This window comes from Lissotriton vulgaris, unplaced genomic scaffold (assembly GCF_964263255.1).
Source record: "Lissotriton vulgaris unplaced genomic scaffold, aLisVul1.2 SCAFFOLD_283, whole genome shotgun sequence".
Classification (NCBI taxonomy): Eukaryota; Metazoa; Chordata; class Amphibia; order Caudata; family Salamandridae; genus Lissotriton; species Lissotriton vulgaris.
The window spans coordinates 642,187-714,275 of NW_028254237.1; the positions used below are offsets into that span (position 1 = coordinate 642,187).

A 72,089-nucleotide genomic window follows, 5' to 3' on the forward strand; every position below is an offset into this window, starting at 1 on the left:
AGGGGATAGTGGTTTAGAGCAGTGCAAAGTGTAGTGGTCAAGAGTGCAGTGGTGCATAGTAGAGTGGGGTAGAGAGCACGGGCATAGAGTGGTGCAGAGTAGAGTAGAGATGCGTAGAGTAGAGTGGTGTTGCATGCAGTGTTAGAGTGTCATAAGTGGTGCAAAGTGCAGAAGCCAAGAGTGCAGGGGTGCATAGTAAAGTGGCGTAGTGTGCACTGGCACAGATTAGAGTGGTGCAGAGTAGAGAGATGTAAAGTGACAGCGTGCAGTGTGAGAGTGCAGTAGTGCACAGTAGATGAGAGAGACAAAGAGTGGATTAGCGTAGAGTGCAGAAGAGCTGTTCAGATTAGCATAGAGGGGTGCAGAGAAGAGTGCAGTGGCATAGAGTAAAGTGGCACAGAGCAGAGTGGTGCAGAGTAGAATGGCACAGAGTGGAGTGGCGTAGAGTGGCATATAGTTCAGATGCAGAGAGTGCAGTGCTGCAGACGAGAGTGCTGTAGAGTGCAATGGTGTAGAGTAGAGTGGTGTACAGTACAATGGCACAGAGTAGAGCATAGTGGCATACAGTGCTGTGATGCAGTATAGATTGCCATAGAGTGCAGTGGTGTACGGTATTGCTTTTGAGTAAAGTGGTGTAGAGTGCATTGGGGGTAGAATGCAGTGGTGTAGAGTGCAGTGGCATAGATTGCAGTGGCATGGTATGGATTGGAGTTGTGGGTGTGGAGTGGCACAGAATTCAACAGAGTGGTGTTGACTGCAGTTGCAGAGTAGATTGTTTCAGAGTGGAGTAAAGTTGCATAGAGGGCAGTGGGGTGGAGCATACTGTTGTACAGTGTGGTGGTGTATAGTAGAGTGGTGTGGAGTGCATTAGTGTAGAGTGCAGTGGTGCAGTGTAGAGTGGCATAGAGTGCAGTGAGGCATAGTGCAGTGGCGCAAAGTAGAGTGGCATAAAGAGCAGTGGGTAGAGTACAGTGGTGCAAAGTAGAATAGAGTAGCGCAGAGTGCAGTGGCACTGAGTAGAATAGAGTGGAGAAGAGTGCAGTGACATAGTGGCATAGAGTGATCTGTTGCAGGATAGATAGGTGTAGAGTGCATTGCTTTTGAGTAAAGAGGTGGCGAGTGCTTTGGCTTAGTGTGCAGGGGCATAGAGTGCAGTGTTGCAGAGAAGGGTGGCATTGAATGGTGTGGCACAGAGTGGTGTAGACTGCAGTTGTGAAGAGTGCAGTGGTGAATATTAGAGTAGCGCGGGGTAGAGTGCATTGGCATAGAGTAGGGTCAAGTGGTTTAGAGTAGAGAAGCGTAAGGAGTGGTGCACAGAAGAGTACACTGACACAGTGTGGAGTGCAGAGGTGTAGTGTGGATTGGTGCAGAGTAGAGTGCAGTGGTGTGGAGTGGTGCAGGGTAAAATGGAGTGGGGTAACATGTAGTATGCATGGTATGGTAGCACACTGCTATTACACACATTAACGTTTTGGGCAAAAGGAGGGACAAACTCGAGCTGAACAGCCTAAAGCCATAAAGTCAGCAAATAGAAGGCCAGGAAATATGAGTTACAAACCACAAAGGCAATGGTAAGTAACAGGTGGAATGCATTCCTAGGTCAACTTTCTGGATGTCCCCAGGATGTCTTTAGCAAACCAGACAGCTGTGTTGCATTGTAGTCTGCGACCTAAATATGCCCTCCAATCGTTAATTATATTATTTGATTATTCTGTATTAAAATGCTATTGTTATCAAAAATGTACCATATCTTAGGTTAATTTGTTTTTGACTGTTTATATGTGTGTTGGTTGTGGAAGTTTGCTGAAGGGCAGTGCTTAATTTGAGTCAGTAGTTGCCAGTGTAGTTACCGGCATTCATTTTTGGGGACCAGCACTACATTTATTGAGAGCATGAGAGGGAAAAACACCCACAGGGGAAAGACGGAGGGAGAAAAAGGCCATCACAAATGGAGAAAGCAGGAGCCTGCAAGAGTGAGATAAAGGGACAGGAGTTGCAGAGGCATGAGGTGTATCTATGCCACCTAGCACTGGTATCTGGAGTGCCTGGATTTAATTGCACTGGCTTCTGAGCAGGGCATATGGCACCGCCGCTCATTCTTTTAGAAATGAAGTCCTCCTGCAGAGACAAGTAATGCACTACTCTATGAGATGTCATGATTGTTGATGCAACTTCCCTGCAGTAGAACTTTGACATGAGGCTTTGGGTGGAGAGAGGTCAGCTGGGTACCAGGCTCTTCCTTGTGAAGGCTGTGGTGCGGCTCTGTGTTATCCTGTGAGAATAGTCTGTAAGACGTCCAGCTCCTGACCGCATCAGTACCAAAAGGCTCCGGAGTGAGAGTGGGGTGCGTGAAGCGCTGCCTCATGTAAAGGGTGACACAAAAAGTGGAGAGAGAGCGCGTACGTTCGTTCAAAGAAATCCTTTATTAGTTACACGTCAGTTTCTCACTTCAAGGGTCAAGTAAAAGCCTGGGGACCGGTGACCAGGAGCAGATCTCAATGCTGGATCCTGCGGATGGACTGGATCTGGTTGGTGTGGGCCTGGGTGCTGTACTCGCTGTAGTTCCGGTACTCCCCGTTGTGCTTGTCGCGCTCCAGCACGTACTGGTACCCTCTGTAGCCAGGGTACTGATAGGCCACCCAGCTGCAAACATTGGAATAGGGCGAAAAGAGCATACAGCAAATCAGTCCACATATATTTACTGTCACAAATGCTACCACCATTACTTCCTGCCAGTAGCTCTCCCTTTAAATACTGCTTCCTGTATCCAACTGAGCCGAAACATGTCATTTACTGCCTCATTTATGGCTTCACTTCCTGTCTTTTTTTTCTCGGTAATCAGCGCCCTGGAGACCTTTTATCATTTTCTGCATTCATATATATCCCTCAACCTCTTGACTCAAAGATGAAGTTGAGGGTTTAATGGTGGTCCCATTAAGGTGAATTGAGATTGAGCACTTTTTTGGAGGGGGATATAAGTTCGAAAAGTGGATGACCCCATTAAAGTCTAAGAAGGAATTTTGCAGGGCAGTTGATGACAAGTAAAAAGAGGGAGACACCCTCAAAATGCTGGTGAGTTGAAAGGTATGTCTACATTGATCCAGACAAGTTATGTCCTGCCACAACTGTTAATTTACTTCCTGAGTTTAGTATCACAGTGTTGTCATTCTGGCCATTCTCGATCACCCTCCCACACTATATCCAGTTTAAATTGAAGTTTCTGAGGCCTTGAATATGAATACTAGACTCTCAGATCTATCAAATACATCAAATCTTAGCAAGCAAAAAGCAAGAAATCCAGGGGCAGATGTATCAAAATACCTATTTGCGATTCTCAAATAGCGATTTTCTGAGAATCGCTATTTGAGAATAGCAAAATGGTATGTATGTAAAAATTCGCTATTTTTTAACGATTTCTTAAAATTCCTGAATTGCTATTAGCAAATTGCTAATCACAATTAAGGAATAATTTCCCATTCATTTCTATGGGCCAGGAGGCCCGTAGGAAGGAATGGGAAGTTATTCTCAATTTGCGATTCGCAATTTGCTAATCGCAAATTGAGAATAATTTCAAGTGTGCAAGGGTGTTTAAAGGACACCCTGCTGCACCCCTGAAATTTACATGTGTGTGCATATGGCGCACATACATGCCCTAAGGGCATGTATGAGCACCACATGGCACCTTTACAAATGTCAAAAAGTGCATTTGTAAAAGAATTTGCAAATTAACACCAACAACAAGTTGGTGGTAATTTGCGATTTCTTAGTGTAAATTCGCAAAACCAGAATGCTTCATACATAGCATTTAAGGAATCGCAATTTGCGATTCCTTAAATGCTGACGCAAACTTAGTGAATCGCAAATGATACATTGCATTTTCTGACTTTTTTGTCGCAAACGCTGCTATTTTGCGATTCGCAGTGTTTGCGACAAAAAAAACGTTTGATACATCTGCCCCCCAGTCTTTAATGGGCTTTTAAAATATTTGTTGTGATCCCAAAGATTGTCACTATAACGCAAGTGCTCTATGGATCCATGCCCTCTCCATCCCGCTCCACCAGCCGGCATCGCTTACCTCCCAGAGTTCACTTTGATCGACGCCACCTCCTTGTTGCACCAGCCCATGGCCTGCAGAGATGGGAAGTCATCGCAGAGCTCAAACTTGCGCCCCTGGAAGTTCTCGCCTTCATGCAGGGTCACCTTGCTGTCACTGTGGTTCTGTTCCAAAAAAAGAGAAGGGGTCAGCAACTGAGACATGAGCTCTGGGTGGTGGGGCCTCTGCCTCTCCAGCAACAGAAGGGCATCTCACATGGGCTCAAAGTACACACAACACTTGGATGGTAGGCGAGTTTAAGGGCACGTGCTGTGTTTATTGTTTGATCCTGGAGGGTGTGTTCCTTCCTAGAGCTCGTTGATTGTGTTGGTTTGTTGACAGTGGGTGTTGCCAGGTAGTCAAAATTGTAAAGGTTCATACTTTTCATAGTCATTGAAGTTTACAGCGTCGACAGAAGATAATTTTATCTTAAAAACATTTAGCAAGATATGTCTCCCACTAAAAGTGTCAAATTGGGGTGTTTTTATCCTGAAAAAACTTTCTTTTAGGTGAAGTTTTCTACTCCTATTTAATCTGAAATCTGTCAGCTCAATGACGTCTGTGAAGATTGTCAAGTTTAAAAACACGCCCGGAAGTGGTGTAGAAAAACCTTTTCAACACCACAATAACTCTATGACATTTTTTGTTGACCTTTAGAATAGGTGAATGTATAAGTAAATGAATGCATAAAACTTAATACATGAATGAATGTGTGAATGCATCACTCAATTATTTAAACAAAATAGCTTTGTAATCTGAATCACCTCATTGTCGGGGGGAGGGGCAGGTAAGATTCAGAAGCATCACCGTAGTTTTTAACAATAGTGTGCTGGATCTTGGTGCTGGTGATTATAGGCACCGCGCTCCTTAGTGGGAGGCCTTGGACTGTGAGGCTCATTTATACTTTCGAGTGCCAGCATGCTTGGGGGTTATTATGCAATGGGCTTCCTAGAAAGAAGTGATTTACCTTATTGCTGATGCATTTGGTGTTCTTTGCCTGAGTGGTTTTGTGTAGCAGGTAAGAGACTTAGATGGTGAATCGGGTATCCACAAGGGAGCTAGTCTGATGATTTCAGTGTCTGGGACATCAGGGTCTAGGGGGTCTTTCTGGCTGATAACCTGCGTGTGATATACTTCGTTCTCCTCGTGAACGAAGGGGACAAGAATATTTTCTCGACAAAGTGGAGCAAGTTGGTATCATTGAAACTGGAATTGGTGGTAATACTGTCCTCTGCTGGGTGCTGCTCTGTGTGGTGAAAGGGATCTGGAAACATGTCATTATTCTACGATGTGACTACTAGGCTTACAGCCTTGCTTCTGGGTGTGACTGCCATCGATGAGTGGCGGCTCTTGAAAAGATAGCACCAGCCTTATTTCGATCTAGGCAGACGGGTTACTCTGCCACAACGGTGACGGGTATCTTGTCCGCTGAAATTTAAATCGCATAGGATATAATGGGATTTATATTCAGGTGGACGGAATATCGGTACCATTGTGACAGAGTAACCCGTCTGCCAAGATCTAAACCAGGTCCTCTGTGTCTTCTAAGATGGATTGGAGAGCATTCTCTCAGATGTCTTCTCTCTATCTTGGTGTGAAACTCCAATATTGTGACTAAAGATGCAGTTGGGGTCAAGGTCAGCATGGGCATGGGACCCAACCGTTTTTAAGAATCTGGGATGTGGTGGGTGCAATCCCTTAATTCCCCAGGCTGTGTAGGTATCCTTGTAATCCTGCCCTTTAAGGACGTTCTGCCCCTCTCCATCATATTGTCCCCAGTGGCCTCAATGTTCTATAGACCAGATGGGGGACTTGTTCTACATTCTTTTTCTTGCTGCATCCACAGACCACTGACTTTGGTGGACTGGACTTCACCAAGTAGGTACCCTCCCCCCCCCCCCCCCCCAATTGATGTGTTTAGAAAGGACAGCGGGGATTCCACAGCTGTCAGGGCCGTGAAACCTGGGTTTACAGACCTCGAAATGATTTTTTTTAAGTTTGCTGTGGTGATTGGTGACATTTGTAAGTTTGGAGAGGGGGATTTTTAAGAATGGAAAGCTCGGTGGTATTCTGTAGAGGGAGCTTCTGATCGAGGAAGGAAGTTGGTGATGGTTGGACATGATTGCTTGTTATGGTATGGCAGACGGTGGTATGACGCAACAGGTGGTACGAGTACAAAGGCATCGCAGCTGAGAGCGGCACTTCATATTGGGTTGGTTTTTCGTTGTCAGGTGCAGAGGACTTTCGCTGTACTATGTGTGCGTGAGGAGGTCAGCTGCTGATGATTGTCCTGTGTTCTATGTTATGGTGGTTCATGAATATTGATTGAATGACCACTATGTGAGACCGGTGGTAGAAACTGTTATGAGTGTGTATTGTAGCTAGGGATGTGCATGTTTTATTTTCACTGCCAAATTTTGCGAAGTTTGTGATTTTCGCTATTCACAAAGTTTGATGGTTTGAGTTCACCAGTCTCCTTCCAACTGTTGTTTGTATGTTGGGAGATAATGTTCACTGCATAATGAGTTTCAATCTAATCGAAGAAAGCTTAGATAGAAAATATATGATGACTTTTTCTGTGAATTTACCTTTTTCTACTTAAATTGCCACAATTGTCATGCAAATGTGGTGTAGACGTAAAATGTGAAACTTTGCTAATTTTGCAGAAAACTTCAAGAAGGATGTAAGAAAAATACGGTATGTGCATTTATAAATTGTAAATTCAATGTCATTTGGATAAATGGTGGTGATGACGAGTGGGTATGATGGTCTGCCGAAACGTGGCGATGGTTCTGAGTGTGTAATTGGGAGATGGCATGCGGCGCTGACTGTTCGCAGTGAGATTTATCAAATGGGATGGTATGTGGTCTGTGCATTAGAGGTGGCTGGGATGGCTGTTGGTGATGCTTGTTCAACATCTGTATTTTGGGATGGCTGTAAGTCCTGAGTGTCTGCAGTAGGTGTTCTTGGGTGGCAGGCGGAATGTAATATGACGTGGCAGCTGCCAGTGGGCATTCTAGGCTGGTTATGGCTTACATGTGCCTTGGTTGGGCTAGCCTGGCTAGGGTACCATGAACGAGACAACATGGGGCTTTATACACAGACAGACAGACAGACACTTACCGCACATTTGACAGGCCGGAAGGAGAGGAGGTGCTCGGTCCGGTATCCGCTGTTGCCGCTCCAGGCCTCCCACCGAGGGTAGTCCCCCTTCTCAAGGATAAACTGCTGCCCCTGGAACTCTGGGTACTCAAACCCAAGCCATCTATTGGAGGAAGACAGGAGGTGTGTTAGTCACGTGACCCGAGGCACAGGCTTTTCCCTTCATCCGATCCGAGCGCTGACATACCCCTGACTCTGTCTCAACCCAGGTACCTGTGAGAGCTCTCCTGTCCCTGCCTCCACCAGTGCCCTCAACAGGCCTCTTGGGGCCCCTTCTCTCAGCGGGCTCTGTCTCAACCCAGGTACCTGTGAGAGCTCTCCTGTCCCTGCCCCCACCACTGCCCTCAACAGGCCTCTCGGGGCCCCTTCTCTCAGCGGGCTCTGTCTCAACCCAGGTACCTGTGAGAGCTCTCATGCCCTCACCCACCAGTGCCCTCAACAGGCCCCTCGGGCCCCCTTCTCTCAGCGGGCTCTGCCTGCCTCACTGTGCTGTCCTGGCCACTTTCAGGACATTTGTAAATAGAAAATGTGTCTGGGACTCCAGGGCGGGAGATGGGTCGCTGCGGGTATTTTCAGGGTTTATTCCATCATGCCGCTTATATTAAATGCATCCACTTGCCGAGGTGTAGATCTGATGAACACTGTGATTGTCCCAGTACTAACGCCCCCGTAGGGGTTTGTTTTTTTGCAGTGTTTTATATAGCGCGAACTTGAGCCGAATCGGGTATTTGAGCGCTTTACATAGCCCCATCCTATTCTCGAGGCTGTTACTCAAACATGTAATATGTTAATGTACATACACGCACGCATGCGCACACACACACACATATATATATACTTATGCTCTCTGACCAGCACAGCTCATCATAATAACGCCACTTACGGGCCGTTCTCCACCTTGATCGAGCGGATCTTGCGGAAGCCCCTCTCCAGGATGTTGGGGCACTCGATCATGAACTCGCACCTCTTGCCCTGGAAGTTCTCCTCCTCCCAGACGGTCACCCTCCACTGGCCCAGGGTCTCCATGTGTTGGCTGGTCATTGGTATCTCAGGCCGAGGTTCTAAACTGGCAAGGATATAAAAACGCTTATTTCTAGGATTAACTTTCCTATGAGCTCTCACATTGTTAGCAGGTGAGAAAACATGCATGTGTGCAAGGCTCCTTGACCAGGAGAAGGGCTGAGTGCCGAAACGTGTCGGCCGTTAGCCGATGAAACCAACACAAGACGAGTGAGAGCGGTCTGTTTTGTTGATATTTGGAGAAACATTGTGGATTGAGAATACAGGCCCGGCTCCAGGAATTTTTGTTTGGGTGGGCCAAGGGCGCATTTGGGTGGGCCACTGCAGGCTCAATGTGTCGCTTCTGGAGGTAGCCTACAAATAAAAAAAACTGTACTCCTGCGTGTGATAGAAGGGGATAACAGGAGATTAAGGGCCCTCCATTATTTTCCAAATCTCTTTCTAATCGTTAACACTCTCAAAAAGTGTTTTGATCCCATGTAAGGTCCTTTTGATGGGCAGAGGAGGTTTCTGAGGTGGGAGTATCAGGCAAGTAACACTACTCAGCCTGCCTCGTTGCCAGCCTTCAGAGAGAATCTCTCTTCATTATTACCTCCGTCTGACCCCAGACTCTGCAGTACACTCCCTTCCAGGCCTGATCATCAATTTTCAACAATCTCTCTACCGTGCACCTTAACTCACAGCTAACCTTGGTCCCCAGCCCCATATCAGGCACCACCTGGTTTCATTTTCCATAATCCCACTAAAAAGATTTGTAAAATCACCTTCAAACTGAAAACCCTGAATATAAGAGTAAATATAATTAGCACACACTTTAAACTATGTTACACAGTGGCCCTAATGACCCAACTGCTAATTAAATAAGCACAAACATTACAGGGTCTATTATAGCGCCGGTGCAAAAGTATTTATTGGTGTCCCACCACTGACCTCTTACTCGATAGACAACTTTACTACCACCCTCCAACAGTGCACTTCATCTCTCCTTAGCCCCTTTCAGTCATGACCTCCTCATCAGACTCCCTCCCTACCTGCCCCCCACCAGTGTCCCTCATCACTCCAAAGCCCCTCCCCATGACCACCTCCTCAGACTCCCACACAAATACCCTCCACCAGTGCCCCTCATCGCTCCATAACCCCTCCCCCCATTGACCTCCTCCTGTGTCCCTCACTGCCACCCTCCACCAGTGTTCCTCATCGCTCCAAAGCACCTCCCCCATGACCTCATCGGATTCCCTCATTGCCACCCTCCTCCCAGACTCCCCCACTACCATCCTCCACCAGTGCCCCTCATCTCTCCGTAGCTCCTCCCCATGACCTCCCCCTCCTCGGATTCCCTCATTGCCATCCTCCAACACTGGCCTTCATCTCTCCGTAGCCTCTTCCCCTCATGACCTCCTCCTCAGACTCCCTCCCTACTACCCTCCACCAGTGCCCCTCAGCGCTCCATAGCCCCTCTCCATTACCTCCTCCTCAGACTCCCTCCCTACCACCCTTCACCAGTGCCCCTCATCACTCCAAAGCCCCTCTGCCTCATGACCTCCTCCTCAGACTCCCTACCTACCACCCTCCACCAGTGCCCATCACTCCAAAGCAATCCCCTCATGACCGCCTTCTCAGACTCCCTCCCTACCACCCTCCACCAGTGCCCCTCATGCCCTCCTCCTCAGACTCCCTCCCTACCACCCTCCACCAGTGCCCATCCCTCAAAAGCAACCCCCCCTCATGACCGCCTCCTCAGAGTCCCTCCCTACCACCCTCCACCAGTGCCCATCATCACTCCAAGCAACACCCCCTCATGATCTCCTCCTCAGACTCCCTTCCTACCCCTCCACCAGTGCCCCTCATCACAAAGCAACTCCCCCTTATGACCTCCTCCTCAGAATCCCTTCCTACCACCCTCCACCAGCGCCTCTCATCACTCCAAAGCCCCTCCCCCATGACCTCCTCTTCAGACTCCCTCACAAACAACCTCCACCAGTGCCTTCCATCTCTCCGTATCTCCACCCCTCATGATGCCCCCTCGGATTCCCTCATTGCCACCCTCCAACAGAGCCCATCATCACTCCATAGCCCCTCTCTCATATGCATTTTATTTCTTGTATAGCGCTACTCGTAGTGTAGGGTATCACAGTACTGTACATCACACACACATTATGCAGACACAATGATTCATAAAAGTATCCAAATCAGCCTATAGGGAATGTCACATAAGCTAATGAAGATTACCAGGTGTAGGAATCACATCTCATCCATGCTGCTGGTGGCAATATGTATTAAGAGGGTTAGGTCTGGAGAACCACAAACACAGGATTTAAAGCATACCCCAGTGGTTGGCTGTATTGATTAGAAATTATATCTGCCCAAACTCTGTATTGCAACATTAGAATAATGAAATACTGGGAAAATTCGAACTAACTAGCAATACAAAAAAAAATCTAATTATACCATTCTGGTTTCTATACACGTCTTTGATCACACTGTCCTATGTATCAAAGGATCTCTGTGACAAAGGCAGTAACCCACTGAGCTATCCACGTTAACTACAGTTCTATTGCATTTAAATACTACAAACCAAAAAAAGAACGCTCTCCAGCAAGATCAACAATCCCCAAGGTTATTTGGACATTTAGTTGTCGTGCATCCTTGCAGAAACACTCATGAATGATACCATCGATTTAAACACACGATGTAAATGAAAATGAAATAAACACGGCGTTCTAAGTATGTCTTTCTCACAGATTTAAAAAACACAATAGCCACACATTCTCGGATCGGTTAAACAAACAGCTCAAGGGGTCAGGAAGGTCAGGAAAACGAAACGGCAAAATAAACTCCTCTTTACCAGCAGAAAAGAATTAATTATCCACAAATCCAGTTCCAACGAAAGGCTTTGTCCCCTTCGCAGTGCCCCTAATGTACCTGCACGAGTCGGCGGGGACACAGCCCACCTGCCTAATAGGAGATGCGTGATTGGGGGTGTGAGCCCAGGCCCAATCACGCAACTCCTAAAGAAAGATAACGTTCGAAGAACGTTTTAACTTGCAGTGGCCATATTCTGCTGGCCTTGCTGACGTCACTGCCAGGGCCAAGGGTTATGTTTGGGTGGGCCAGGCCAAAGTTTGGGTGGGCCCGGCCCACCCGGCCCACCCTCTAGAACCGGGCCTGTGAGAATGTAAGGGCATTCCAGCCCTGCCGCCTCTCCCTGCTACACATGGATAGGAGGCAGTTCGGGGATCGCGTGGAGAATGCCCCATCAGCGCACATAGACAACAGCTCCATCATTGGAAAATAAATCTTTGCGATCATCAAAGACTTCACTTCAACAGTCGCCACAATTAACCGCATCCCCCTTACAAGAGCGATGTGACAACCTCTCCGAATTCTTCAGTGACAAAATCAAAGCCATACACAACATCTTCAACCCTCAGCCGAACCCCTAAACCCTCCCCACCAGCCTACCCTCAAACACCCAAGGAGTAACCCTGATGGTCTGCGAAATACTCACCATGGAGGAACCAGCCATCACCATGAGAACCATCCACACCGGGGCACCCACTGACCCTTGCCCTCACCACATCTACAGCATTGGGCCGTCCCTGTCAGAGAAGCGTCACTCACATCATGGATGCCTCCACCCAGCCCAAGATGTTCCTGGAGGTCTGGAAGCATGCAATGGTCAATGCAATGCTAAAGAAACCCTCGGCAGATACCATGCAACTAGCAAACTACCACCCGATCTCCCTTCGACCCCACCTGGCCAAAGTGATGGAAAAAGTCATAAACAAACAATGCTACCACCCCTTCAATGCACCAACTCCTGGACAACACGCAAACAGGTTTCCAGCCAAACCACAGCACCAAGAATAACTTCATAGCAGCAACTGACAACATTAAAATGATCCTAGAGTGTGGAGACACAGCAGCTCTTATACCACTCGGCCTCGCTGCAGCCGTCCATGCGTTCTCCCATTCCACCCTGATCAAAAGACTACGCAAGACAGGCATCCAAGGACCCGCCCTCAGCTGTGTTTGTTCATTCCTCACAGGAAGAACACAGAGAGTCACCCCGCCACCCTACACATCAAAGACCCAGAACTTCAGATGCGGAGCCCCCAAGGATCATCCCTAAACCCTACGTTATTCGACATCTACAAGAGTCCGCTAGTGGACCCCATCAGATCTTACAATATCAACAATCTCTCCCACGCTGGAGCATCAGGACTGATACTCTCCCTGTCAAACAAGCCCCTACTACAGAAAGAGACCTTTCAACCCACATGGCTCTGCTAGCCCCATGGATGCAAACCAACTGCCTTAAACTGAACACAGACAAAACGGAGGCCGTGACCTGTCGAGGGAAAGGCTCTCCCTGGGACTCCGCCCCGTGGCCCACTCACCGTGCACCCTCCCTCTTTGCCTCTACCCATGCAAGAATACGTGGAGTCATCCTGGCCGACAATCTTGACACGACTGCCCAAGTAAACGCAGTGACCGCCACCTGCGTCCCATCCTTGGGACGCTTCAAAAGATCTTCAGGTGGCTTCCTGGGACCACCAGGAGACCCGCCACACTGGTCTCGGCCACCAGCAGAGTCGACTACAGCGACACACTCTACACAGGAAACTCAAGGGGGTTGAAGCTCTCGCACATATACCTGCTCCTCGAACCCTCACACAGGCTGGGGCCTTTACACCGTCTGTACCTTCTGTGCCGGAGCATGACCTGCTTACAGGGGCAAAGACCCTCACACCTTCTGTGCCTGAGCATGACCTGCTTACAAGGGCAAAGACCCTCACACCTTCTGTGCCTGTTCATGACCTGCTCACAGGGGCAAAGACCCTCGCGCCTTCTGTGCCTGAGCATGACCTGCTTACAAGGGCAAAGACCCTCACACCTTCTGTGCCTGAGCATGACCTGCTTACAAGGGCAAAGACCCTCACACCTTCTGTGCCTGTTCATGACCTGCTCACAGGGGCAAAGACCCTCACGCCTTCTGTGCCTGAGCATGACCTGCTTACAAGGGCAAAGACCCTCACGCCTTCTGTGCCTGTGCATCACCTGTTCACAGGGTCAAAGACCCTCACCACTTCTGTACCTCGGCATCACCTGTTCACAGGTGCAAAGACCCTCGCACCTTCTGTGCCTGTTCATGACCTGCTCACAGGGGCAAAGACCCTCGCGCCTTCAGTGCCTGAGCATGACCTGCTTACAAGGGCAAAGACCCTCACACCTTCTGTGCCTGTGCATCACCCGTTCACAGGGTCAAAGACCCTCACGCCTTCTGTACCTCGGCATCATCTGTTCACAGGTGCAAAGACCCTCGCACCTTCTGTGCCTGTTCATGGAGAGCCTCATAAAGGTAGAGAACTCCCACATTCTGTACGAGTGTATCACGTGACTCATTTGGCCAAACCCCCTCATACTTTCTGTGCATGTGCATTGCCTGCCTCAAGGGGGTTGAGGCTCTCACACATATAACTGTCCTCTGCTCCCTCACAGAGGCGGGAGCCTTTACACCGTGTGTACCTGTGAATCACCTGCTCATAGAGGGAAAGACCCTCACACCTTCTGTGCCTGAGCATGATCTGCTCACAGGGGCAAAGACCCTCACACCTTCTGTGTCTGGCATCACCTACTCACAGGGGAAAAGACCCTCACGCCTTCTGTGCCTGTGCATGACCTGCTTACAGGGGCAAAGACCCTCACACCTTCTGTGCCTGGCATCACCTACTCCCAGGGGCAAAGACCCTCACGCCTTCTGTGCCTGTCCATGACCTGCTTACAGGGGCAAAGACCCTCACACCTTCTGTGCCTGGCATCACCTGCTCACAGGGGCAAAGACCCTCACACCTTCTGTGCCTGGCATCACCTGCTCACAGGGGCAAAGACCCTCACACCTTCTGTGCCTGGCATCACCTGCTCACAGGGGCAAAGACCCTCACGCCGTTTGTGCCTGTGCATGACCTGCTCACAGGGGCAAAGACCCTCACACCTTCTGTGCCTGTTGATGACCTGCTCACAGGGGCAAAGACCCTCACGCCTTCTGTGCCTGTTGATGACCTGCTCACAGGGGCAAAGACCCTCACGCCTCTGTGCCTGTTGATGACCTGCTCACAGGGGCAAAGACCCTCACGCCTTCTGTACCTGTTCATGACCTGCTCACAGGGGCAAAGACCCTCACGTCTTCTGTGCCTGTTGATGACCTGCTCACAGGGGCAAAGACCCTCACACCTTCTGTGCCTGAGCATGACCTGCTTACAAGGGCAAAGACCCTCACACCTTCTGTGCCTGTTCATGACCTGCTCACAGGGGCAAAGACCCTCACACCTTCTGTGCCTGAGCATGACCTGCTCACAGGGGCAAAGACCCTCACACCTTCTGTGCCTGGCATCACCTACTCACAGGGGCAAAGACCCTCACGCCTTCTGTGCCTGTTCATGACCTGCTCACAGGGGCAAAGACCCTCACCCCTTCTGTGCCTGTGCTTAACCTGCTCACAGGTGCAAAGACCCTCACACCTTCTGTGCCTGTTCATGACCTGCTCACAGGTGCAAAGACCCTCACACCTTCTGTGCCTGAGCATGACCTGCTTACAGGTGCAAAGACCCTCACGCCTTCTGTACCTGAGCATGACCTGCTCACAGGTGCAAAGACCCTCACCCCTTCTGTGCCTGTGCTTAACCTGCTCACAGGTGCAAAGACCCTCACACCTTCTGTGCCTGTTCATGACCTGCTCACAGGTGCAAAGACCCTCACACCTTCTGTGCCTGAGCATGACCTGCTTACAGGTGCAAAGACCCTCACGCCTTCTGTACCTGAGCATGACCTGCTCACAGGTGCAAAGACCCTCACACCTTCTGTGCCTGTTCATGACCTGCTTACAGGGGCAAAGACCCTCGCGCCTTCTGTGCCTGTGCATAACCTGCTCACAGGTGCAAAGACCCTCACACCTTCTGTGCCTGTGCATCACCTGTTCACAGGGTCAAAGACCCTCACGCCTTCTGTACCTCGGCATGACCTGCTCACAGGGGCAAAGAGCCTCACACCTTCTGTACCTGTTCATGGAGAGCCTCATAAAGGTAGAGACCTCCCACAGATTCTGTACGAATGTATCACGTGACTCACATCGCTAACCCCCCTCATACTTTCTGTGCCTGAGCATTGCCTGCCTCAAGGGGGTTGAGGCTCTCACACATATAACTGTCCTCTGCTCCCTCACAGAGGCGGGAGCCTTTACACCGTGTGTACCTGTGAATCACCTGCTCACAGGAGCAAAGGCCCTCACACCTTCTGTACCTGTGAATCACCTGCTCACAGGGGCAAAGACCCTCACACCTTCTGTGCCTGAGCATGATTTGCTCACAGGGGCAAAGACCCTCACGCCTTCTGTGTCTGGCATCACCTACTCACAGGGGAAAAGACCCTCACACCTTCTGTGCCTGTGCATGACCTGCTCACAGAGGCAAAGACCCTCACACCTGCTGCTCCTGTGCAGCATCCGTCGTACAGGGGCAGAGACTCACCCTCTGTTCCTTTGTATCCCCGATAGCACGTGGGGGAGAGGAGCGCACCTGCTGATGCTTCTCCCCTCTCTTCAAGAAGAGAAGCGGCGCAGCGGCGAGAAGCGGTGCGGGGCGCTGTGCTGAGCCACCCACAGAGGGGCACACTCAGCGCTGAAGCAGTGGGAGGCGAGTGTGGCAGTGAAGTGCAGTGATGCAGGGGGTAAGCTGCAAGCAGTGATGGACGCAGCAAGGACACGCGGTCAGTCCTGCGGCCCTCGTGCACATCAATGCACGACACCGGTGGCCCCCCAGGGCTGACCCCGGTCCCAGCTCGACTCTTCCACCCCAGCCCTCCCCGCCCTCCAGGCCCCTCGCCCCGACCCCGGGCTCATACTCACGTCTGACGGGCACGGGTGCAGGCAGCGCTGATGCGGGGGCCCTGTCCCCGGGCCCCTTTTATACAGCGCGCCCTCCGGATCTGCCGAGTGAGCACTTCGCCCTGCCAGCTCAGCAGCGCGGCCTCTGAACAGAGCCAGCACCCGGGGGGAGTGCGGCCCACCCCCCGGCCTCCCCGCGGCCGAGGCCCGGCCATTGTGGAGGGATCAGGGGCACAAAGAAAGTGCTGGGCTCTGCGTGTGAGGCTGGCACTGACGGCACTGCCCGGGCCTGCGGGTCAGCGCCGGGCCACGTGCTGCCCACCTCTCCCCTCCCCCCTGGGGCCCGCCGTCCCGACACCCGCGGCACCGTGGACCCCAGCACGCAGGGGCCCTCCCGGTGAAATGTGTCCTCTGTGGGGCAGGGAGTCATTGCCTCCGGGGCACGAGACTCCACGGGGCACGAGACTCCACGGGGCACGAGACTCCATGGGGCACTCTCTAATGAAATATCTCCTTTTATGCAGCAGAGTTCTCATTTCTTTCGTGTATGAGAGTATACGGAACACTCACCAGTGAAATATACCCTCTCCATGACAGGGGGCTCTTTTCTCTGGGTGTGAGTCCACAGGACCCTCACTAGTGAAATATACCCTCTCCATGACAGGGGGCTCTTTTCTCTGGGATGTGAGTCCACAGGACCCTCACTAGTGAAATATACCCTCTCCATGACAGAAGGCTCTTTTCTCTGGGATGTGAGTCCACAGGACCCTCACTAGTGAAATATACCCTCTCCATGACAGAAGGCTCTTTTCTCTGGGATGTGAGTCCACAGGACCCTCACTAGTGAAATATACCCTCTCCATGACAAGGGGGCTCTTTTCTCTGGGGGTGAGTCCACAGGACCCTCACTAGTGAAATATACCCTCTCCGTCACTGAAGGACTCTTTTCTCTGGGATGTGAGTCCACAGGACCCTCACTAGTGAAATATACCCTCTCCATGACAGGGGGCTCTTTTCTCTGGGATGTGAGTCCACAGGACCCTCACCAGTGAAATATACCCTCTCCATGACAGAAGGCTCTTTTCTCTGGGGGTGAGTCCACAGGACCCTCACTAGTGAAATATACCCTCTCCATGACAGGGGGCTCTTTTCTCTGGGGGTGAGTCCGCAGGACCCTCACTAGTGAAATATACCCTCTCCATGACAGAGGGCTCTTTTCTCTGGGGGTGAGTCCGCAGGGCCCTCACTAGTGAAATATACCCTCTCCATGACAGGGGGCTCTTTTCTCTGGGGGTGAGTCCGCAGGGCCCTCACTAGTGAAATATACCCTCTCCATGACAGGGGGCTCTTTTCTCTGGGTGTGAGTTCACAGGACCCTCACTAGTGGAATATACCCTCTCCTTGACAGGGGGCTCTTTTCTCTGGGATGTGAGTCCACAGGACCCTCACTAGTGAAATATACTCTCTCCATGACAGGGGGCTCTTTTCTCTGGGGGTGAGTCCACAGGATCCTCACTAGTGAAATATACGCTCTACGTCACTGAAGGACTCTTTTCTCTGGGAAGTGAGTCCACTGGACCCTCACTAGTGGAATATACCTTCTCTGTGAGTGAAGGACTCTTTTCTCTGGGATGTGAGTCCACAGGACCCTCACTAGTGGAATATACCCTCTCCATGACAGAAGGCTCTTTTCTCTGGGGTGTGAGTCCACAGGACCCTCACTAGTGAAATATACCCTCTCCATGACAGAAGGCTCTTTTCTCTGGGGGTGAGTCCACAGGACCCTCACTAGTGAAATATACCCTCTCCATGACAGGGGGCTCTTTTCTCTGGGGGTGAGTCCGCAGGACCCTCACTAGTGAAATATACCCTCTCCATGACAGGGGGCTCTTTTCTCTGGGGGTGAGTCCACAGGACCCTCACTAGTGAAATATACGCTCTACGCCACTGAAGGACTCTTTTCTCTGGGATGTGAGTCCACAGGACCCTCACTAGTGGAATATACCTTCTCTGTGAGTGAAGGACTCTTTTCTCTGGGATGTGAGTCCACAGGACCCTCACTAGTGAAATATACCCTCTCCATGACAGAAGGCTCTTTTCTCTGGGGTGTGAGTCCACAGGACCCTCACTAGTGAAATATACCCTCTCCATGACAGGGGGCCCTTTTCTCTGGGGGTGAGTCCACAGGACCCTCACTAGTGAAATATACCCTCTCCATGACAGGGGGCTCTTTTCTCTGGGTGTGAGTCCACAGGACCCTCACTAGTGAAATATACCCTCTCCATAACAGAAGGCTATTTTCTCTGGGGTGTGAGTCCACAGGACCCTCACTAGTGAAATATACCCTCTCCATGACAGAAGGCTCTTTTCTCTTGGGTGTGAGTCCACAGGACCCTCACTAGTGGGATATACCTTCTCCCGGACTGAAGGCTCTTTTCTCTGGGGGTGATTCCACAGGACCCTCACTAGTGAAATATACCCTCTCCATGACAGAAGGCTATTTTCTCTGGGGTGTGAGTCCACAGGACCCTCACTAGTGAAATATACCCTCTCCATGACAGAAGGCTCTTTTCTCTGGGGTGTGAGTCCACAGGACCCTCACTAGTGAAATATACCCTCTCCATGACAGAAGGCTCTTTTCTCTGGGGGTGATTCCACAGGACCCTAACTAGTGAAATATACCCTCTCTGTGACAGAAGGACTCTTTTCTCTGGGATGGGAGTCCACATGACCCTCACTAGTGGAATATACCTCCTCCGTGGGTGAAGGACTCTTTTCTCTGGGGTGTGAGTCCACAGGAACCTCACTAGTGAAAAATACCCTCTCCATGACAGAAGGCTCTTTTCTCTGGGGTGTGAGTCCACAGGACCCTCACTAGTGAAATATACCCTCTCCATGACAGAAGGCTCTTTTCTCTGGGGTGTGAGTCCACAGGACCCTCACTAGTGAAATATACCCTCTCCATGACAGAAGGCTCTTTTCTCCTGGGTGTGAGTCCACAGGACCCTCACTAGTGGAATATACCCTCTCCATGACAGAAGGCTCTTTTCTCTGGGGGTGTTTCCACAGGACCCTCACTAGTGAAATATACGCTCTACGCCACCGAAGGACTCTTTTCTCTGGGATGTGAGTCCACAGGACCCTCACTAGTGGAATATGCCTTCTCTACGAGTGAAGGACTCTTTTCTCTGGGGTGTGAGTCCACCGGACCCTCACTAGTGAAATATACCCTTTCCATGACAGAAGGCTCTTTTCTCTGGGGGTGATTCTACAGGACCCTCACTAGTGAAAAAAAAACGCTCTAAGCCACTGAAGGACTCTTTTCTCTTGGGTGTGAGTCCACAGGACCCTCACTAGTGGAATATACCTTCTCCATGACTGAAGGACTCTTTTCTCTGGGGTGTGAGTCCACATGACCCTCACTAGTGGAATATACCTTCTCCATGGGTGAAGGACTCTTTTCTCTGGGGTATGAGTCCACAGGACCCTCACTAGTGAAATATACCCTCTCCATTACAGAAGGCTCCTTTCTCTGGGGTTTGAGTCCCCAGGACCCTCACTAGTGAAATATACCCTCTCCATGACAGAAGGCTCTTTTCTCTTGGGGTGATTCCACAGGACCCTCACTAGTGAAATATATGCTCTACGCCACTGAAGGACTCTTTTCTCTGGGATGTGAGTCCACAGGACCCTCACTAGTGGAATATACCTTCTCCGTGAGTGAAGGACTCTTTTCTCTGGGGTGTGAGTCCACAGGACCCTCACTAGTGAAATATACCTTCTCCATGACAAAAGACTCTTTTCTCTGGGTGTGATTCCACAGGACCCTCACTAGTGAAATATACGCTCTACGCCACTGAAGGACTCTTTTCTCTTGGGTGGGAGTCCATATGACCTTCACTAGTGAAATATACCCTCTCTGTGACAGAAGAACTCCCTTGTTTGGGCCTTGAGTCCACTAGACAGTTCCTAGTGAAATATACCCTCTACAAGACAGAAGGACTCTTTTCTCTGTGGTATGAGTCCACAGGACACGCACTAGTGAAATATACCCCCTGTGTGACAGAAGAATTCATTTATCTGTGGTACGAGTCCACAGGACCCTCACTAGTGAAAAATACCCTCCCTGTGACAGAAGGCTTTTTTCTGTGTGCCTTGAGTCTACGAGACACTCTCTAATGAAATATACACCCTCCATGACAGAGGACTCTTTTCTCTGGGGTATGAGTCCACAGAGCACTCACTAATGAAATATACCCTCTCTGTGACTGAAGAACTCTTGCTATGGGGTGCAAGTCCACAGGACCACACTAGTGAAATATACCCTCTCCGTGACTGAAGGACTCTTTTCTCTGGGGTGTGAGTCCACAGGACCCTCACTAGTGAAATATACCCTCTCCATGACAGAAGGCTCTTTTCTCTGGGATATGAGTACACAGGACCCTCACTAATGGAATATACCTTCTCCGTGACTGAAGGACTCTTTTCTCTGGGGTGTGAGTCCACAGGACCCTCACTAGTGAAATATACCCTCTCCATGACAGAAGGCTCTTTTCTCTTGGGTGGGAGTCCATATGACCTTCACTAGTGAAATATACCCTCTCTGTGACAGAAGAACTCTCTTGCTTGGGCCTTGAGCACACTAGACAGTTCCTAGTGAAATATACCCTCTGCAAGACAGAAGGACTCTTTTCTCTGGGGTATGAGTCCACAGGACACGCACTAGTGAAATATATCCTCTCAGTCACCGAAGGACTCTTTTCTCTGGGGTGTGAGTCCATGAGACACTCACTAGTTAAATATACCCTCTCTGTGACAGACAAACTCTCTTGTTTGGGCCTTTAGTCCACTAGACAGCTCCTAGTGAAATATGTAAATGTAAATGTTGTAGTGCTTATATAGCGCACAATCACCCCAAGGGGTATCACGGCGCTGTACACATACCGCTCTGGAACCCCTCCTAGCCTTTTCTATGTGAAGTGCCTACTCCTGGGCCCCCCAAGGTGAGGCCAGGCATCCTGGCGCTGTCGGGCCGTTGTGGAGATTAAGCAAGCTATTGCCCAGAGTTGCAGCGTGGGACCCATGATTAGAATAGGCACCGAGGCGAGAATTGTCAGGTTCGGGAAAATTTAGCCCAAGACCCGCCTGAGGCGGGAATTGAACCCTGGTACGGGCCAGACCTCTGCATCAGGGTTTGCCACTCTAACCATTGAGCCACACTTCTCCACTAATATACCATCTCCGTCACTTAAGGACTCTTTTCTCTGAGGTATCAGTCAGCAGGACAATCACTAGTAAAATATACGCTCTCCGTGACAGTAGGACCCTCTTGTTTGAGCCTTGGACCACTAGACATTTCCTAGTGAAATACACCATCTCCGTCACTTAAGGACTCTCTTCTCTGGGCTTTGAGTCCACGGGACCCTCACTAGTGAACTATACCCTCTCTGGGACTGAAGAACTCTCTTGTATGGGCTTGAGTCCACAAGACACTCACTAGTAAAATATACCCTTTCCCTCGCGGAAGAACTTTATTCTCTGGGGTGTGAGTCCACAGGACCCTCACTAGTGAAGTATACCCTCTCCATGACAGAAGGCTCTTTTCTCTGGGGTGTGAGTCCACAGGACCCTCACTAGTGAGAAATATACCCTCTCTGTGACAGAAGGAGTCTTTTCTCTGTGGTGTGAGTCCACAGGACCCTCACTAGTGAAATATACCCTCTACGCCACTGAAGGACTCTTTTCTCTGGGGTTGGAGTCCATATGACCTTCACTAGTGAAATATACCATCTCTGTGAGAGAAGAACTCTCTTGTTTGGGCCTTGAGTCCACTTGACAGTATCAAGTGAAACATACCCTCTGCATGACAGAAGGACTCTTTTCTCTGAGTTATGAGTCCACAGGACATGCACCAGTGAAATATACCCTCTCCATCACTGAAGGACTCTTTTCTCTGGGGTGTGAGTCCATGAGACAAGGTGACATGCTTCATCATAGGGGCCATCTCCGCTCTCTACGAACTGAGGTGTGCTGCTACTTGTGAGATTTACGTAGGAGCGCTTTCATGGAAGAGTATGTGTTGTGAAAAAGTGTGGTGGAGTGGGCTAAAGTGAATTAAAAATACCTTCCTAGTGGGCGAAAATATTTTATTGTTGCTCCTAGATTGGTATGTCTAAAAACTGGATGATACAAGTAATCCTAACTATAATGGGCTAATGATTATAAGCATACATCAACATGTTTCAAGCTTACCATGCTGTCCGGTGGGGAGACGTTTAGGTATTATCCCGCGAGGCACTCGTAACTGAAACATAGGATTTGGAGGTCCTCGCCCCCACCAGTTCATGGGGCAAAATTTAGCTTCATTTGAAATACTACGAGACAAAGCCTTGATCGTATGTATGTAATTAACGCATGCTTTATTAGTTGTAGTGTTTATTCACTTATTTTTTGTTTAGATTACCACATTTAGGTCGCTTAGGAGTGGCAAACCCAGGACTGTTCCCTGTGTGGTGCTGAGGAAGAGCTTGGGGTAAGATCGAAACGTGTTGATGTTTACTTATAGTCACTAGCCCATTATAGTTAGGATTACTTGTATCACCCCGTTTTTAGACATACCAATCTAGGAGCAAGAATAAAATATTTTCACCCACTAGGAAGGTATTTTTATTTCACTTTAGCCCACTCCGTGCTCCTACGTAAATCTCGCAAGTCGCAGCACGCCTCAGTTCGTAGAGAGCTGAGATGGCCCCTATGATGAAACATGTCACCGTGTGGAAACCCTGGTGAGTGAGGGGACTCAAGAAAGACATTTTTCTTTCCTGTAGACATTTCCATATCAAATTGTTTGGAAATCCTATCCCACCCAATGGCTAGGTCCTTTACCCAAAACTTTGGGTTTTAGTTTCAGTATTCTCTGCTTAATAATACATCATGTAAGAAGCTACAGCTACAGCAGGGTACGAGCACAAACGCTGGCCCACCCTTAACCAGGCAGCGTGTTAATCATGAAGAGAGAGGGGATTACGCAACCATCACGCCACATAAAATACATACAATTTTTATGGTGAATGTGCATAAACTGGGACAAAATAAAATAGAAAGCGCAGATTCACTGACCAATAAGGTCATACACTGGATACGGCATATAAGGGGCTGTCGCTCCATAATAAGGGATGACATTGTAAAAGCGGGTAGGCTCACTTCTCCCACCAACCCCCTGGATTGCATTGAATTAACTTTACAGAGCGAAGTTTTGGTTGAAAAGTTATTGGCAGTTGAATATAGAACCTGTTCCTCTGATCACTCGTCTATCCAGTTTAGGCAGTCTCCGCCCGCCAGTACCATTAACAACTATCATGCGCGTCTGGCAACTAGAATAGGTAGTTCCACTCTTGAATTTAATGACTGGCTGACTGGTGTGCTCATATCACGCATAGTGGTGAAGATCTGCCAATAACCAGGGAAAGCGACCTATTGATGACTTGGTCTTGCAGAGTACATAACAGGCCGCTAGGGTCCGTCCAAAATTGAACCTTACATGCACATGACCTCGTGGTTCCAAAAAGGTCTAGCAATCCCCCCATAGAGAATCCCATAAACCTAACATCTAGCACCCAAGATTTTAAAAGGCATACCATGTTATCGTGCAACATTGCAGGAATCGGCTCCAAATTGCTATCTCCAGATTGGTTCGCTTTCATTGACCTTTTTCATATTTGCTTCTTCCAGGAAACATGGCTATTAACTGTACAACATCGAGTAGGTTTTTTAAATTATTACGTGATGGCAGTAAAAGGGCCAAAAGGTCGTCCCTTGGGGGTTTGACTATATGGGTCCGGCAATCATTAGGTATCAGCATCAAGGAACTTCCTTCCAATAGCAACGACATCCAAGCACTGAGATTAAATATGGGATCACTAGGTAAAATTGATATTTTCAACACCTATGTGAGGGAAACTAGAGGGGGTAGTATCAAGCTTTAGCGGCTTTAGATGATCTCCTCGACTCCTACTCTCAAGATAGTAAAATAGTTATAGCAGGTGATTTTAACACAACATTTGATCCACTTGGGGGGGCGCTAGAGGGCGCCGGACGAGATGGCCGCACTTGCGTGAGGCTCCGTCTAGACCATTCAATATTTGCTAAAATATCCTGTTTCCCCGGCGCTTTTGCCCTACACCCCGGCGGAGTTTGATCCGCTGCCGTCGGAGACACACTAGGGCAATCTGCGAGGTGTTTGCAGCTGTCCTACGGGCGCCCGGAGCTGAACGGTCCCAGGCCGGGACGTGGACGACGGAGACCCCGGCGGGCGCGAAGCGGAAGCTCCGCTGCGATCTAAGCCCTTGCTGCAGTTGCTGCCTGCGAGAGCGGAGCCCTGGGGACGGCGCTTCGTGGCTGTGGAGGCGGAGAGGCGGTGCTGACAACGGGATCCCCCGGAAAGACTGCGACGCTTTGGACGGCCTGGACTTGGCCCTGCTGGTCCCGGTGAGTGGGGCGTGGGCGCTACGCTAGTCCGGTGCTGCGGAGGTGGAGCTGGGCCGCGATAGCCCGCGCCGCGCGAGCTCGGGCCGGGGGGGCCGGGGAGAGGGTCGGCTGAGGAGCGGAGCGGCTGAGAGGGACGGGAGCTTAGGCGAAGCCGCGCTCCGGGCTGCCGGTGAGAGAATACATCGCCACACACGTGGCACTGGGAGACCTGCTGCGCTGGGTGAGGCGGGCCTGTAAGGCGCCCGCCATCTTGGGGCCTCCTTCCACCTGGCAGCCGTTCGTTGCACACAGGCGATCGGCACATCACCGGCGCTACCTCTCCTGCTATTGGCGCTGTCAGAGAGAAGACACTGACCTGGGGGCCCTTCTGTGCTGCCTTTCTGTCGCCTTGGGCATCACGCTCCACTGCCCATATCTGCACTTTGGGCCTACACGAAGATTGCCTGACGCGCCTCGCCTGCTGGGGTGACGGTACTACTTGGCCTGGACTGGGGGTGCCCATTGGCCTGGGCCTGGACATAGTTCACGGTGCGCAGTGGCCGATATCTGCACTGATAGCATTACGAAAGGCTTACCTGAGATACCTGCCCTGCATAGCTGAGTCCCGGACCACGCTGCATTAGATCGCAGTCATGGGCAGGCCTGATAGAAACCAGCCTAAACTCAACTTTGATGCAAAAAAGACTGCGCATTCATCCTCCCAGGCGCCAGCGGACACCGACCAGGGTGGGGCTGTTGGGGGTACGCCTAATCTGGAATCCACACTGGTGGCTATGCAGAAAACTCTGCAGTCTATTGAGGGCACCATGGAGTCTGTAAATCATCGTCTTGATCAGATGGCGACACAATTTGACCGTCAGAACGAACGGATGGGAGAGGTGGAGCAGAGAGTCTCCGCCACGGAGGATGGTCTGGCCACGGTCTCGTCCAAAGTCTTTAATATGGAAAGAGTGCTGGCGGTCATACAAGCGAAGAATGAGGAGTTAGAAGGGAGGTCCAGGCGGAACAACGTTCGCGTTACAGGCCTGCCGGAATCCACAAACGTGGGGCGCATGGAAGACTTCATGGAGCGCATGATCATCGACATATTTGGGGCTGACCAGCTCTCCCGAGTCTTCATTGTGGAGCGTGCGCATCGGTCCCTAGCTAAGAAGCCTCCGCCAGGAGCGCCGCCGAGGCCTATTGTGGCAAGGATCCTGAACTATAGGGACCGGGACACTATTCTACGGCTCGCCAGGGAGAAGGGAACCATAGACTATCAAGGTAACAAACTGGAGTTTTATCCCGACTTCACCATGGCAGTACAGACGGCACGTAAGGAATTCGCGTCGGTGAAACAATTGCTGAGGGCGGAGACCATCGCTTATGCCATGCTGTACCCTGCGCATCTTCGGATTGGGCCTCCATCGGATAACAAGATTTTCTCCTCGCCCAAGGCAGCCCTGGACTATGCCAAAAAACTGAAAAAACGTGCTAAAGAACCGCCTGGACGTCATGAAGGGGATGATGAAAGGCTGGACGAGGAGGCCTGACCTGCATTACAATGCTGACTATGATGATGGGGGAAATGCGGAGTATTGCACTGGGTTGCCCCTATTGCAGCGTATGCAGTAATTGCTGGAGAGACGCTCGGGCGTTTCAGCCCCTGGTACCCTTTGCATTGTTGCTCTATGTGTTGCACGAGGGGGAGTGCTATGGTGAACACTGCCCTTGATGTAGCTGCCACCCTGCAGTAGCGGGGGCTCTCTTACAGTGGAACTCAGCTAAATGTGATCTGTTGTGCCATATGTGACACTGCGCTGGAAGAGGTCCACTCTGGGACTTAGGCGATGTTTTTGGGAAGTGAACGCTTTCAGGGGCGCCCAGTGCAGTGAGCTGTTACATGAATAACATCGGGTCTGATGCTCTGTCCGTGGGGGTGGGTAGAGGGTTGGGGTTGTTGTCAACGGCAATGGTCTGCACTCTCTTCAGTTCTGGCGAGGGTGGTGTGCCACTACGCCTCCAGATAAGGGAGATCCCCAAATGTGGCTGTTTGCATTGTTGGGGGTTGCAAGGGGGGGGGGGCACGGGGAGGCTTTGGCAAGTTGGGAGTGCTGAAGTGGGCGGCGGGATGGGGGATGGGATGTTGCAACTGGTTGGGTTGTTGATGTTTTTCCTGGTCAAGGGGATTGAGTCTGAGTCATCTTTGAGCTGTGAGTGGGGCCGCAGTTTGTGGCTCCGGGTCTTTCCGAGCGCCAATGGGACTATGTCTAGGAGGGTGAAAGGTGGGAGTTGGCTCAGAGTGCAGGGGCTGCCGAGGATGAATGCTCTGCTGGGATACTTACACCTTAGGCGATATGGATAGGGGGGGCACCATCACGTGTGTTACATGGAATGTGCGAGGGCTGAACAAGCCGTAGAAAACTAGACAAATGCTTGCCTTTTTGAATAGACATGGGGCACAAGTTGCATTTCTACAGGAGACGCATCTCAAGGGGGCTGCGGCCGAAATGGTGGGCAAACAGTGGGCGGGAGCGAGGTGGGCCACGTCATATTCTTCCTATGCCCGTGGGGTAATGATTCTGATAAAAAAGAATGTTCCATTTGAGGTGCTACATGAGGAGGTGGATCAGGATGGTAGATATATTGTTGTGCAGGGTAAACTGTGTGGCACGTTGATCACTCTTCTCAATGTATACGGTCCTAATATAGATGACCCTGATTTTTTCATTGCACTTTGGAACAAACTGTATAGCCTACCACCGTCGGCAATCCTCTGTGGGGGGGACTGGAATACTACATTGGATCCTGAGTTGGATAGGAGACACGACCGGCCTTGTGAACGTAAGAGAGGGACGGATGCGGTGCGCGAGGGTATGAATGGGCTGCAATTGTTGGATGTTTGGCGCTTGCAGAATCCTGGCAGGCGGGAGGGAACTTGCTACACATCAGCGCACAATACGTGGTCGAGATTGGATTATTGGTTATTGACCCGAGATGTGAGTGGATGGGTGCTGAATGTGGAACACCTGCCCCGAACGCTTTCGGACCATGCCACTGTTGCACTGAAGCTGCGGATACCTACACATGCTCCTGCCCCATTTACCTGGCGACTCTCCCCTGGAGTGTTATCGGATCAAGTGTTGTGCGAGCGTCTGCGGCAGATAATTGAGGAGTTCTTCGAGATCAATGTGGGCTCCGTTGATAGCATGATCACGGTGTGGGAGGCCTTTAAGGTCTCAGTTCGGGGTGCATGTATCGGGTTGCGGTCTGGGGTCCTCACTTCCATTAGAGACTCTATGTCCAGACTGGAAAGGGAGTTGTTGGCTTTAGAACGCCGGCTGGAGGAAGGGGCCGAAAGCACATTGTTAGCGGATGTTAGGACCAAGGTCACAGAATATAATGAATTGGCAGACCAGGAGGTGAAATTTCTATCCAAACGCTCTACAGTCAGATATTATGGAGAGGGGGGTAGGCCGGGCAAAGGGCTAGCTGATAGGATTCGAGACCCTTGGGCTAGGCACTGCACGGTATTGGAGATTGAGGATCAGGGAACTGTGGTGACCACGTCGGATGGCATAGTTGCCTGCTTCTCGAGACACTATGCGCAACTCTATGAACATAGAGAAACGGCGGACGAGGCAGAACAGAAATATCGTGGTATTTGGAGGATGTAGCGCTGCTGTGGCTCTCCAGGGGTCAACAGGAATTCCTATTGCATCATGTTACCGAGGCGGAATTCAGGGACGCGATAGCAGCCCTGCCGAATGGGAAGGCGGCTGGCACAGATGGCCTGCCCGCCGAATTTTATAAAACATATGCAGATTTGCTTATTCCGCGGCTGGCCATGGTCCTAGAGGAAGCTTTTGAATGCGGACGGCTTCCGGGAACTATGAGAGAGGCACTCTTGGTGGCGCTTCCTAAGCCCGGAAAGCCTCTAAATAGGTGCGAGTCATACCGTCCCCTTTCACTAATAAACACTGATGTTAAAATAATAGCCAAAGTGCTAGCCACGAGACTGCGTCTCCTCCTGCCGGTTATGGTGTTACCCGATCAATCGGGGTTTATCCCCCTCCGGTCCACCACTCACAACCTGAGGACCCTGTTCGCCGTACTACATCTCCTTAAGCCAGATCTGGCCGCGGTGGCAGTCATGCTTGATGCCGCCAAGGCTTTTGATTCAGTGGCATGGAAGTATATGCTGGCCGTTCTGCATCGGATGGGAGTGCCTTTCTTCTTCACGTCACTAATCGCCCTGTTATATAATGCACCCACGGCGAGAGTTAGGGTTAATGGTCACGTCTCTGCCTCCTTTCCAATACAGCGGGGGACAAGGCAGGGCTGCCCTCTATCACCCCTGCTTTTTGCCATCATGATGGAACCATTGGCCTGCGTCTTGCGTCAGAGATATGCGGAGGCAGCGCTGAAGTTCCCTCTCAGATCGTTGGCTGTATCAATGTATGCTGACGACATGGTCCTATATGTCAGAGACCCGGCGCTTCACCTGGAACGCATACTTCGTGAGTTCATTAAATTCGGCCGGCACTCAGGACTGACCATAAATTGGGACAAGTCAGTGGTAATGCCTCTCATGGACGTCACTCACCAGGTGCCATTAGAATTTCCGCTGGAGTGGGCGACGGAATCAATTAGATACCTGGGCGTTTGGGTGCACAGGGATTACCAAGAAGTCATACGGGCCAACTACGGCGTTGCCATTTCCAACCTGGAAGATCAGGTGGCGAGATGGACTCGACTCCCACTGACTCTGGCGGATCGTGTGTCTTTGATTAAAATGGTAGTGCTGCCGAAATTTCTTTTCCTATTCGTCAACATTCCGGTCCCGCTGAGATCACACTTCTTTGCGAGACTGCGGTCCCTACTGATAACTCTCACCTGGGCCGGCAAGAGGCAGCGGATGACTTGGGAGGTACTGACCAAGCCATACGATCTGGGTGGGTTTGCCTTGCCGGATATGAGACTTTACTATCTTTGTGCACAGGCACACTTTGCGAGCTACTGGATAAACTCTCCACCATACACTCCGCATGTAGCGTTGGAGGCAAGTGCAGTTCTGCCGTATCCACTAAGAGCTATGATAGTAAATAAGCACTCGGTGTTTGAGAAGGGGGAGATTGATACCGTGCGTCTCACGGCGACTGCATGGGCTACCCTGGGTAAACGGGCTGCCAGGCTGCCGCTATATGCTCCGGCCATGCCGCTACTTTATCACTCGGAAATCCCTGTCTCGGGTGAGCCGGGAGGGCTGCAGACTCTGCGGGAGGCTGGACTACAGACTATGGGGGACCTATTTCCGGGAGCGTCGTTCATCTCCTCTCAGGAGATGATCACCCGCTCGACGAATGCTACTATGTCCACCTTTGTGTATGTCAGACTGCGTGCTGCTGTGCGTGACTTATACCCAACATATCCGGAGGAACCATTGGCCCTTGGTGCATTGCAGTTGCTCTATACGGTCAAGGACAGGACTAAATTGCTATCTAAATTATATAAGGCTGCACAGGAAGATGTATGTATGTATTGGCATTTATATAGCGCACTACTTACCCGTAGGGTCCCAAGGCGCTTCGACCGCTGCGAAACCCTTCCTGGCTTCCCTGAGAGATGGTCCCTTAATGGGTATCTCCAGGGTGAGACCAGGCATCCCCGGCGGTCTGGTGGGGCCGTTAGTGAAGATGAGGCAAGCTAATGCCCAGAGTTGCCGAGTGTGATCGCTGATCAGAGTGGGCACCGAGGCGAGAGAATTATCGAGTCCGCTGACCCTGGTCCAGAAACCTGCCGCGCCGGGATTCGAACCCTGGTCCCGGGCCGTCCTCTGCTCTCGGGTCTGCCGCCTCTAACCAGTGAGCCACACTACTTCACAAAGATGAGGGTGGAGGGGCGACCCTGGCCAGAGCAAGGTGGGATAGGAGTCTCCCGGAACCGCCGAGTGATGACGACTGGAATGAATGCTGTGCTATGACTGGTGGGTATGTGATCAATGGCAGCTTCCGCCTTCTGCATTATAAATTTCTACAACAGTGGTACTATACACCGGCCCAACTGGTGCGATATGGGCTCAGGTCCACTGCTCAATGTGTCCGCTGCGGAGCTGAGGACGCTGACTTTATACACCTGGCCTGGGGTTGCCCACGCGTCTACGACTATTGGAAAGAGGTGACTGAAAGGCTGACTGTCATGACCTCAAATGAGGTAAAGCTGGATGTACGACTGTGTCTGTTGGGCATTGCCTCTGGGGTGGCTGCGCCGTCGCGGCGGCTTGTGGTGTTGGCGCTGCAATTAGCAAGAAGGAGGGTTGCTATGGTCTGGGGGGGAAGGAGAGCGCCTGAGGTGCAAATGTGGCTGAAAGATATGGCCTATTCCAGGGACCAATTGAACTGTTACTATGACGAGTTACCGGAGGCGTCTCGCCCGAGGGATGTCTGGGCTCTGTTTACACTCTATATGCTCTCTTTAACAGACACTAATAGCGACGAGAGTGTGACTGCTGCTTTCTCAGACTGCGAGGAGGGAGAGGCTTGAGAAGTTTTTGGGGTGGAGGCGTTTGGTTAGCCCTGTATATGGTGTGAATGCATGGGCGGTGGTCATGGCAGTGAGAACGTAATGGGCTGTAGGGACTGGCATGGAACCCATAGTTACTGATCCTCGCTATGGCCTCTGGATGGCTCTGGGAAGGGGGTGAATGTTCCCTACCTGGGAAGTGCTGTTAGACATACGTTGTATTAGCTGCCCTGCCACATCATGCCTACTAGACTTGGACTACTCACTGAAACCAGGACGGGACGGGGGGGGGCGGGGTTGGGATTTGTTGAAGTTACCTTTCTTTATAAAACCTGAAAATTAGACCGAGATCACATGGGGGTGTACGACCGCACTCTAAAGGTGCTGTGTATATGAATAATGTGCAATAAAGGTCTGCCAAAAAAAAAAAAAAAACATTTGATCCACTTGCCAATGAGGAATTGCTCCTCGCTGAAGAGGAAGATGCACAGTGGGGAATCTCAAAGATGAAGCTTGTTCCCATAAAGAAATGGACAGAGCCGGCAATACAGATACATTCTGTCTGCTTAGAGAATGGGCTCAGGGCACTAAATGGTAGAATTCCTCAAGATAGGTTAGGGTTCAACACATTTAATATTGGGTCCAGTAAAAGCAGGATTGACTATATACTCGTTAGTCTGAAACTCTGGCATACCGTCGATGACTTGGAGGTGAGGGATCGATTTGAAAGTGATCACAATCCTCTGTGTGTTGCTTTAACATGGTGGCTGCCTGAACAAGTGTCCTGTAGAGAGGTTGAATTACACTCCCATGATGTATTACCTACAAATGAAATGAGACGTCTCAAGTGGTCGAGCGTAGTTGAAAACCCAGGAGCTTTGGATAAAATTGCAAAGGAGGTTGACCCTGCCCTAATAACGTTGAATAGTATATGTTTTAATAGTATAGGTTTGGAGAACGTCACCCAGTCCCACAACAGTCTTTTTTTACACTTGCAAACCTATTTTATCAAACCTCACAAGCCAAAGAAAGTAATACACCAGAATTCCTGCCGCTGGTACAATAGTGATTGCCGGGGGACAAGAGCTCTTCTTGGGAAGGCCATTAAAGGTGGCGAACCTGCCTTAGAACACGTAGCCAGGCAGGCATATAAAAACTCCATGGCCACAGCAAAACGGTCTTGGGGCGAAAAAAGGTGGCACGATCTTAAAGAGGCCAGTAATAAGAAGGATAGTAAACATTTCATGAACATTATTAAGTGTGACAGAGAGAATCTCCAATTAATCATGTTTCGCAGGAAGAGTGGGTTAAACATTTTGAACCACAATATGCACGTAGCCCTGTAGAGACGACTGTGGGTGGGGCAAGCTATGTATTTTATGTAGATGAGGCTTTTAATATCAAAGACGTTGAGATAGCCACTGGTGCTGTTGTTGGAGGGAGAGCACCCGGCCTAGACGGCATCCCTACTAATGTGCTCCTCCACGGCAAAACCAGATGGGGAAAATATACTATGCTATTGGCAAATGCAATTGAGCGAGAAGTCCCAATACCCGACTCCTGGAAAGGAGCCGAAATAATCCCAGTGTATAAAAAAGGTGATAAATCATCGCCGGGGAACTATCGTCCCATTAGCCTGATCGACTCATTACAAAAAATACTGGGGAGCCTAATCCTTAATAAGATCCAGGACTGGGCTGAGGAGTATAACAAACTGTCACCTTTGCAATCCGGTTTCTGTGCATATACAAGCACCATCAATCAGGTGTTTTGTTTCACTACACTGGAAGGTGGTGGTTCTGGGCAAAAGGCAGCATGTATGCTGCCTTTGTGGATCTAAAATTGGCTTTCGATCTTGTCCCTCGTTCTAGGCTATGGGTGACCCTTCAAGAATTAGGGCTGCCCACTGAACTTCTGACGCGTTTAAAAAAATTGCATGAGGGTAGCTATGCAAAAATACGTTGGGGCTCTCAGGTTCAGGTGACTGATTATTTTCCCGTTGAGCAAGGGGTGCGCCAGGGATGCCTTATGGCCCCGATCTTGTTCACTGTGTTCATTAATGGGATATTTGATTGCATGACACTTGTGAACACAGATGCCCCGATTTTAGCAGGGATTAAAATACCGATTTTAATGTTCGCAGACGACACATCAATAGTTTCGAAGACTCCAAGTGGGCTCCAACAAGCTCTGACAGTATTTCAGGAATTTTGCTGTACTCGTGGTCTCAATTCTCGAAGTCAATGTGTCAACAAGCATTTACAATGCAACGGTCTCGGCATTATTAAAGGTAGACCTATTGGCATTGCTCATGACATTTTTTTTTTCTTTCTTTTTTTAAAAATCTTAAATAAATGGCATAGTCATTTACATTGCCAATAGCTTAATCATTAAATAAATGGCATTGTCATTTACAATGCCAATAGCTTAATCGCTTGCAAATGCATGACCTATTGCATTTACACACACACAGAGCCACAAACACAAAGCCACCCACACACACATACAGAGCCACCCACACAGAGTCATTCACATAGAGCCACCTACACAGAGCCACCCTCACACAGACAGAGCCACCCACACATAGAGCCACCTACAAAAAAAGCTATCCACACAGTGCCACACAAACACACACACACTCAGCCACACACACACACACACAGAGCCACACACACACACAAACAGAGCCACGCACACACACAGACTGAACCACGCACACACACACAGCCACGCACACACACACAGACAGAGCCAGGCACACACACACACACAGACAGAGCCACGCACACACACACACACAGACAGAGCCACGCACACACACACAGACAGAGCCACGCACACAAACACAGAGCCATGCACACACACACAGACAGAGCCACGCACACACACAGACAGAGCCACGCACACACGCAGACAGAGCCATGCACACACGCAGACAGAGCCACGCACACACACAGACAGGGCCACAAATAACTGAGCCAGTCTAGCTTTTCCCATTCAATTCAGTTAGTTGTAGGACTCCTTTAGCCATGCATGCTACAAGTAACCGAATGCAAAGCCTGGTTATCTCTGACAAGGGTCTAGCAAACTTGGGAACTCAGTTGGGTCCCCGACTGACATAGAAAGCAGCGGGGGACCCTTCAAGCATCTACGACGAGTAGCCGTACGTGAGATGTCCTTCTGTCCTGACGGAATCCAGCTGCCCGTCCTCCCAAAGCTGGGGCCCGGTTAGGAACGCTGGCTAGCCTCAGTCATCCTTCCCGCCCCACTTCCATCGTTATGCGACGGACAAACATCCGCACTGCCATATTCCAGCCTTAAATGGAAGGATCCCTCGCTGGTGACGTGGATTTGACCTCAGACTCTGCACTATGACCTCAGACTCTGCACTCTGACCTCAGACTCTGCACTCTGACCTCAGACTCTGACCTCAGACTCTGCACTCTGACCTCAGACTCTGCACTCTGACCTCTGACTCTGCACTCTGACCTCAGACTCTGATCTCAGACTCTGAACTCAGATTCTGACCTCAGACTCTGACCTCAGACCCTGTCCTCAGACCCTGACCTCAGACCCTGACCTCAGACCCTGTCCTCAGACTCTGAATTCTGATCTCAGACTTTGACCTCAGACTCTGACCTCAGTCTCTGAATTCTGACCTCAGACTCTGACCTCAGTCTCTGAATTCTGACCTCAGACTCTGACCTCAGACTCTGACCTCAAACTCTGCACTCTGACCTCAGACTTTGACCCCATACTCTGACCTCAGACTCTGACCTCAGACTCTGAATTCTGACCTCAGACTCTGACCTCAAACTCTGACCTCAGACTCTGCACTCTGACCTCAGACTCTGCACTCTGACCTCAGACTCTGCACTCTGACCTCAGACTATGCACTCTGACCTCAGACTCTGACCTCTGACCTCATACTCTGACCTCATACTCTGACCTCAGACTCTGAATTCTGACCTCAGACTCTGACCTCAGACTCTGAATTCTGACCTCAGACTCTGACCTCAGACTCTGCACTCTGACCTCAGACTCTGCACTCTGACCTCAGACTCTGACCTCTGACCACAGACTCTGGACTCTGACCTCAGACTCTGACCTTAGACTCTGACCTCTGACCTCTGACCTCAGACTCTGACCTCTGACCTCAGACTCTGACCTCAGACTCTGACCTCAGACTCTGAATTCTGACCTCAGACTTTGACCTCAGACTTTGACCTCAGACTCTGACCTCAGACTCTGACCTCAGACTCTGACCTCAGACTCTGACCTCAGACTCTGACCTCAGACTCTGAATTCTGACCTCAGACTCTGACCTCAGACTCTGCACTCTGACCTCAGACTCTGCACTCTGACCTCAGACTCTGACCTCAGACTCTGCACTCTGACCTCAGACTCTGCACTCTGACCTCAGACTCTGACCTCAGACTCTGCACTCTGACCTCAGACTCTGACCTCAGACTCTGACCTCAGACTGCACTCTGACCTCAGATTCTGACCTCAGACTCTGACCTCAGACTCTGCACTCTGACCTCAGACTCTGCACTCTGACCTCAGACTCTGACCTCAGACTCTGCACTCTGACCTCAGACTCTGACCTCAGACTCTGACCTCAGACTCTGGCCTCAGACTCTGGCCTCAGACTCTGCACTCTGACCTCAGACTCTGCACTCTCACCTTAGACTCTGCACTCTCACCTCAGACTCTGCACTCTCACCTCAGATTCTGCACTTTGACCTCAGACTCTACACTCTCACCTCAGACTCTGCACTCTGACCTCAGACTCTGACTTCAGACCCTGACCTCCGACCCTGACCTCAGACCCTGACCTCAGACCCTGACCTCAGACCCTGACCTCAGACTCTGACCTCAGACTCTGACCTCAGACTCTGCACTCTGACCTCAGACCCTGACCTCAGACTCTGACCTCAGACTCTGACCTCAGATTCTGACCTCAGACTCTGCACTCTGACCTCAGACTCTGCACTCTGACCTCAGACTCTGACCTCAGACCCTGACCTCAGACTCTGACCTCAGACTCTGACCTCAGACTCTGCACTCTGACCTCAGACTCTGCACTCTGACCTTAGACTCTGCACTCTCACCTCAGACTCTGCACTCTGACCTCAGACTCTGCACTCTCACCTCAGACTCTGCACTCTGACCTCAGACTCTGACTTCAGACCCTGACCTCAGACCCTGACCTCAGACCCTGACCTCAGACCCTGACCTCAGACCCTGACCTCAGACTCTGACCTCAGACTCTGACCTCAGACTCTGCACTCTGACCTCAGACTCTGCACTCTGACCTCAGACTCTGACCTCAGACTCTGACCCCAGACTCTGACCTCAGACTCTGACCTCAGACCCTGACCTCAGACTCTGACCTCAGACTCTGACCTCAGACTCTGACCTCAGACTCTGCACTCTGACCTCAGACTCTGACCTCAGACTCTGAATTCTGCCCTCAGACTCTGACCTCAGACTCTGCACTCTGACCTCAGACTCTCCACTCTGACCTCAGACTCTGACCTCAGACCCTGACCTCAGACTCTGACCTCAGACCCTGACCTCAGACCCTGACCTCAGACCCTGACCTCAGACTCTGCACTGACTGCAGAGAATGGTATCTTATTTCATGTGTTACGCTTTGAGGAAATAAGGCATCTATTTTAATGTTGAAGCCATGAGATGCGCATTTTTTTAAAGAAGTGCTTTATCAGGAGGTTACACTTTCTCTGAGCGCTGAAGAGCGAAACATGTGTTGAAATGTTTTCCTTTCAAGTTTGTATTTTCGTGCATGTGTGCTTCAGTTGCCTAATTAACGAGGCACTGTCCTCCTAAGCCTGAGTTTGTCGGCTCGGGGTCCAACTGAGGTGCAAACTAATACCCCCCTTACTTTGAGAGAGACAGCTCGATGTTGTCACTGCGCAGCTAGGCCCCCTCAGTTAAGTGGCTTGTTGCTGACGGTGGAAAGATTTTCTAAACCAGTATGCGCAACGACCCGCACTGCGAGGTCTGTGTGCATCCCCGATGGGGGATTTAAAAAAAAACAACAAAAAAAACGTGCTGTTGGTGCGTGAATCGGTGCCCGAGTAAGAAAGGAGCTTTGGAACACTGGCCCGCGGACATGGGCGAGAGGGTAATCTATGGGCACCTTCGCTGCTAGAGCGCACTGCACATGCACTATGCTCAAAATCTGATGGAGGGACAGGGGCAGTTGCGAGCTGACAACCAAACTTGCGCTTACGAGGAAGGGCGTCCTATGAAGCAGTGGAAACAAAAAAGCCGAAGCTGACAACCAAACTTGCGCTTACGAGGAAGGGCGTCCTATGAAGCAGTGGAAACAAAAAGCCATTTGTATGAGAAAAACAAGGACCCCCTGGGTATCGACAATGTACAGATTCCTAGGGCAGGGTTGAACCAACTAGAGTAAAAACAATCCTAGGCCATCCACAAGATAAGTGACTATGAAGGCTGGGACCAGTGGAGAGAAAGAATTGTCAAAAACAAATGTATACATAAAAACAATATATTTAATTAACAGTAGATAAAAATCATATAGAGGCTCACGCACATAGGTCAAACTATATGATACAATAAAATTATGACATAAACACTTATTAACTACATACATCAAACATATTCAATAAAAACCAAATACATCATAGTAATAGTGCAAATAATGGGAATTTAGTATAAAAGCCATTTGCCATGCGAGGAGAGCCTTGTTGCGGCAGACAATAAATTTGCGGTATGAGAATGGGGGGTGAAACTGACAGATGGACACAGGTAGCCTGCATTAGAAGCGGCGATCCAAACTCAGAGCAGTGGGCCAAAGACAAATTGTATTGAGCCATAGCCTCAGCAGACGGCTGGAACGAGGAAAGCGAGAGCAGCCTACCTCAACCTTACCAGCAGCAAAATGGCGGCCTCAAGCTTCCGAAATTTTTCGAATTCGGGGGCGTGTTTTGCTGTCCTGAGTGATGGACGACGTCATGAGCTAAAGAAAAACAAAACTTACGCCCCCGAATCCGAAAGAGACGGGGCTTGTTTGGAGTGACTCCCTTCTCTTCCAATGGCTGGCCTCCGTTTAGGAAGCCAGCCAATGGAAGCGAACGGAGAAGAGAGGCGGGTTTGAACTGCCCTTCTCCAAAACATAAGATCAATGGACCAGAAGCTGCGCTTTGCGCAGCTTATAGGTCCCTCGACCTAAAAACGAAAATAATGACTTTTAACCAGCATAGAGTTTTTAGAGGTGGCATGAATAACCGTCCCCTGGAGCAAGTTAGGGAGTTCACATATTTAGGGGTGAACATACAGAGTGATCTAAAGATGAACCATCAGATTGAAATGGCCCCACTGAAACATCGGCAATTGTCGGGGGCCTTACGTCTTGAGCACAACAGGTCTCTCATGTAACCTATTAGACCAGTGCTCCAAGTATATGACGCAAAAGTGGTAATCTCTGCAGTATACGGTGCAGAACTATGGGGGCTAGAGAACCTGTCTAAACTTAGCGTGTCTGAAAACAAGTTTCTGCGGGGTATTACCAATCTCCCACAAAGTACACCACTGAGTCCGCTGCTCTATGACCTCAGGAGGAACCCCCTTCTTGACACAGCTAAGCTACGCACTGTGTTGTATTGGCGCAGATTGTGGGCAACACCAGAACTGGCACCATATGCCGATAGTTTTATGGAAAAAATAAAAGCTGACACTTTCTACAGAATCAGTTGGCTGCGTGAGTTAAAGATATCCTAGCTAAAATTGGAATGGCAATGCTCTGGGATGCACTCAGGTGAGTGCTTTGAGGTGGGCTTCAGGGCGCTCGAGAAGTGTGCAGTTCCTTTCCTTTCAGCAATGCTGCTCATGTCCAGTCCAAGTCTGGCCATGGTGCTTCTGGAAGGCTGCCAGGCCTGAGCAGAGACAGTCCCACGAGTGGGTGGATGCCTCGGTCCCCGCGCGCGGCCTTCAGTGGGCCCGTGACCTTCTGCGCGCCCATCCATCGGTTTTACTTGTAATGTAATGTAATTGCCCATTTATACCGCGCTACAATCGCTCCAGGGAGCATCTCGGTGCCAATGTATGGTCAACCTGATGTCAACTTGTTCTGATTCTGGCGTGAATTCGCTGGATGCCGGGCGATGGCCAGCTCTGTTCCGCACACATGAACGTGAATAATATTGTTTATTCAATTTAACTTAACTAAGTAGTGTTTCTGGGCAAACGACGTTCTCACCAAAAGTGCTGCTGTGTCTTTAGCTGCTTTGGGAAAGCACTTAAGGGTAGTGTTGAGCCCTGTGTAAAACTTGAATGTGATCTCAGTTTGCTTTACTTTTCCATAATTTCAGCCTGCTTCTGTTTTCAACACCCGCTGAATGTTGGTGGAAAAGGCGATGGCAGAGCGTGCGCGCAGCTCTTCTGAGCTTTCGTGCTCAGCAGTGCAGCGCCGCCTGGTGGATGAATGTTGTTTATTCTGTTGTCTGCATTAATACCAGGATATAACTTACACTGTTTTCTCGGGGAGTAGACACAAGTCTGTGGGAGGGTCCGTCGTGATGTGTGGCCTCTCCAACACAACAGCAAACACAATATAGACATTGCTTGGAAAAGAAAAGTGAAAGGTGGAGTTTTGCTTCCCTGACACAGCACAATCTACGTCAGCGCAGGGGTCCTGAATTCAGCCGAATAAAGGACATTGCCGACCCACTGTATGTGGCCTTGACACTGTGACAGCAGCATTACAACGTGAATTAATTCTTCATTGGCGGAACGTTGGCGCTTCACTTCACACACGTGTGCAAGAATGCCTCAGTGAAACGTGGGTACACCCACATCCTGCCGCTGCGCAACCCAAAACATGATTTACACCACGCACTCCAGCGTATGTATGCACACATTAAATGTATTCCCCAGCAACGTTTTAGGGACTGAGAGAAAAGCCGTTGCAAAAGCAGAGGACCACAGCCAGTAACCGTGGAATAAATATCCCCTCAGTGCCGGCAGCAGGTCCAACACACCATGCTTCAGGGGACAGCGCCAAGAGGAAGGCCTATAGGCTTTAATGTCAATACTACCTCGGCTTGACAGGATAGGCAGGGTCAATCGAAAAGCACACTTATGTGGCTGCTGTATTTTCAGTATGACATTTCAAGTGAATTTGCTCCACAACTCGATGAATGATTAAAACAATTTGTTTTTTATAGTCAGTCACATTCTGGCATAGGTCACTATTTTATACACCTAATGCAAATATTCTCAGGGTGTGCCCTGTGGTCAGAGCTTTCGTCTGCAGCAAGAAACAGAAGCATAACATACTTCGATAGAATCCATAATGAGTAGAAACACTGATTCCCACTACTGTTTTCTTTCACTCTATAAGCAAATTCATGTTTACACCACATACTATTCTCCAATCCAATCCAATCCAAACAAGCTTTATTCGACAGAAGTCATAAAAGCATTACAGAAAGACAAAAACTTCATTAATACATAAATAAAACAGCTCGACGGTGGAAGAATATTTTGAAAAGAAAACCAGGGGTGGCCAAGATGGCGACGGAGTGAGACGTGTAATTTCGTCCCTCCAACTCCGCCACTAGCTTAGCCTTGTACAGACCCCGGAGCGACACGTCTTTGGCACCCATCCCTGCCGCTGTGTGCCCGGAGTTGAGGGGGTGTGACCCGGTGGCTGGATTTGGCCCCCTGCGGGGAGCGGATAGCCCACGATCTGCCGCGAACGCAGCAACGGGAGCAGGCCTGAGATCCCCGGCCTAAAGTTATGAGGGTCCCGGCGCCGGCGGAAGGTCTTGCGCCGGCGCGTTCCTGACTGCGCGCCTCTGCCTCAAGGCGGACTCTGCGGAGTGCGGCTGGTGGAGAGAGGCACGGCGGACTAGGCACTGACCAGAGGAGCTCCGGCGAGGCACCCTGCGGGTGGGGACCTTCGGAGCTGTACCTCGGCACCTCCCCCATCACCGGCCAGAATACCACCGCGGCGGTAGGGCTACTTACGGAGAGAATCGGCGGCACTGACCCGGCCTGGTGATCAGCTGGGGGGCCCCCCTGGATCGAAGAGGGGGTGTGCGGCCCCCCTGAGAGCAGCTAGAACGAACGGAGCGGCCGGGTACCCGCGCCTCGTGGCTGAGGGACGGTTATACCTTGCAGTGGCTGGGATTGGAAGCCAGTGAGTAGCGGAGCCCTGCAGAGCGGGCAGCAGTGTGGAGTCCAAGTGTGGAGGCTGCGGGGTGGCATTGCTTCCGGGCCCCTGGCTTAGCGAAAGCTGGGAGACGACCCTGCCCGACCTTTGTGACCTGGATTTGGCGCCTCTGGTCTCCATTGGCCTGACGGACAGGGCCTAACTCCTGAATAACAACCTACCCCACCCTGAGGTGTAATGTTATTGAGTTAGAACGGCATTTGTGTGGACACGCTCCTTTCGAGGGGATACAGCAGTGGTTGCCGGCCAGGTGTGTTGGCACGGGGAAGCACCGGAGCACTATAGGGTCTGAGCGGTGCGACACCATGTCTTCCAAGACGCGCAAGGATAAGCCGGAGAAACCTGGTAAGGATTTACCTCCGAGAGGATCTCAGCATGCATCGTCTCCCGGTACCAGCTCCTCTTCCGAGATCAAATGACGGGGAGGCCCCTGCCACTAAAGCATTCATGCTGGAACTTTTTGCCTCCATCAAGGAAGACATTACTGAACTGCGTTCCCAGCTGGTGTCAGACCTGCGGGAAGTGCGGAGAGATGTGGATGGCATCGGAGAAAGGGTGGCTACCCTGGAGGACCACGACCTGAATGTGGCCAGTGATATACACAGGGGCGGATTGGCAAGGCGGGCATTCGGGAATGGGCCGAAGGGCCGGTGCCTCAGTGCCCTCTGTGGGCCGTTTTTTTTCTCCCCTGTCCCAGTCCACAGAGAGTGGACTAGGAAATGGGAGAAAAAAAAAACGGCCCACAGTGGGCACGGAGACAGACACAGAAAATGAAAGCAGCCTCGCCTTGCGGCCAGACAGCGATTGTCAGCTGTGGCCTCTCCTTGACCCCTGCCCTGCCAAGCAATCAAGCTGAGGTTGGGCAGGGGTGATTGTTTGCAATAATCGGCCTCCCTGGGGGCCAGGTGTTTCTCAGGCCTTTGAGCCATTTGCACCTCGGCCCCCCTGGCGCCCATGCAGCCCAGAAACGGTGTTAGTCTTAACACCTCGCCCACAGCCCTTCACATTCAGGGCATAGTGGGCGAGGAAGAATGGGTCTTGCTGTGGGGGCCTGGTGATGTTTGGAATTTTTTGTTTTATTTATTTATTTATGCGATTTTATATAGCGCAGACTTTACCCGAAGGTGTCAGAGCGCTTCACACTAGGAACAGCAATAATACATGAGGAGAAAATTATAAGTGGACAAATTACAAAAGCAAACGTTAAGTTACATGAATCAAAAGTGACAATAGTGAGCAACCAAAATACAAGAGGAGCAAACGATACATTACAGGAGGAAAAAGTGATCTGTGTGCAGGTTACAAAAGCGTACAAAATACAAGTAGAGGTATAATACTGCAATTAATAGCAGACACTCCAGCACAAGAACAAACGTTACGTAGGCAATGGTGGCACTTGTGCAAGTATCTAAAGCAAACAAAAATGAGAGGTAGCAAACAGTGTGTTACAAGAGAAAAGTGACGTGTGCAAGTTACAAAAGGGTACCATACACAGGTACAAGGGTAATACTACAGTAAATGGTAAATACTCAAACTGCCAGAACACACTGGGAAGGCACTTCCCATGCACCAGCTTCACCTCAGCCTCCCCCCTGGCTACCTGGCTACCTTTGATGACCCAGAAAGCTGTGTTTTGTGCTCCTCTGCCAGGACATTTTCCCAAGGCCTGGAGGGTTGATTAATTTACTAATGGCAGGGGCCTTACCTCTGTTCATGTGCTCCTGAGCTGAAGGTCTGGGGAGGGCTAAGTAGGTTAGTAATAGCAGGGGCTTTGCTGCTTTTCAGGTGCTCCTGTGCTGAAGATCTGGGGAGGGCTAAGTAGGTTAGTAATAGCAGGGGCTTTGCTGCTTTTCAGGTGCTCCTGTGCTGAAGGTCTGGGGAGGGCTAAGTAGGTTAGTAATAGCAGGGGATTTGCTGCTTTTCAGGTGCTCCTGTGCTGGAGGGCTGGAATAATTTTGTGACAAAAAGGGGCCTTGCTATTTTTTTTAGTTGCTCAGCATGTAGGCCATTGTCACCTTGGCCCTGTGTCCTGTGCAAGAACAGTATCCTCCCACTTTCATTCCTTGTCTGTGCAAATGGTGTTTCATGAAAGGGCACGCCCCTTGAATGTGGGCCACGCCCCTTGAATGTGGGCCACGCCCCTTAAATATGGGCCACGCCTCTTGAATGTGGGCAACTTTTTTCGTCAGTGCCCGGGCCGAATTGTGATCCCAATCCGACCCTGGATATACATCAACTGCAGCAAGATGTGATCCGACTTACTGAACAGAACCTGGACCTCCAAACCCACGCGGAAGATCTGGAGAACCGCTCACGTCGGAACAACATCCGCATTCGAGCGGTGCCCTGGGATGGGGAAGCAGGTGATCTGAAGGGTTATGTCGAGGCACTCTTCCTACAAATCCTTGGTGAGGATGACGTTGGAGAGATCAAGATGGACAGGTTCCACAGAGTTGAATTGCCGAGACGCGGTGGGGGTCCTCCCCCGATATCCTTGTCTGTATTCATGATTTCAAGCTTAAGGAACGAATACTGCGGAAAGCACGGAACATTCCGTCCCTACAGTTCCGGGGTCACCGCCCCCAGCTTTATCAGGACTTGGCGGCATCGACGCTTCAGAAGAGACGTGAGTTCCGTCCTGTGACAACCTTCCTGCGGGAGCCAGGAGTGTCCTACTCTTGGGGGCATCACTTCCGCCTTATCTTTAGATGGCAGAACAGATTGGTTTAAGTTCGCTCTCTGCATGCTGCCAAGGACCTTCTGGGCCTGGATGACACTGTCCCTTCTCCCGGGGCCGGGAGCTCCCCATCCAGGCGAAGACGACGCTCCTCTTCTTGGCATAGAGTGGGTCCGGACGCGGACTCGAGGAGACCCGATCGTACAACCAGTCTGCAAGAAAGGGGCGCGGCGGTTGCCACTGTCACCTCTGTGACTGAATCATCCTAACAGGAGAGCTCTGGAGCAGCTTGAGTCTTGAAACGGAGTTGCTCGGTGAAAGAAGGTCTCTTCTCCTTCGACTATTGAGCAGCTCATGGGGACCGGGGGCAGAGGTGGCCCCTGTTGCATTGGCAAAGAGGACGATTACACAGCTTGGCTCCGGGGCGGCCTGAACCCTGGGTATTGACGGACTGGCGTCGGAGGGACACATACCTTCAGGTACCGTGGGTAAATTTGTACTTTTTGGGAAGACAACCCGGTATGTGGCCTTTGGGGCACACCATGTGGTTCCCCATCCTCACCCCCCAGAGGAATCTTCAGACTTTTATATTCAAGGACTGTTAAGTACATTGTTTTTTCTGTTCCTTTTTTCCTTTCTTGGTACTCTCTACTCCTCAACAGTTCTGAGGGCAGCTCTAGGGGCTTTATGGGGGGGGGGTACCACAAGAGTTCGTTGGGGGCGAGGGGAGGGGGGTTGCGGGGAGGGTTGTGGTGGTGATGGGTATGGATGGATGACTGCGTTCTTTGTCCTATGGTGCCTGCGTAAAGTTCATCAGGGCGGTCTATGCTTGGCTTCTGGGATTCTAGGTGGTTGCTCCCTGATTATAAAATGCTATGGAGGTTGTATGGGAGGGCCTTCCCCTTACTGGAGAACCGAGAGTGGGGATGGAGCGTGGAGTTGCTGGATGGGGGGGCTCTGGTACGATGAGGATCTGATGAGAATTGGGATGGCCATTATCCTTTCGCTCTTGGTCACCTTTGCATATTATCTTTCTGCCGTGTTGACTGAGTGCGCCAAAGGGGGAGGTGGAGGAGTGGGGTGGGGTGATACGGGAGTAGCTGGGGGAGGTGGTTGTCTCATGATGCCTCTTTGTATCGGGACGTGGAATGTCAAAGGTCTGAATTCACCGCAAAAACGTCAGAAGGTGTGGAAGTATGTGATTGACCATCAGCTTGATATCGTGGGTCTCCAGGAGACTGACTTGGCGCGTAGGGATGAACTTCGCCTTCGGCACAAGCAATTTCCCCTCATATAGATCATCTGCTTCTACAAAACACAGGGGTGTAGCTCTTCTCTTTCGGGCGGCACTTCATTTTCAGCCTATGGACGTGCGTAGCGATAAAGAAAGCCGATGGCTGATGGTGAAGGGTCTGGTACATGGTAGACTGAGCACTTTTGTTGTGGTGTATGCCCCCAATGCGGGGCAGAATGGCTTTCTTCAGAGCCTGCTGCGGAAGGTGGGTGACTTTGTTGAGGGACACCTGTTTCTGATGGGGGACTTTAACTTAGTGTGGAGTAGAGCGATGGATAGCTCTGGACCCCAGAGGGCAACTGCAGGTTTGTTCTCTGCAGAGACACAGCGGCTTCTTGGCGACCTGGGTTTACTTGATGGTTGGCGTTCCATGCACCCTCTATGTTATGTTATGTTATGTTAAAATTTTCTTCTATAGCGCAACGGCTACTCCAAAGGAGTGTCCCGGCGCTTTGGCGAAGAGGTCTGCAGAGGGCAGCAACATAACGGAATATAAGAAAAAACAGGGGGCCCTAGTTGGTGAATAGCCAGGTTTTTAAGGCCTTTCTGAAGGACAAAAGGTTAGGGATCTGTCTCAGAGAGAGGGGAAGCTCATTCCAAGCGCGAGGAGCCAGGTGGCGAAAAGAGCGCCACCCAGTCTAGCGCGTTTGATGGTCGGAACTACCATTTTGGACAAGGAGGCAGACCTTAAAGCTCTATTAGGCTTATAAAAAGCAAGACGTTTTCTGATGTAACTAGGGCCAATGTCATGTAGGGCTTTGAAGGTCAGCATCAGACTTTTAAAGAGGACTCTCTTAGCTATCGGAAGCCAGTGCAATTCCCTTAACAGATCAGAGGCACCAGTGCGTCTAGGAAGCCCGTAGACAGCACGGGCAGCTGAGTTTTGAACTACTTGAAGACGCATCAAAAGGTATTTTGGGAGTCCCAAGTAAAGAGCATTTGCATAGTCTAATCTGGACCCAATGAGTGATTGAACAATAACCCTTCTATGATGAAGTGATATCAGGGGGAGAAATTTTCTAAGCATCCGAAAGATTACACTTTTTTCTCCCATGTACACAACACCTATCTCGCCTGGATCACGTCTTTCTTAGTCAGGCCCTCAGGGGAGATGTCCTTGACTCTAGCATATTCCCGCTGTCAGTTTCTGACCATAGTCTGCTCGTGCTCGGACTTCGCTGGTCGCCACCAGGTGACGGTCTTCGAAAGTGGTACTTCCGGGCGGCGGTTGTAAGGGACGATACTTCAAGCAAGGACTCACGGAAGGCTATTAGGGATTTTTTCGCTCTCAACCCTGTGTCCGATTCGTCAATATCCACCACCTGGGACGCCTTTAAGGCGTCAATTAGGGGCACCTGCTTGGCTCTTACCGCTAACCTCAATAGAATGCGACGAAAAGAACGAGAGGAGTTGGAGAGAGAACTTGCACTTCTTGAGCAGGCACACAAATTAAATCCGTCCAGGTTGACCATCCGCCCTTTGACGGCGGTTAGAGGGAAACTGAGGGCCCATTATAATAATAGGGCGGAATTTACCCTGTTGAGACTGCGGCATCTTTCGTATTCCCAAGGGAATAAAGTGGGGAGGCACCTGGCACGTCAACTTAGAGAGAAAAAGGAACGGGAATACATAGGAGGGGTTCGAGATGCGAGGGGAGAGCTGCAGCATTGGGACGAGGTCAAGGCTGGCCTCTTTGGCCGCTTCTACTCGGAATTTTACGCAGGGGACACGCTCGATTATATAAAAACCCAGTCTCAGCAATAAAAATAGGACTTAATAAATCTGCATTATTTTCTATCCAAAGAGGAACACGCCAAGGGTGTCCATCCTCTCCTCTTCTTTTTGCTATATATATAGATATCTTTCTTAATCAGCTTAATAGGGATGAGAGCATAGTTCCATTACAGTTAGGAGGCACGACATATAGAGCCCTTGCCTATGCTGACGATTTGGTAGTAGTCACTAAAGACATTGAAAGAACGTTTCGGAGGATTGAAGAACTAGCAGGTATATTCGGATCTTTCTCTGGGTATAAACTAAATTTGTCTAAAACGCAAATTGTGTTTATAGGACCAAACCCACCTCCTATTATAAATATAGTTACGGAAGCAGTCTACTTAGGGATTAGATTAACTACACCTATCTCACAGATACCTAGTATTAATTATACTCCAATTCTAAAAAAGGCTAACACGACTCTGGAAAGAATAAATCATTTACACTTATCTCTTCATGGCAGAAACAACGTTTTAAATATGCTTATATTGCCTAAATTTCTTTACCTATTTAGAACAATACCCCTGGAATTTCCTTTAAACTTTTTCCAAGAAATTGAAAGAACTGCAATAAGATTTTTATGGGGCTATAAAGGTATTAGAAGAGAATATGAGAAGCTGATTATACCGAAAGATAGGGGGGGGGTGGGCCGCACCACACTTTTTATTTTACTATTTAGCAGCCGCACTCCAATATATGTTTCCCTTAATCGTAGGTAAAAAAATCCCCATTAATTGGACACATTATCCAAATATTTATGAAATGGTAATAGGTACTGATGCAAATTATCATTTGTTAAAATTTATAGAGCCAAGCTACTATAAAAAAACAAAATTTAAGATAGTGGCTGCAGCATATAAAGCCTGGAGAATTATTAAAAAACTGGTGGGAATTAGGAAAATTACTAGATATACGCCTCTAAACTCAAGTCAATGTTTTCCCACAATATTTAGAGACCAGGTGATGAAAAATTGGAATGATAAGGGGATTACCTTTCTCTCTGATTTGTATATTAATAATTCTGAAATATTACTTTCTTTTGATGAATTACAAAATAATTTTAAAATTCCTTCAAATGATTATTTCAAATTTCTACAGATTAATAGCTACCTACATTCATCCTCCAACATAGAAAGACTGGATTTAAGCCCAATTCTACTTCTAGATAGTCTAAATAATAAAAGAAGGATTGGGTTTTATTATAACACCTTAATGACTTATCTTGTGGATGACTTTAATAATCTGAGGGATAAATGGGAAGAGAAATTAGGTACAAAGGATGTATTTCTGGAAGAATCAATTAAAATGGCTTCCTCTATTTTATTTTCTGGGCGTAATCGTACTCAACATTATATGATTTTGTGTGATTTATATTATACACCAGCAAAAGCTCTGAAATGGGGGAGTATTACTGGAATCAAATGCAATCGGTGTAATTTAAGAGGGGCCGATACGTTACATATGTTTTATTCGTGTGTAAAATTAGACGGATTAATTTGTGATGTTAAGAAATTTATTGAATACATTCTTTGTAAAAATATAGCCATATCGCCTGAACTTATATTGTTTGGTGTTTCCAAAGATTCAAAAGATATTGATCAAAATAATTTATTATTTATCATGATGGCTGAATTTCGCGCATGTATATCTCAGGATTGGATCAGTCCAGAATCACCATCTTTCTCCACATGGAGGGGTCGTCTCTTAGCTAGATATAAGCTTGAATCAGCAATATATGCCACCAAGGGGAAAAAAAGGAAACAACTTGGGTTAAAAATCTGGTCACCAATTCAGAAATGGACTGATGAAGTAATGATATAGCGAATTTTGTATATTGCTTATTTATGTATGTTCCAGTTCTTCTTTATTTTGTATTGGATTGTATTATGTTCTTTTTTCTATATATTGTATAATATCTAGCCAAATTTCTTTTCAAGAAGGAATCATGTTATAATCTGTGTAAACTTGCAACGCAAATATCAATAAAAAAAAAAAAAAAGGGGACACGCTCAATTCCGAGGCCCAGCGGGAATATCTGCGATCCCTGCCCATCCCGCAGGTGTCAAAGGAGTGGAACGATCTGCTATCTGCCCCGATCACTCGGGACGAAGTCATTGATGCCATTAAAAATCTGAAACTCCATAAAGCACCGGGGACGGATGGCTATACTGCCGTCTTTTACAAGACGTATGCCACTGAGGTATGCGACTTCCTGGTCTCCCTTTTTAATGATATGGCTGAATCCGGTGTAGATTCCGGATCCCTGGCAGAGGCCGTCATATCAATTATACTGAAGCCTGGAAAGGATCCCGCTTAGTGCTCTTCGTATCACCCGATAGCCCTTCTCAATATCGACGCCAAGCTTTACTCCTCAATTATTGCCAGTAGACTTCAAGATCTGATGCCGGCACTCATACATCCGGACCAATCCGGATTTATTAAGGGGCGCCATACCCATGATAACACTAGGCGGGTAGTCCACTTGATAGAGAAAGCTAACAGATTCCAGATCCCAGCGGTATTAGTAGGCCTCGACGCTGAAAAAGCTTTCGACCGAGTGAACTGGGGCTTCCTGTTCCACACTTTAACTGCTTTCGGCTTTTCGGAAAAGTTCCTCTCAATGGTGAGAGCGAACTACAGCTCTCCCCGCTCAAGGGTGGCGGTGAACGGCCATCTGTCTGCCTTCTTCTCGCACTCACGTGGCACCAGGCAGGGCTGTCCTCTCTCCCCCCTGCTATTTGCCCCGAGCATTGAACCATTGTCGTTGGCTGTGCGGGAGCACAGGAATATACGGGGTCTCCCCTTTACTGGGGAACAGCACAAAATTTCTCTATTCGCGGATGATGTGCTGCTCTCTATCATGGATCCAGCTCACTCTCTGCCACATGTTCAGAGGGTATTATCGCACTTTGAGGGGGTGGCCGGTTTCAAGGTCAATTATGACAAATCTTATGTCCTGAATCTCACGCTCTCGCCTGCGGAGGTGGAACGAGTGCGGCCTCTCACCCAGTTGGCCTGGGCCTCCAGCTCCATCGTGTATCTGGGAGTCCGTTTGACACCCACTATTGGGAAATTATATTCTGCAAACTTTCCACCTCTCCTGGTGAAAACCCGGACGGACCTGGATCGGTGGAAACCCAAATACATATCATGGTTGGGCAGAATTCACGCCATTAAGATGGTCCTCCTCCCCAAATACCTGTATCTCTTTCAGGCGCGCCCCATACCTCTAGAAGTGGACTTCTTTTGGCGCCTTAAGACTCAGATGCTCCGGTTTATTTGGCAGGGGGGTCGGGCGCGTTTTTCTTTCGCCACCTTGCGACGGCCGCGGGGGGAGGGAGGAGTGGGCCTTCCCGATATGCATTTGTATTATAAAGCGGCACAATTACGAGTGTTGGTGGAGTGGTCCCAACAGATGTCGGAGAAACACTGGCTACACATGGATAGGAGTGTGGCGGGTAGATCTATTTGGGACCTGGCTTGGAAACCCAAGAAAGACAGGCCCCAGAACGCCTACATCAGCACCCCCACCAGTACCACCCTCAAGGTGTGGTACACGTTAGCCGCTGATGACCGTTGGACTACCTTCCCGTCTCCGTTCACGCCTATACATTTTAACCCGGATTTTCCACCGGCACTACAGGAGGGGCCCTTCAAAGTGTGGAGGGAGGGAGGCTGTAGGGTTTTAACCCACCTGTTCCATGGCTATACTCCACTCACCTTTGATAACTGTATGAGGGACTATGAAGTTCCTCCGTCGGAACGATTTCACCATGTTCAGATGATTCACTGGGCCACCTCTCCTGGAGTCCTCGATGCGGCCACGAGACCTCCTTCACCCTTTGAGGCTTTCATTCTCCGGACTTCAGCTATGACAGGGGTTGTATCCTTTCTTTACCAGCTACTACTTACCTCGGCAGTGTCGCCCCGTTTCCGATATATGGGACTGTGGGAAGAGCTTCTGGGGCAGGACGTTTCTGACAGGGAATGGTCAGCGTTGTGGTGCGATATTGCTTCGCACAACCACTCGCTGGATCTGAGAGAGGCCCACCTTAAGACGCGCATGGTCTGGTACGTATACCCGTCCAAGCTCCATCATATATTCCCGTCTACCTCTGATAGATGCTGGAGGGGCTGTGGACTGCTTGGGGATTTCCGCCATATTTGGTGGTACTGGGAAGAAATCCTCTCCCATATTAAGGACATCCTTGGGTACCCGGTGGAGGACTCTATAGCCTGTGTGTTGCTGGGCCTTCGAGACCCACTTCTTGAACATCAGACGCGAGCAGATAAACAAATCCTGTGGCTCTGTCTTGGAGCTGCCAAACTCACCCTGGCGTCAGCCTGGAAAAAACAGGAGGCTCCGGCGATTTCCCTATGGCACGCAAGACTCTGGAAATGACTTAGCACGGAACGAGTGGCGGACAACTTCCTGGGCAACTTCAAAGGCTTCCAGTTCCGCTGGGGACCTCTGGTCCGCTATCTCTCCAAGGGGTTACCATCTGCAGTTTGCCCATCCTCCATACGAGCGCTCCATTTATTTCAGATCTAATAGAGGAACAACATTGAATGATTGTGGATTGTTGTTGTCACCACCACTGAGGGGGGGAGGGTTGGGTGGGGGGAGGTATTGTTTTTTTGTTATATATTGTTTGAGGCACCCTCACAAACGATAAGGCCTCTCAGATCCGGACACGATAATCTTTATGCATCTGTGGCTTCTATTGGAAAGTGCATATCAAACTCGCTGGCTCTTGGGGACTGTGCACTAGCCTAAATTTGCTCCCTTTAGCCTAATAACACTGGCCTTCTATTCTGCCCGTTGGCGACCTACTGTTGCCTAAGCATCATTACTAATTGACTATACTTATGCCCCCTGCATGGGATGATGTGCGGGACTGCCGCTGTTCTTTCTCTTTGTTCTTTCTTATACCAAAATAAAGATTAAAAAAAAAAGAAAGAAAACCAGGTTAATAATAACACAGACAGCTTCATACAAACGTAATTACAATCGTAATTTTAAAACATTGGACACAAGTACAAAATTTCCACAGACCTGTACAAGTTAATGAGGCCAAGACTATCATTCTAGGACAAACGTTTGACGATCAAGACCAAAAAGAAAAGAAACAAATTGCCCAGATACAGTGTTCCGTCTTAAAATCCACACCCACCCTAAAAACTTTGCAACTCCCACTACACTAATAGGCATGGTACTAGTACACAAAATCCTTTCAGCATCTGTACTTCGCCTGGTGCCAAGTAATTTACATACTGGGCTCAACCAGACCCGTCTTGGAACTGCATAAGCCGGGCAGGCAAAGAACATATGGGCAATCGTTTTAGTGTGGTTCATACAAGCAAAGCATATATTATCACGATGTCGGGCACACCGGGAGGTAAAAGATCTTAGAGGAAGCGATCTTGCCCTCAACTGAAAATACAACTTCCAATCTTGTACCTGGGGATAGGTTTCTGTGATAGAGAGCATCCTATCACCAGATCTGCCGGGAACTTCAAGATGGTGTCCAGTGGTCCACTCCAACCAGAAAAGTTGAACGGTCTAGTCTGCGGCGCAAAGGAGGAGCAGGTGCCCGGGCAGAAGCTAAAAGAGAGCCGTTGGCTCAGCTGTGGGCCGCTGGGTGATTGGAGATCCGGAGGTGGCGAGGCTGCGATGGAAGGCTATAGGAGAAGACACAAAGCTACGTAGGACAAAGCATCGGACGACGGAACACGTGGAACCGGAGCAGAGAGTCCAGACGCTGGAGACACGGAGGAGGTGAAACGGAGCGGCAGAGCTGACCCACGGGAGGTTTCCCGAACACACACCGCGCTCATCTCCGGCTGTCCCTCCAAGCAACAGGACACTGCGATACCCATTGGTATGGTCACCGGGGACCGTAGCCCCAGGCAAGTAACGTGGGGAGAGCGGTGGAGGAGGAGATTGGAGGGCAAAGGACTGTTGAGCTTATGGCATAAATAAAGCGGTGCACGCTGCATGCGATGTAGCGTTCTAATCTAGGACCCTGATCGATACTGTGACCTTATGCCCCTATACGGCTATAAATCCATTTATTCCCTATATTGGCATAACTGATCCAATGCAATATTCAGAAACTCGTCTCTGGCTTCACACGAACAGAGCCACATTTCAGAATCGTTTTATCTGCCACTTCCTTTGCAACCAATTAGTGCAATGACATAGCAGAAGTTACTATCTAAGATTCCTAGATTAACACTCCGAGTTCTTCAACAAGATAAAAACTCAGCAACCTGGAAATCCCCGCTTGCTATGTTTTGATTAGTAATAGAACTCTAATGAGCACTGATAGACGATCACTTCCTAGTGACATCTTTATTGACGTCTTATGTCCAAAAACTTACGTCAAACAAGGCACCTTTCAGGTATAAATATTACCAACGTTGCCTTAAGCAAACGCTAGCTGCCTCAATGCCATCGCTGCTGACGAAGTTGCTGTTATGCTGATGATACCATAGCTGCTATCGCTACTGCTATCGCTGCTAACGAGCGAACGATGGTGTGGTGAACTTAGGAGCTGAACAGCCGTCCCCCTGCAAAGAGCCCAGCAGATGCAAGCTGCCCGCGGACGCTGCCCCTCCTCCTCCTCCTCGACGCGCTGAGAGAGACGCTGTCTTTTCTCCTGCAGAGAAATCCAGCTCCGGCGTTTCCAGGCTACCCTTGCGGGTGACTGGGATATCGACCCCCTGAAGGAGATACCAGACCTCCATCATTCTATTCCAGAGGTATGGTGTTGACTAAACCCTTAGAGAGAATTCTTGAAGCAAACCTTGGCAAAACCAACGTAACTTAAAGCTACTTACTTACTCCCCTCCCAAGTATTAGGCTTAGGTCAGGTACACTAGGGTAGGCGTAGTTAGAAGCACCAGTTGAGTATTTTAGCCTAATGTATATATGAATGTATATATGTTTTATTCATTTTAAACCATTGTATGGCTAAGAAACCATATCAATGCTTTTACAGTATTATTTCGCAATACTTATCTTACTGTACGTACTTTTTATAATAACAAGTCTTGCAATTGTGGCAATTCATTTCTCTTGTACGAGAAGAAAGACTGTTCAATAAATGTTACCCTTTATTGAAAACGCCCGTCTCTCTATTCTCCACATATTGTGAAAGTAAACTGCACAACCACTTACTGAGTAAAATAACTGTCTATTGTTCACATGACTCTGGAGATTGACTCTTATCTGAGGAGCAAAGTTGTCATGTTGCACGGTTGTTGGAAAACTGAATCCCTTCTTGGCTGTGCCAGGGAAGCTGATCACTTCCTATTCAGAGAAGAAAGTTTCCAGTGACCTCTGAGCTAGTTGGTAACAACCCCAATTAAGTTTAGCATAGTCAGTAGAGGCCTGGAAGATCCGCACTTCTACGTCGATACTACTGTTTATGTTATTTCAATGCGCAGGGCCTATTGGGAAAATAGGAACTACACTACATGGCGCCCAAACGTTTGGTAAGGCGATAAACTAACGCAAGACGTTAGAGTAACTCAGTCGTGCATATTTCACACAGACCCCTTTCTCCCGTAAATACTCCAATAGACGTCTGGAGTGGGTGAAAGGTTAAAATCCGCCAGAACTCAGTAGGAAGAGATTCCTATGTAAAGCTCTGGTTTATTCAACGTTGAAGGATACAGTGTTCCAAAATATTGTGCACCTAATCTTTGTCTCCTTGGAGACCTACTCTGCAAAAACCTTTCTGACAATAAAATGTCAGACAGTGAAAAAGAAAGGGAAGCAGCTAGATTGGCAACCCTACTAATAGAGGAAGACACGAGTCTCCTACAGACTGAACCGGATGCAATAACCATCCCGGTACATTTAAGAAAATCTATAACGTTAAAACTTATAGAAAACGGACTGACACCACAAGGTGGTACAGTAATTTTCGTGATAGAGGCACACGAATATCGGCAGACAGAGGTATTCTATTCATGGATAAACTTTCCAACGGCAAATGCTAGAACAAAGGAGTTTCACTATTACAAAATAGAGAAACCACCGGATGAGTACGCTCCTTTCGAGGAGACTGAAATCCCACTAAAATTCCAAGAGCACCTGCTCTGGTTTAATGGCGCCCTAAAACATAATGATCATATTACCAGGCTCGGTCCACTAGGTAGACCAGGAGCAACGTGGCCGGTTCTAGCCAGCTACACACCACACCCGGACATTGAAAAAATGTCTAGAGAAGAACTTTTAGTACAGCTAAAAACATTAATTAAAATGCATAGGCAATTAGTCCAATATGTAATGCGGACTGCAACATTCCAACCAGGTGTTAATGTACCACAGCTGACCCCTCACCAGGGGAACACTAATAAAATTACACCACAGAACATACAATCATGTCTTGGTACAACACCCATAAAACGGGAACAAATTCCTTTCTGGTTAGCGCAAAAAATCACTCAAATAGAGGCAGTATTTCCGGATACTACCCCTATCGAGAAACACAGAATCTTGACCATCTGCCTTCCTATGGGAATCGCACCACACGTGGAGGACTGTGACACTTGGGGTACAGTCTTTGCTTCCATTTACACAAAAACACACGGTGTTCCGTCTATGGCGGTAATACCAGATGTACTAAGACAGATTCAGAATGAATACGGTCCAGAACCTGCTTTAACTCTTGGTATGAAATTACTGAAAGACTTCAAGCAGGTCTTGGCTATATTATTAGCCAATATAAAGGGAGAAGCAGCATCTGTGGTGATCCGCCAGAAGTTGAAGGAAACAGATATAACAGATCAACCAATCGAGCTTGCCAGAATCATAGAGAAATGCTATGAAGAATTAGGTAGAGACAGCTTGGGTGGGAAACCAGTAAAGCCCCAACTGCTCGAAAATCCTGAAAAATTATTTATTAAGAATAATTCAAACACTCCTAAAAAGAGCTGGGATGGAAATAAACAATCCACTCCCAAGGAAAAAGTTTTCCAGTCCAGAGGAAAGTCTCCTCGACGGAGGGACAGAACTCCGACTCGAGAACACCAGTCTCCCCAGGGGGAGCCCTCTGAGAAAAGATATAACCTTAGAAATAGGGATAATTTGAAAAAATCTGATAGATATCAAAGTATTGATACACGTCCTTCTCGATCTTTTTCGCAGAAATTGGAAAGAAGAGGACGGTCAGACCCAGGAGAGCACACCAAGTCCAAAGACAAGGAACCTGCTCAGAGTAAAAAATCTCAATTTCCAAAAAAGAAGGTAGCCAGTATTAGAGTAATCAACCATGCCGAGAATACTGAGGACACAGTTGAAAAACGGGGAGTGGGCACAGACAATGTTAGACAGTGCAGCAGAAATCAGTATAGCCCGCAAGATCTTGATGAGTCATCTGGAGACAGTGGACACGAATGAATACATTCAGGTTGAAACTGCAGACACCAGACTTAGCGAGCCCCATAAAATATACGAAATAACATTGCGTATAGAGGGTGATAAGACTAGGAAAATAAAGGGTCTATTTTGGGATAAACTCTCAGAAGGCTATGATATTCTGTTAGCTAAAAAAGATTGGCCCCCAGAGTTTGTCAGGGAGTGCCCTCGTGGCGAAGAAATGATTATGCCTGCCTTCTCGAATCACATTCCGATTCACAAAAAATATACTTATGCAAGGAAATGGGCAGTAGCCCAGGCACCGGCATTATATAAAAATCATGTAGGATGGGATGAGGACTCACCTCCTCACAAAATCCAGTTAAAAAGTGAACCAACTGCCCAACGGCAGTATCCCATTAAGCAAGAAGCTAAAAAACAAGTCAGGGAGATCTTAGATCAACTTGAATACCAGGGGGTGATTGAAACATGCACCTCTCAAATGAACAATCCTTTGTTTCCTGTCTCCAAGCCAGACAATTCATATCGTCTAGTTTTGGACTACAGACACCTTAATGCATGTTGCAAAACTTTTGCAGTACAAAACTCGCATAGTGCTGCACTAATGAACAACATAGTTAGGAAAAAATATAAAACAACATTAGACATATCTAATGGTTTCTTTTGTCAAAACATTGCACCAGAAAGCAGGTATTTGACCGCTTTCTCCGTAATGGGGTCTCAGAAAAATTTCTGTAGGCTCCCACAGGGGTTCAAGAACAGCCCAGGACTATTCTCAGCTAGAGTAACAGAGTTACTACAAATATATGATGATGAGGCATTATCTTACGTAGATGATATTTATCTCACAGACGACGACTTGGAGACTCACTTGAAAAGAGTGAACACCATTATACTTGGGTTCGCAGCAGAGGGTTACAAATTTAACTTTAAAAAGTCTCGAATTGCCCATTTGACAGTACTATTCTTAGGATACGAATTATCAAGTGAACGGAAAAGCCTAGCAGACAACTTCTTAGAGAAAAGCGCTGTACTCCAAGCTCCAAAAACGCTGAAGAATTTACAATCCATTCTAGGTTTTCTGAATTTCGGTAGAACATACATTCTAAATTACGCAGAGAGGGTTAAACCTCTCTACAAACTAATTAAACCTGATTTTAAACAAATCAATTGGACTCAAAAACACACAGAAATTTTGAGATCACTGCAAACAGACATGTTAGCAAAAACAAAATTAGATACACGTGACAACACACGCGATCTTGTAATCAAAGTCATCCCAGGAGGATGCGGATTCACGTACCTGACCTCTAATGAGGGAGAAAAGGTACCAATTTCAATTAAATCTCACTTGTACACACAAGCAGAAAAAACATTCAGTCACACAGAAAGAACTGTGAAAGCAGTGCAAATTGCATTTGCAAATGAACGAGAACTAGCACACGGCAAAAGGATTAATGTCCTCACAGCGGAATCCGCCTTCGAGGCGCTATTCAGCCCAGTAAACCTGCCTAGAGTGTCACTGGATCCGAAATGGATACAGTATGTAGATTCTCTTGGAGCGGAAGATGTGAAATACTATTTCGCCCCGCAATTCGAAGAACTGAATGATTTAGAATATGAAGAAGAATATCCTCTGCCAATCGAACTTCTGCCTCTCCCACAGTACACCTGTATAATCTATACAGGTAGATTTGTACAGCATTTCAACGTAGAGAGCAAATCCTACGATGCAGCCTGTGCGATTGTTAAAGGTCGTTGGCTGTGCGGTAAATTCAGACCGAAAGTAACAAAAACTGAATCAGAAAGAAACTGTTCGGCACAGAGAGCTGAAATCAGATCTTTAAAGATGGCGCTCCAAAATGCAGAACGTGAATTCCCGACACTAATCGTGTGCGATTCTCATTTATGCGTCAACTCTTACAATAATAAACTGCAGAGCTGGATTGAAAACGATTACAAAGATGACACAGGTGGCACAATAAAGCATAAAATGCTTTGGGAACAGGTAGTTCTTTTACAGAAAGAACTACAAAAGACTCACATGATACACACTCTGAGTCATCAACGTGATGGCGTTCACGTTGCAGGGAATTCATTGGCTGATGAAGCCGCGAAGGCAGCTGTGCAAACGACTTCCGTAGCTGCGATAACTCGGTCACAAACAAAAATAGACAGCGATATTCTACAAGCTGTCAGTGCGTCAGTAAAGGATGATAAGAAAACACTCCCAAAAGGCTTTCCAGAAAAGTACTTATATTCAACAGATACGAATAATGTTCCTTTTGCTCGAATCCCTGGAGTGGGGGATAGGGTAATTCCAAACATGGAACACAGGTTAGGACTAATCAAAGCGGCACATGAAGGGCTTGCTTCTGCACACGCTGGCGTTTCCGCAACAGCATCACTATTAAAACAGAGATATTGGTGGCCTCGCATGAGAATACGAACTAAAAAGTATGTATTAGAATGCGAAATATGCCAAAGGATAAAAGTATCAACAGTAAAACGACCAGCGCAGACACCCCTTCTCATCTCGGATAAACCATTTGCATGTGTTTACCTGGACCACTGTGGTCCCCTACAAAGGGACGGCAACTATAAATATATCATGGTAGCAGTGGATTCCTGTACGAGGTTCATATGGATGTGGCCCCAGCGCTCGGCTGACGCCAGAACGGTTATAAAAGATCTGGGAGTCTTTATCGGCACATACGCAATTACCATGTTCCATTCTGACCAGGGTCCTGCTTTTAGCTCTCGAGCTTATAAGGTGGCCATGGCCAGCATGGGAGTTGGGTTGCGGTATTCTTGTCCGTCACACCCCGAAGGGAATAGTGTGGTAGAAAGAAAAAACCGGGACATAAAGCGATCTATAACAGCGAAGGTATTAGGTTCAGGCGCTGGGTGGGTCAAACATCTAATAAGTGTCCAAATCAGTCTTAATAACTTGCCAAGAAATTCTCTAAAAGGTTTCAGCCCATACGAACTATTGTTCGGAAGTAGAATGAGAGTTCAGGACTTAGATAGTCAAGTATCAGTGGTACAAGATAAGAAAACAGACTTTGACATCAAAGATCGTTTGGCTGTTTTACAGGACTTGAAGGAAACAAGAAAATCCTTAAGCAACATAAAGTTAAAGCAACAGCCAGATACCACTGACGAGGCACCACAAGCAACAGCCCCAGCAAGGCCTGTCTGGATTCCAAAGATTGGGGATCTAGTCAGAGAAAAAATAGCGGTAAAGAAGGAATTTGGGCCTTCTTACAGAAAAGCAGTACCTGTCTTGGCAGTCACCGGAACAAGATCAGTAGTACTACCGCCCCTTGCTGGTAAAAAGGAGAACAGAGTTGTATCTATCGACCTGGTAAAACCACAAGCATGAGGCCTATAATCAACAGTAGGCCCAGCGGACTCCCAAGAAACAACAGAATACCCAAACTTGCAACAATCCAAGAGGTTCAAACGTAAAAACTAATCACATTCGATCAGCTTGCAGTGCACAGAGAAGGACTATGCAATAATGCCATGGAACTCGTGCCTCTTGAGACACAGATTGAAACAGTTCGTCAAGAAACACCAGTCTACAATAATGTGGCATCAGAAAGTGCTACCGAAAGACAGATTGAAAGAACAATCCCAACAATTGACAGAACTGCCTCTGGCTATTTCATCGACTTCGACAACTTTTCCGAGGATCAAAGCAACCCCGAAGTGATGCCAGAAATAAAAAAGACTTTTAAAGAAAAAGCAACGGAACTCTTTCATCAACTGAAGGAAATCTACCTTATTTCCCCTTGGTTAGAGTTCTGGTTTGGTCTAGGTGTATTTTTCCTCCTGCTTAGGCTCATCATGGTACTTTGTTTGGGAAAATTCATTGAGGGAAAATATAGCACAATGGACACAGCAAGTCAGAACATCAACCTAGTCCTCAAACCACACAGATCATCCCACGTGAAGAAAAGAGAACTGTCAACAGTAAATGTCACAGCCATTCCAATACCCGGTGGGGTAGTATGGGAGAAAACTGACTATGAGATCTATGGTTCGGTCGAGATCCTGAAGTATCCTCATCAACTGAAGGTTTCCTTAAGTGACTTTGTAAAACCTAGTACATTCCCTGATGATTGGGACTTTAACAGTATTAATGACATGATGTCTGATTTAGTAATGTCAGCTAGATTCACAGAACATGATTATTTACAAGGTTCGTCTAGTTATGAACAGTTGTTCTGTTATACACATTATGGCGATCATTATTTGCATAAATCTGCACAGCCTAGAAATGTTTTTAAGTATAATCAATGGGAACATTGTGCTACACCACCTAAAAGCAGTTCTAAAACATTCTTTGAGAAATTCAAGTACTTCTCAGGGTTTAACACCAGTGATGCAGAAACGTTTTATTACAAAATGTTAGATAAAACAGGAATGAAAACAATGCTGACAAACACTAAATTAATATATTCAGAAGAATTTTATGAAAAAATGATGACATTTGGTTTTGATTATTGGAAAAATAAAATTGAAACAAAAACCATTTGGGGTACGAAAGAGTGGCAGGTACAAGGCCTAGAAGCACTATTCAGAACCTGCATGATACCAGAACAAATGATGTTTTAAAATGACACAATTCACCAAACATCCTGTCTTGGCCTAGCTAAGATCAAAGACCTAAACAAACCGTCTATTCCAAAGCCAATACCTGAGAATGCAACGACAGATATTGAGATAGACGTAACTAAAATTTTACATTTTGACAGAACACATCCTGATTGGAAAAAGTGGTTAATTTGGGCTACTGACACAAACAACTGTCAAGATAGATTCCTGAATAAAACACAGGGGTTAAAAATGACCAGACAAGACCCTAGATACTCCCAGAGACAACATCCAGAGATAGTAACAACATACAGTGTAGGGAAACTCTGCCTCGAATGGCTAGGATCATCCACACTGGCTGAAATTAAGCAACACTTATCTTTACTTAAAGATGGTGCTGATTTGCGCGATTTCATTCTTGGACCACGCAAACAGCGTCAAAAGCGTTTCATAGCGGCCAGCATCTATGCTGCATACAACGAGGCTTGGAAAGTCACACAAATTGAAACAGCAGAAAAAATACGAGAAATTGATCGTATTAATTTGGAAAAATCACTTTCTGTAGTGGACAATGGGTTAATGACTCTGTCCTCCAGAATATATTCGTTGGACAATATTGTATCCTCTGCCTTTGATATAATAGACAGATACTTGCTAATGTTACAGCATGGCCAGTCGCAATTACGTTCTATTGTACAATTAGGCTGGACGCTGCAAAATCTTCGTTCAGGCTATGTGCCTTGGCGTTTAATCAACACAACGTCATTGTTTTCCATTTTTAACCTTACTGATAAACAAATCAGCTTGGCACAGAAAGGAGCAGACTATACAATCCTGAGCATCGAAAAACTTGAGAGATTACCATTGACAATGTCAGAAAGTCCTGTCATTGAATGGATAAAACACGGAATTATCACTATTCCGATAACAACTTTCCGATTTAAAAAGTGCCTTGAATACATACCTACTGGCCAGTATGAACGATTAGGTAAAGGATATGTTAAGTCAGCATGGAAATTACCATACACACATTCATGCTATAGTGACAGCGACAAAAATGTATTTCTTAGTGGTGAAAACTGTAAACGTTCACTAAGCGGTATACTTTTGTGCCAGGGTATTCATTTACACGGAGCCTGTGAAGGTAATTCTAACAACCTTTCATGCCACCAGCTTGTCACATCTGCAACGCAGATAGAGCCCTTCTTTATGCAACTCGCGAATGGGAGTTACATTCTTAGAACGGATCACAGATGTTGTGGCCTTTTGCCAGGAAAAGCGTATTTCGTAAGCGTAACTTCCATGGTCAAATGCTGTATGCAAGCATTGTTCCCGAGTGGCCCTGGAGACATAGAGACTCCCATCTGGCCTCGTCTGCATTTTTCTTCTATACGAATTGATACTTTAAGCAAAATGAAGTCTGTGCTTTTGCAGACAACAGTGCCCATAACATCATCAAAAGAGACGTATGATCTCCTAGTTGCAAGGACAGCTACGGAGGTTCATGACCTTTTATCAACAAATTGCCCCGTGCATTTCGTAGAAATGTTGAGCCAACTCCTTAACATGTCTAGTGCCACAGGCATCCCAGGCATATTTAAGACGATTTTCACGGGACTGCTAACACCGTTTCAAGCAATTCTGGGAATCGTTCCAAATTTTGTCCACTCTGTTTTTGGCGGCATACCCCTATTTTTGGGACTTGTAGCAGGGATTTTATTTTTGACCCTCCTGCTTTGATATGGCAAGCCACAGCTCAGACATGACTCCTATGGGAATGGAAGAAACAATCCTAGCAGTGCACTACCGGGACAGAATAACTAGAGTCCTTGGATTGGCCAGGCTGAGAGATCTAAACATGACCTGGTTCCTTTCATTCAGACCGATATGGCAAAATTGCATCTTACCTGTACTACGATGTATGCTGTGCGGAGATGAGTGCGTGTTGGACACCTGTCTTTCACTTCCATCAGCAGTACCAATGGATATCGATACTTTGCTAAGTCCGATAACGGCTCACGCATTGTGTTGTCCCCAGCGGCTACCAATCCTGATGACGGTATTCGTTGAGACTCCTGTGCTACGACTAGGTGGTAACAGTGGAGCGAGTGACAAAAGCAACATCACCCAGGTACGACCTTCTGTGAGCATTGCTGATCCAGACTTTGATGACAGCAATCATTCTCACACCTGCCAAGTTACAGCACTATCGAATTTGGTCGAACTGACACCTGATTTTTTAGACCAATTCTTTGAGAGCCTGTCTGATATGATGTTCTCACCCGAACAGAAACAATAACTTTAGAGAAGCATTCCGACACACAGCGTTCCCATGAACTCTGGATTCGGCCTTCAATTTTGAACAACAAAAACTGCTAAAAGCGTTGGAACTCTAATTTCCCCGTTCAAGCAATAATTCTTTTGAATTGAACACTTTTTAATATTCACCTTTTTTCTGGCACGAAAAATTCTTTGCTTAAGGTAGAACTATTCATAGAGAACAGAAGCTTATACTTCTATTTCCAAATATATCCAGAGACATAATATCTTTACACTAGCCTCTAGCACATTTTACTGCAATGCATTTATATGTGATGAAATTATCTCGCCCTTCTTCTGTATTCAGAGATATTTCATGTGTAATTCTTTTTGCAAAATCGTTCATTGATTTCATATGCTATAATTTTGAATGATTTCTATGCTTCAATAACGTACAGTACCTAAATTTTCACGTATTACTAATACGCCTATTTTGAATGCATATATGTATTTTGGGGTGGGCAATGTTACACATGCATCTTATTGCTCTAGTTTTAGTAATTTGATGGACATGAATTCGTGGAGTGGGTATAGCGTTCTAATCTAGGACCCTGATCGATACTGTGACCTTATGCCCCTATACGGCTATAAATCCATTTATTCCCTATATTGGCATAACTGATCAAATGCAATATTCAGAAACTCGTCTCTGGCCTCACACGAACAGAGCCACATTTCAGAATCGTTTTATCTGCCACTTCCTTTGCAACCAATTAGTGCAATGACATAGCAGAAGTTACTATCTAAGATTCCTAGATTGACACTCCGAGTTCTTCAACAAGATAAAAACTCAGCAACCTGGAAATCCCCGCTTGCTATGTTTTGATTAGTAATAGAACTCTAATGAGCACTGATAGACGATCACTTCCTAGTGACATCTTTATTGACGTCTTATGTCCAAAAACTTATGTCAAACAAGGCACCTTTCAGGTATAAATATTACCAACGTTGCCTTAAGCAAACGCTAGCTGCCTCAATGCCATCGCTGCTGACGAAGCTGCTGTTATGCTGATGATACCATAGCTGCTATCGCTACTGCTATCGCTGCTAACGAGCAAACGATGGTGTGGTGAACTTAGGAGCTGAACAGCCGTCCCCCTGCAAAGAGCCCAGCAGATGCAAGCTGCCCGCGGACGCTGCCCCTCCTCCTCCTCCTCAACGCGCTGAGAGTGACGCTATCTTTTCTCCTGCAGAGAAATCCAGCTCCGGCGTTTCCAGGCTACCCTTGCGGGTGACTGGGATATCGACCCCCTGAAGGAGATACCAGACCTCCATCATTCTATTCCAGAGGTATGGTGTTGACTAAACCCTTAGCGAGAATTCTTGAAGCAAACCTTGGCAAAACCAACTTAACTTAAAGCTACTTACTTACTCCCCTCCCAAGTATTAGGCTTAGGTCAGGTACACTGGGGTAGGCGTAGTTAGAAGCACCAGTTGAGTATTTTAGCCTAATGTATATATGAATGTATATATGTTTTATTCATTTTAAACCATTGTATGGCTAAGAAACCATATCAATGCTTTTACAGTATTATTTCGCAATACTTATCTTACTGTACGTACTTTTTATAATAACAAGTCTTGCAATTGTGGCAATTCATTTCTCTTGTACGAGAAGAAAGACTGTTCAATAAATGTTACCCTTTATTGAAAACGCCCGTCTCTCTATTCTCTACATATTGTGAAAGTAAACTGCACAACCACTGACTGAGTAAAATAACTATCTATTTTTCACACGACTCTAGAGATTGACTCTTATCTGAGGAGCAAAGTTGTCATGTTGCACGGTTGTTGGAAAACTGAATCCCTTCTTGGCTGTGCCAGGGAAGCTGATCACTTCCTATTCAGAGAAGAAAGTTTCCAGTGACCTCTGAGCTAGTTGGTAACAACCCCAATTAAGTTTAGCATAGTCAGTGGAGGCCTGGAAGATCCGCACTTCTACGTCGATACTACTGTTTATGTTATTCCAATGCGCAGGGCCTATTGGGAAAATAGGAACTACACTACAGCGAAACACGCTTTCCTTTCCATTTCCCATTCCCCTCTACCCTGACCCTTCCTCCTTAATAAAGATATCACGAGTCTCGCTGACCCCAAGTTCTTGGTGACGGGTGCACATATAGAGCTTTAAGAATATATACAGTTCGTTACGGTAGTGTTCCTCTGTTTGCCTTTTGGGAGTTGTCGGTACGAGTGTCCTACGGGGAAGAGTGACCAAGAGAAAGGAAGACTGTTTCCCCGAAACTCCAAAGACAAGTATTTTTAAACCGTTTAACAATTTGACGCGTGAATAAAATGCTTATTGTGCTACTGTCAATGACTGTTTTGATACTTACGATACAGTTACTTTAGGACGAAGTGGGAAAACGCTTACAGTGGTGTCAGAAGTGGGATACTGTCATTTGATACAAGATGACGCAACCAGTGACTGTGCAAGATAGGATAACACAACTGGCAGAAGGTCAGAGACATTTACAGTTAGTGTTTGAAGAACAGAATAGGAATGTCCAAAAAGAAAGAGAGTCTTTTCAAGAGGCTTTGAAAGAGCAAGCAAAATTGTTGACAAGTAACCAAAAAGTCCAAGATACCGCTATTCTCCGCCTTACAGATGCGATTTCTAGTGCCCGTGTCCACCATACCATTCCCGGTAGTGTATTACAAAAGTTTCAAGAGGGAGAAGATCCGGACGTCTTCTTCACAAATTTTGAGAGAGTTGCTACCACAGCTACTTGGCCTGCAGACAGGTGGGGACAATAGTTAGCGCCGTTATTGTCTGGAGAACTACAAGCGGCGTACCAAGCGGCTAACCCAGCTGGAGTAACTCCTTATCCCGAGATAAAGAAGGCAATTCTCGAGAGATTAGGCTGTGACCAAGAGTATTATAGGGCACGCTTTCGCAAGGAAAAATGGGTTACAGGTGATAATCCCCGAGCATTGTTTTACAGGGTCAGAGACTTGGGGAACAGGTGGCTGCAGCCTCATACGGCCACCATGGAAGAGGTGACGGAACACATTTTTCTAGAACAGTATTTGGATGCTTTACCTGCCAATTCTAGAGCATGGTTAAAACAACATCCTGGTCTAATGTCCCAATCTGCTATCGAACTCGCCTGTGCTTACCATAGGTCTCCCGACTTCAAAGTTCCTACTGGGAAAACCCCCATGGTATTCACTAAACCTACACCCGAGTTTCCAATGACAGTGTAGAAAAACGCCCTTTTCCTACCACTAAACCCGCCCCAAAACCCTTTCCAAAAATCATCTCCCCTGTTCAGGTAGGACCTCAATGCTTTAGGTGTGCAGAGTGGGGGCATATTTCACGAAACTAAATTGTAAATTGATACATGTATAGCGCACTACTCACCCTCAAGGGTCTCAAGGCGCTTGTACGAATAGCGCTGTGGAACCCATCCTGGCTTTCCCTGTGAGGCGTCCACTCCTGGGCACCCCCAAGGTGGAGGCCAGGCATCCTTAGCGTTGTGGGGGCCGTTGTGGAGATTAAGCAAGCTATTGCCCAGAGTTGCAGAGTGGGACTCCATGATTGGAATAGGCACCGAGGCGAGAACTGTCCCTTGAACAATGACGGCTCTGAACCAATGGAAGTGGGTTGGTCACAAGGGCGAGTTTTGGTTACAGGTCTATGCAGGAAAACATACAAGAAAGCCATCTGATTAAATGGGAAACCTATTGAAGCTTTATTAGACACAGGATGTCACCATACGGTAGTAGTGCAAGACTTGGTACCCCTGAATTCTCTATGTGAAAGAGAAACCGTTCTAGTTTCCTGTGTTCATGGAGACGTTAAGGAATATCCTTTAGCAGAAGTCTTACTGCAAATAGACGGTTATCCACAAGTCCGGGGAGTAGGGGTAGTTCCTCAACTTCCTGAAAATATTTTGTTGGGAACAGATTTGCCTAAATTTCATGATTATTTAATGGAGGCCTCGGAGCAAGAAGCCAGAGCAGAGTGGTTACAGGAGGCTCCCTTTTCTAGCGAAAACCTTGTTCAACCCAGAGTCCGAGAACATAAGTCAAAAAATGAGAAAAGAAGGGACAAAGAGCGGTATACCAGTACCTGTCAGTCTTTTGCTTCATGTTTACTTTCTTCCCCAGAGCATGGATTCACTCCTGCACGAAGCTTCCGTGCAGCCCAGAAAGATGACAGCACCCTCACAAATGCCTGGAATCAAGTGCAAGAGAATGACCCAGAGAAGGTAGGACCCTATTTTTATATAAACAGGGATTACTATATCGAGTAAGTGAAGGGACAAGTGGAAGGGTAGAACAGTTTTTGGTCCCAGTAGCCTTTCGAGAGCAAGCTCTGCAATTAGCACACAACCAGACGGGTGGGGGTCACTACGGGCAGGAATTAACCCTGAAATATTTACTGGATTGTTTTTACTGGCCAGGAGTGTATAGAGAAACTGCTAGATTTTGTACCACCTGTCCAAAGTCTCAGTTGATAAATCCCTCCAAAGACAAGAAAGTACCCCTCTGTCCTTTAACCATTATTGACGTTCCATTTCAGCGTGTAGGGATGGATCTGGTAGGTCCATTAATTCCCTCAGCCAGGGGGCATCAGTATATATTAGTGCTAGTGGACTATGCAACAAGATATCCGGAGGCTATACCTCTGACAAGCATGACTACGCTAACTGTGGCTCAAGCTATGATATCTTTCTTCTCCCGAGTAGGATTTCCGTTGGAAAGTATGACAGACCAAGGAACTCCTTTTATGGCGAAACTCATGAAGGAAGTATGTTCACTTTTGGGAGTCCAACAGATTAGAACGGCAGTCTATCACCCACAAACCGACGGTTTAGTGGAAAGGTATAACCGAACGATTGAAACCATCCTGAAGAAGCTGATAAGCGAGACAGGGAAGGATTGGGATAGGAAGTTACCTCTTGTACTCTTTGCTATTAGGACACATGAACAGAAATCCACGGGATTCTCCCCATTCGAGTTGCTATTTGGGAGGAAACCCCGTACCTTGCTCGATATGGCTGCCGAGCAGTGGACGGAGGAAGAGGATGAAGGGAATCCGCTGTTAGGATACATGCAGACCCTTAAAGAAACTTTAGCCACCCTCTGGGATACCGTCCACCAAAACATGGACAAAGCCCAAAGTAGACAAAAAGAGCAATATGACAAGAAAAGCCAGTTGAGGGAGTTGAGAGTGGGAGACAAGGTATTGATACTTGTTCCCTCCTCTGATAAGAAATTATTGGCTACATGGCAAGGACCATATACCATTACTCAGAAAGTTACACCCGTTTCATATAGAGTAGCAGTACCACACACTAACAAGGTGGGGCAAACGTACCACATTAACTTATTAAAGAAGTGGGAGGAACCAAACACACGATCCCAAGGGGCCGAGATAGTCCAATCCATAAATCATGTAACCATCACACCACTAGAGTTACCCCAGGAGATGGGGAGGGGCGATCAGGAGGAACAGCCAGCTATGGGTCCCCGATTATCTGTAGAGGAAAAACGGCAGTTAGAGCAACTGCTTGACCAATACTCTACCCTTAGTTCAGGGAAACCGGGGAAAACGTCCCTGGTAGCCCACGATATTATTACCGCACCGGGAAGAATGGTAAATGTGAGACCCTATCGCATACCTGAAGCTAGGAGAGAGGCGGTAGAACAGGAAATAGAAAAGATGCTACAGGCAGGCATTATTGAACCTTCCAAAAGTAACTAGCGTTCCCCCATCGTTTTAGTGCCGAAACCGGATGGCAGTATCCGTTTCTGCATTGACTTTCGCCAAGTAAATGCCAATTCTAAATTTGACAATTATCCAATGCCTAGAGTGGACAAGCTAATTGAAAAACTAGGAGAGGCTAGGGCTGTGGTTCCCAAACTGTGCGCCGCGGCGCCCCGGTGCGCCGTAATGAGGTGCCAGGGGCGCAGCGCACACTAGGGTGACCAACCGTCCGTAAATTCCACGGGCCTTTTATCTGTAGTTTTGGCCATCACGGGGAGCAGCGCTGCTCCCCTGTGAGAGGCCTCAACCCTGCTGCTGGAGGCGCCTCGCACTCCTCCAGGAGCACGAGAGCAGCCCCTCCCGCCCATGGTCATTCAGTATGCCGCTGATTGCCACTTACTGAATGACAATGGGGCAGTCTGGGGGTGTGACACCATGTGGCGGCCTCCTCCTGCCTCAGGGTACAGAAGCGCATTCTGTACGATAAAAAGTAAAACGCCCACGCTGCAACGTTAGAAAAAACTTCATTCAAAGAAGCCTTAAGTTTAAAAGAACAGGTTATCGTTCTCTCACTGTCCTGTCATTTTAGAACTGAAGTATTTTCAATATTGTATTCAACAAAGCCATGGTTGCTCCTTTTTTTTTTTTAAAGGAACTAACAACCATTGACAAAGCCAATAGTCCTGGCTTGTTGAGGTGTAATGATACTTGTTGTATTATATATCTGGATGCAATGACAGAGACAACATAATACCAATGAGGCGGAACACTATGCTGAGTGCAGATTTTTAGCCTAGGTGTTTTAAGCTGCGCTCTTAATTACGTCAAACACCCCCTTTGAAGAGACCCCCCAGTTTTTTTACACCGCTTAAAGCCCTGGAAACAACACCATGTTACAGTAACCTCACATCCTGGCACTGTGCATCATGCATGACTTCTACGTTTTCAGTCTGCCTATGTGCAGGGGCATAGGTAACTCTCCACCAGCCCACCCCTTGCTGTAGTTCATTCTTGATGGGACTCTTCTGCCTGCAACTCTGCAAACAAAGGCTCCGCTCATAATGTGAAAAGGTGGGTGAGTAAATAAGTGAAGGAATGTCTGAATGGCTGGATGGATTACTGAAAGGATGAATGCATGAATGAAAGGGGAAATGGATAGATAATGAAAGAAAGGATGGATGGATGAGTGAATGAATGGAAGTATGGATGAGAGAAAAGGTAAATAGATGGATGTATGGGTGGAAGGGTAGATGTATGGGTGGAAGGGTAGATGGATGGGTAAAAGTGTGGATGGGTGTGTGAAAGGATGGATGGATGAGTGAAAGGGCAGCTGATGGGCGAGTGAATTGGTGGATGGGCGTGTGAAAGGATGGATGGGTGGATGAATGAAAGGGTAGATGATGGGCAAGTGAATGGGTGGATGGATGAATTGATAAGTGAAATGGTGAATGGATGGACGAGTGAAAGGGTGGATGTAAGGATTGATGAGTTAGTGAAAGGGGGTAGATGGACAAAAGGATGGATAGATGAGTGAAGTGAAAGGGTGGATGGATGAGAGAACGGATGGCTGGATGAGTGAAAGAATGGATGAGTAATAGGATCAATGGATGGATTCATGAATGGATGAGTAAATGGGTGGGTAGATGGATGGATAAGTGAAAGGGGGATGGAGAGAGAAAGGGAGGATGAATGACTGAAAGGGTGAATGGGTGGAAGGATAATTGACTGGGTGAATGGATGAGTAAGTGAATGGGTGGATGGATGAGTAAGTGAATGGATGGCTGGGTGGAAGAGTGGATGCATGGATGATTGTACAGATGGATGGGGTGAAAGGGTGGGTAGATGAATAATGGATGGATGAGTGAAAGGGTGGATGGAGGGATGGATGAGCGAAATGATGGACGGAAGGATATATGGTGGATAGGTGTGCAAATGGTTGAATATGTTTGGATATAGATGGGCACACAGATGGAAGAACAGACCTTTTTAGTGTAAAAATAAGGCTGGGGATACTGATTACGACAGACCAAACTCAATGTTCCATTTTCTCAGAGCGGGTCTCAGTACCAAAAGGTACTGAAAGCAGCAGCTGGCATAAATAAGGGTTTGGGACCAGGCACTCTGTTGGGGAAAAAACAATGGATTGGGATGCAGCCAAAGTGATTGCCAGTGGATGAGATTAATAATTCAAGCATTCCAACCAATATAATACCTTCATTGCGTCCCAAATACTTTAAGGAAGATAACAGGAGGTACACACCACCCACCCACCCACCGGTAAAAAAATGGCGGGGAGCCACGGCCAACGGCCAATTAGGTCAGGGGAGCCACAGGTCAAAAAAGTTTGGGAACCACTGGGCTAGGGTGATGTCCACCATTGACTTGACCAAGGGATATTGGCAAATACCCCTGACGGAGGCAGCTCAAGAGAAGACAGCCTTCTCTACGCCCTCAGGGTTGTACCAATTCAAAGTAATGCCATTTGGGTTACATGGAGCACCGGCCACCTTTCAGAGACTAATGGACATTTTACTAAAAACTCATCAAAATTATGCCGTTGCTTACCTAAATGACATTGTTGTGTATAGCTCTGATGGGAAAACCCATCTAGAACACCTACAGAATGTATTTGAGACCTTGACTCAGGCAGGATTAACTATGAATCCAAAGAAGACCACTCTGGGCACCCATCAAATAAACTATTTAGGTTACACCATCAGTGAAGGAGCCCTAAAACCCCAGATTGACAAACTGGAAGCTATTAAAAATATTCCCAGACCAACCACCAGGAAAGAGGTACGAGCCTTCCTAGGGTTAGTCGGGTATTATCGAAGATTCATTCCCCAATTATCTGACGTGGCCAGCCCCCTCACGGACTTGTTGAGAGGAAAACCTTCAAGAGCAAAAATCGGGTGGGGTCCAACGCAAGAGAAAAGCTTTG

At 48.1% G+C, this 72,089-nt stretch overlaps 1 protein-coding gene across 2 annotated transcripts; it reads right to left on the bottom strand.

Moving 5' to 3' along the window:
• Positions 1-2,404: 2,404 nt before the first annotated feature.
• LOC147659622 (beta-crystallin A2) lies at positions 2,405-16,291 on the bottom strand. Of its 2 annotated transcripts, none has more exons than XM_086951599.1 (5): positions 16,179-16,291; positions 8,139-8,321; positions 7,217-7,358; positions 4,076-4,218; positions 2,405-2,643 (listed from the first exon to the last, which is right to left on the bottom strand). In XM_086951599.1, the coding sequence occupies exons 2-5, from the start codon at positions 8,294-8,296 to the stop codon at positions 2,496-2,498; spliced, it is 591 nt and encodes a 196-aa protein (XP_086807725.1). In that variant the 5' UTR covers positions 8,297-8,321; positions 16,179-16,291; the 3' UTR covers positions 2,405-2,495. The 2 variants fall into 2 exon arrangements, with proteins under 2 accessions (XP_086807725.1, XP_086807726.1); XM_086951600.1 differs by having other exon boundaries at positions 8,139-8,316; positions 16,179-16,197.
• Positions 16,292-72,089: the final 55,798 nt, after the last annotated feature.

Bases quoted from the DNA above. Each gene is read 5' to 3' on its own strand.
- LOC147659622 (XM_086951599.1), bottom strand. From the start codon at position 8,296: ATGACCAGCCAACACATGGAGACCCTGGGCCAGTGGAGGGTGACCGTC. The intron at 4,219-7,216 runs GTAAGTGTCTGT...TTTTTGGAACAG, and splicing joins TCCGGCCTGTCAAATGTGCG to AACCACAGTGACAGCAAGGT. The intron at 2,644-4,075 runs GTAAGCGATGCC...CAATGTTTGCAG, and splicing joins ATCAAAGTGAACTCTGGGAG to CTGGGTGGCCTATCAGTACC.